At 35.3% G+C, this 70,415-nt stretch overlaps 9 protein-coding genes, 1 long non-coding RNA gene and 3 other non-coding genes across 13 annotated transcripts; 5 read left to right on the top strand and 8 right to left on the bottom strand.

Annotated features, from left to right (window-relative positions):
- Positions 1-945: 945 nt before the first annotated feature.
- Positions 946-4,217, bottom strand: LOC133819555 (uncharacterized). Its single transcript, XM_062252828.1, has 4 exons — positions 3,081-4,217; positions 2,239-2,997; positions 1,671-2,137; positions 946-1,590 (listed from the first exon to the last, which is right to left on the bottom strand). Exons 1-4 carry the CDS (start codon positions 3,805-3,807, stop codon positions 1,069-1,071), a joined length of 2,475 nt encoding a protein of 824 aa, XP_062108812.1. The 5' UTR covers positions 3,808-4,217; the 3' UTR covers positions 946-1,068.
- A 4,239-nt stretch (positions 4,218-8,456) lies between these two features.
- LOC133819554 (calcium-binding protein CP1) lies at positions 8,457-9,303 on the bottom strand. Its single transcript, XM_062252827.1, has one exon. It carries the CDS (start codon positions 9,226-9,228, stop codon positions 8,752-8,754), a length of 477 nt encoding a protein of 158 aa, XP_062108811.1. The 5' UTR covers positions 9,229-9,303; the 3' UTR covers positions 8,457-8,751.
- A 1,910-nt stretch (positions 9,304-11,213) lies between these two features.
- Positions 11,214-13,594, bottom strand: LOC133815582 (zinc finger BED domain-containing protein RICESLEEPER 2-like). Its single transcript, XM_062248402.1, has 5 exons — positions 13,578-13,594; positions 13,081-13,488; positions 11,718-12,988; positions 11,334-11,395; positions 11,214-11,243 (listed from the first exon to the last, which is right to left on the bottom strand). Exons 1-5 carry the CDS (start codon positions 13,592-13,594, stop codon positions 11,214-11,216), a joined length of 1,788 nt encoding a protein of 595 aa, XP_062104386.1.
- A 14,835-nt stretch (positions 13,595-28,429) lies between these two features.
- Positions 28,430-28,849, top strand: LOC133815581 (pre-mRNA-processing protein 40A-like). The gene has a single exon (XM_062248401.1). It carries the CDS (start codon positions 28,430-28,432, stop codon positions 28,847-28,849), a length of 420 nt encoding a protein of 139 aa, XP_062104385.1.
- Positions 28,850-30,342: 1,493 nt separating this feature from the next.
- On the top strand, positions 30,343-31,217 carry LOC133819553 (uncharacterized). Its single transcript, XR_009886381.1, has 3 exons — positions 30,343-30,641; positions 30,727-30,812; positions 30,922-31,217. It is a non-coding gene; the product is annotated as an uncharacterized LOC133819553 (long non-coding RNA).
- A 7,761-nt stretch (positions 31,218-38,978) lies between these two features.
- LOC133820335 (small nucleolar RNA R66) lies at positions 38,979-39,052 on the top strand. Its single transcript, XR_009886751.1, has one exon. It is a non-coding gene; the product is annotated as a small nucleolar RNA R66 (small nucleolar RNA).
- Positions 39,053-39,104: 52 nt separating this feature from the next.
- Positions 39,105-39,192, top strand: LOC133820391 (small nucleolar RNA snoR118). Its single transcript, XR_009886803.1, has one exon. It is a non-coding gene; the product is annotated as a small nucleolar RNA snoR118 (small nucleolar RNA).
- Positions 39,193-40,527: 1,335 nt separating this feature from the next.
- Positions 40,528-45,980, bottom strand: LOC133819552 (uncharacterized). The gene is made up of 16 exons (XM_062252826.1): positions 45,643-45,980; positions 45,245-45,439; positions 44,991-45,065; positions 44,716-44,886; positions 44,401-44,561; positions 44,001-44,225; positions 43,693-43,819; positions 43,399-43,587; positions 42,904-42,990; positions 42,553-42,707; positions 42,131-42,250; positions 41,660-41,885; positions 41,459-41,518; positions 41,218-41,391; positions 41,007-41,116; positions 40,528-40,894 (listed from the first exon to the last, which is right to left on the bottom strand). The coding sequence occupies exons 1-16, from the start codon at positions 45,853-45,855 to the stop codon at positions 40,729-40,731; spliced, it is 2,454 nt and encodes an 817-aa protein (XP_062108810.1). The 5' UTR covers positions 45,856-45,980; the 3' UTR covers positions 40,528-40,728.
- A 177-nt stretch (positions 45,981-46,157) lies between these two features.
- On the top strand, positions 46,158-49,924 carry LOC133819551 (uncharacterized). Its single transcript, XM_062252825.1, has 3 exons — positions 46,158-46,355; positions 46,576-46,685; positions 49,658-49,924. The coding sequence occupies exons 1-3, from the start codon at positions 46,228-46,230 to the stop codon at positions 49,675-49,677; spliced, it is 258 nt and encodes an 85-aa protein (XP_062108809.1). The 5' UTR covers positions 46,158-46,227; the 3' UTR covers positions 49,678-49,924.
- A 1,824-nt stretch (positions 49,925-51,748) lies between these two features.
- Positions 51,749-52,569, bottom strand: LOC133815580 (protein CHROMATIN REMODELING 24-like). The gene is made up of 2 exons (XM_062248399.1): positions 52,375-52,569; positions 51,749-52,260 (listed from the first exon to the last, which is right to left on the bottom strand). The coding sequence occupies exons 1-2, from the start codon at positions 52,478-52,480 to the stop codon at positions 51,749-51,751; spliced, it is 618 nt and encodes a 205-aa protein (XP_062104383.1). The 5' UTR covers positions 52,481-52,569.
- A 2,522-nt stretch (positions 52,570-55,091) lies between these two features.
- On the bottom strand, positions 55,092-56,745 carry LOC133819549 (putative ubiquitin-conjugating enzyme E2 38). The gene has a single exon (XM_062252824.1). The coding sequence runs from the start codon at positions 56,402-56,404 to the stop codon at positions 55,316-55,318; it is 1,089 nt and encodes a 362-aa protein (XP_062108808.1). The 5' UTR covers positions 56,405-56,745; the 3' UTR covers positions 55,092-55,315.
- A 1,158-nt stretch (positions 56,746-57,903) lies between these two features.
- On the bottom strand, positions 57,904-58,099 carry LOC133820399 (U2 spliceosomal RNA). Its single transcript, XR_009886810.1, has one exon. It is a non-coding gene; the product is annotated as a U2 spliceosomal RNA (small nuclear RNA).
- Positions 58,100-58,680: 581 nt separating this feature from the next.
- On the bottom strand, positions 58,681-60,644 carry LOC133819548 (probable enoyl-CoA hydratase 1, peroxisomal). Its single transcript, XM_062252823.1, has 3 exons — positions 60,112-60,644; positions 59,187-59,469; positions 58,681-58,987 (listed from the first exon to the last, which is right to left on the bottom strand). Exons 1-3 carry the CDS (start codon positions 60,519-60,521, stop codon positions 58,883-58,885), a joined length of 798 nt encoding a protein of 265 aa, XP_062108807.1. The 5' UTR covers positions 60,522-60,644; the 3' UTR covers positions 58,681-58,882.
- Between the last annotated feature and the right edge of the window lie 9,771 nt (positions 60,645-70,415).

The raw sequence follows: 70,415 nt of genomic DNA, 5'->3' as shown, positions 1-70,415 counted from the left end.
AACTAACATTTATTGTTATAGGGTCATGCCCTTCGGGTTGAAGAACGCCGGAGCTACATACCAGAGGTTGGTAAATAGGATGTTTGCCAACCAGATCGGGAAGAACAACTAATCTTTTACATTATTGTATATGTTTGTGGGTGTAAACTCAAGCAACCATGAAAGGCTCTTTCCTGCTTACTTGGGGGGCATATATCCTGGATACCAACCAGGTCCTAAAACTTAGAAATTAGTTCAAATTGATTAATCGATGTTTTTCTTAAAAAGCACGAGATATCGATAAAGAATTGACGCGAACTAAGTTTTCAAATTAATATCCCGGATACCAACCAGGTCCTAAAACTTAGAAGTTAGTTCAAATTGATTGATCGATGTTTTTCTTAAAAAGCATGAGATATCGATAAAGAATTGACGCAAACTAAGTTTTCAAATTAATATCCTGGATACCAACCAGGTCCTAAAACTTAGAAGTTAGTTCAAATTGATTGATCGATGTTTTTCTTAAAAAGCACGAGATATCAATAAAGAATTGACACAAACTAAGTTTTCAAATTAATATCCTGGATACAACCAGGTCCTAAAACTTAGAAGTTAGTTCAAATTGATTAATCGATGTTTTTCTTAAAAAGCGCGAGATATCAATAAAGAATTGACGCGAACTAAGTTTTCAAATTAATATCCTGGATACCAACCAGGTCCTAAAACTTAGAAGTTAGTTCAAATTGATTGATCGATGTTTTTCTTAAAAAGCACGAGATACCGATAAAGAATTGACGCGAACTAAGTTTTCAAATTAATATTCTGGATACAACCAGGTCCTAAAACTTAGAAGTTGGTTCAAATTGATTTAACAGATGTTTTTTCCTAAAAAGCATAAGATATCAATCATAACACCAACAGAAACTAAGTTATCACCAAATGCATTGAAAAGAAGTAACCATAAGGTCGGGGCAAAAATATGTAAATAAATTGAAATAAAGTTGGGGATACCAAATTGTTTCGAGGATAAAAACCTCGTGATGAAAAATTACAAAAAAAAGTAGATGATAAAAGGAAAGGAGAAAAATCCTAAGCCCCGCCAGGCCGCTCTGATGAAGTCACCCCCTCGCCATCCTGCTCGGTGGCAGTGGAAGTCTCCCCAGTCTCGGAGGGCGCCACTTGTTGAAGGCGAGCTTTAAACTTCTCCAAAAAGGATCCCCACACGTCCGGCCCCAAGAAGGAAAAGTCACCATCTTGGTTGAAGGTCCAGTAGTGGTACAGCATGGCCTCCATGGAGGAGCTGGAAGCTGCCCTCTCCGCCACGAGAGCAGCCTTGGCCTCCTCGACCTCGATCTTCGCGGCGTCTAGGGTGACCCTGGTGGCCTCGGCCTCCTGCAGCTTGGTCCGAGATGCCTCCAGCTCGGTCTTCGCAGCAATCGAAGCGGCCTGCGCGACCCTCTCATTTTCTCGGGCAGTTTCCAGAGCCGCCTTGGCATCTCGCTCCTGTTGTTGAGCGGACGCAAGGGCGACCTGGGCAGCCTGGTGCTCGCCCCTAATCTCCTCGATCCTGGCCCTGGACCGAGATATGCTCCGTTGGAGGGCCAAAGCCGCCTGCAAGACCAAAAGATAATAAGGCAAGTGCCTTAGGAAAAACAAACAAACAGGAAGAACCAGTGGCAAAGCCAACTTACCATGAGGGTCATCCCCAATGAAGACTCCATCACGTTCTCGGGGCTCCTTGTCTCGATCTCCCGCAAATCCCTCGGGGTGGCGTTGTAGCAGTGGTCCACCATGTAGGTCACGGTTTCGTAGACAGTCCCCCTAAAGGCCTCGGGGACTTTCTCCAAGGCCTGGGGGTTGACCGGGACACGCACACCGGGGGTCGGAGCTGACAAGGTCCCAGTGGGCACCTCCTGTTCCCGAGTAGGGACAGGAGGTCGCGGGGGAGGTGGAGCCATCTTCTCTACTGCAGGAGGGGGTGGAGGCACTTTCTCTATGGCGACGGGGCCTTGGTTTTTCCCCTTGGCAGGAGACTGGGAAGAAGTCCCAGTGGTCTTCTTGGCCAGCTGGAGCATCTTCACCAAAGGCCCGGAGGAGGGGTTTCCTCCATGGAACATAGACCGCAGAACGTTGTCCCCAGGCTGCGACATCTCCTCGTCTGAAACGAAGACAGCAAAGCATTAATATGCATGTAAAAATATTTATGTGCAAAACAAAAAAAGAAAGCAGAGCTTAAGTATGTATTGAAAAGGATCCTACCCTCCGAGCTAGAGGAGGATTCTATTGTCACGACCTCCGACCCCGGATCTTCTATGGGGGAGTCTAAGATAATGACTTCGCGGGTGAGAGGAGGCTCTGGCTCCGGATCCACCTCAGAATTGGACTCCTCTACATACTGCCTAAGACCCGGAGCTACTACGCCCTCCAGGAGGGAGGGCCACGATCTAAGGTTGGTCCCGTACTCCTCAAAGAAGGTCGACCTAAAGGCCAGGGTATTATCTACTACTATGGTACCCCTAGGGCGGCTCATGTCATGACACAGCACGAGCTGGTCAACACATTGGAGTAAGGTGATGTCACGATCTGGGTCATTTTGGTGGCGGTGAACGGGTTGGCTGGGGTTAAACCTAGCAAGCCGTAGGTCTGCAGTGGCCTTGTCTAAGTCCCTAAATAAGTAAGGGTTACCTTGGCCGGAGGGGCTGGCTGCTGCGCCGGAATGGGTCCTCTCTGCATTGACTTCCTGGGCGACCTCCAAAGCTCGCTTCCGGCGCACGAGGGGCACCTCGTCCTTGTCCTTACCCGCGGCCTCCTCCTCGGGGATGGACGCCATCTCGTGAGCAGCGGGTATGGTCCGCGGCCTCCTCAAGGCCAGAGTCTGGCCTGGGGAAATTAACTTACACACCAGCATCGTCTCGTCAGACACGAGCTGGCGGTAATCTTTTTCACTTTGGGGGAGCCCTACCAAGGTTTCGTACTGACCCCCAAGGGTCACTGACTTAGTCGTCCTCGCAAAAATAGCTGCATGATAGTTTTAAGTCAGCAACGAATGGAAAGAGACTAATCAGTGGCAAGCTAGCGAGCTAAAGTTAGAAGGGACTTACGAGAACGGTTGAAATAGTGGTATTCGCAGTTGCGAAACCCCTTTGACATGAAGAATTGATCCTTGAAGTCATTGGGGTGGCTGGGCAGCTCGATGATCGCAGCCGAATTGGGAAAACGAGTCAGGTAGTAGAACCCGTCATCTCGCCCCCGTTGTTCCGGGCTGGCTTTGAGGCAGAAGAAGTAAAGGATGTTTGCAGGTGTGGGGACCTCCCATTCCTGCTTCAGGAACAAATACTTCAACCCCGCTAACAGACGGTAGGAGTTAGGGGGGAGTTGGAAGGGGGCCAGTTTTATGTAATTTAAGAAATCCGCGAAATACTGGTCCAGGGGAAGAAAGGCCTCAGCATTGAGATGTTCATCGCTCCAGGCCGCGTACTCCTCGTCGAGCGGCGCGCAGCTCTGCTCCCCCTCAAGGGGAGGCCGGGCGTCCAGGGCGCCCTTCCCAATCTCTATATTGTGGGAAAGCATTATCTTGTTAACTTTCCCCTGGGTGGTGACCTTCGAGGCAATCCTCTCGGCCTCGAAAAAGGCGTCAGGCCCCACCTCGACCTCCTTCTCCACGGTGGGACCAAAGTTGTGGATCGGGGAGTCTGTTGCCACCTCTTTCCCTTTGCTAGCTTGCTGGGATGACGAGCTGCCAACACTCTTCTTGGATGCGCTCTTCTTGGGTGCCATCTGGTCGCCTAACGAACAAAGAAGAAAGTTTAGAAAAGGGGACCTAAGCATAAGAAGAATCTAGCGCGAAGGGTTTCCTTTACACGGGCTGAGGTAATCTCAGCCCGCGGCGAGTGAGACCACGCGGTTCTATGAACACACGCCTGTGCGCCCAATAAGTCCCTGATTGCTCGGGATCCATGTGTCAGGAGGGTCAGGATAAAGTTTTCCTTAGAAGGAAAGTTTCGAAAGGCAAAACCGCCTGTGAAGCGTGTCCCCTAAGCTACCCGGTTTTTGCACCCTAGAAACTTGTTGTTCCAAATAGGCATAAAAAATTTTACCCAGAAAATCACCCCAGAGTTGTATCCTATGAGTCATGCTCCTAAGCACCTTTTCCTACGGTTGATACCCCTAGGATAAAAACCTACGCATAAAATACCAGCAAAGAAGAACAAAAGACAAACACTGCATGCGCTAAGGAGAAAGTTTACCTAAGCAAGAGAATGGGAAAACATTTAAAGCATGCAACAAACAGAAAACTTACAGAAATTTTTGCTGTAGAAAGACTGAAGGGAGCGTCTGAGTTAAAGTCCTGTTGGAATCGTGATGGACCCAAAACGGGTATGTTTTAAATATTTATACTCGCAAGCGCACAAATCGTATTTATAGAATAGTGTTCGTGTAAGCACGAGGTCGAACCCAAATGAGTTGTCTAAAATCGAAAAGAAAACTATTTTAAACCAAAATTAATAAATTCTAACCTAGCTCCAAAGATTGATGCAAATTTGTAACAATAAAAATAAAATAAAAGACAATAGTATAGAAATTAAAGACAATATATATAAATAAATAAAAGACAATATATATAAATATAAATTAATAATAGAAATGAAGATAGTAAAATAAAGATTATTAAGATAATAGAATCCACAAAATATAAGTTCAATAATATTTATAAATACATTGATTCCCAAGTTTTAGTGATAGTTAAAATAAATTAAACTATCATTTTCAAAATAGATTTATAATTTTAAGCACAAATTAATTCTAAAAAGATAGGATATTTCTTCACTTTTCTAAATTATAATTTCAAAGCATTTAGTGTAAATCAATCTAATGAAATAACAAATAAATCAATGAACATTATTTATAAGGCAAAACATAATATTTTTGTTCTAAGCATGGATGTGTACAATTTAATGACACATCTTATACAAAGAATATTATGTTTTTGCACTAATGAAGAACAAAGTGTAAATATGTGCTAACAATAAAAAATACATGATATTTAAGATGAAAGAAGATATTTGAAGAAGAAAATTCCATAAACTTTATTGCACAAAATGGGAAATCAACATACAAAATAAATACTATCTAGTTACATAATGTTTCATCATCACCTTAATAATCTTAAAAAGATTAGAAACACATAACTAGAATAACAAATACAAACTAAAAATTACAAACATAAATAGGAAAATTTGGAGGATGAACCCCCAAATTGTTCCTCTAAAAATACATGGAAAAAAAATAAAAAGAAGAAGAAGATGAAGAGAATAGAGAGGTTTTGAAATGTGTAGAGTTTTTGGTATGGTAACCTCCCTCTTCAAATGGACACCCTAAATCCCTTATTTATAGCCAAAAATGAGGTATTAAAATAATCAATTTAAATTAATTAAATTGATTAAATTAATTTAATTAATTATAATATGGCAAATAAAGGCAAATTATAGGGTGTAATAATTATGTTTTGGGGTAAAATGTGTAGAAAGTGTAGTAAAAAGTGGTATTTTTGTCATAGGGGACAAATGGTACACTTGAGTAATTTATGGGCTCAAGAATAATATAGCATGCAAATGGGTGGCTTTGGCAAATGCTAGGCGGCTGGTGCTTTGATTGCTGAAGGAGGAAATGCAGCTGGAGAGAGGCGTGGACTGCTGGTTGAGCAAGGGAAAGATGTACATGGGAGCTGATACTTGGTGTGATGTACATGGGAGCTGTTGGGCGTGAGGGGCAGCTGGAGGTGTGATTGATGAAGGAATGGGCATGGGCTTGCTACTTGGGCCTGGGCAGGTGGGCCTGAATTGCTTGGAAAAATGCCAATTCCCTTTCCTATTCTTCACAAAAATGCCATATTTTTTCATCATTTTCATTGCTTTTCAAGAGCTAAAATAATACCACATAATTCCTACAAAATAAGTATAAATTAAGTCATGATAAAATATTTTCAATTATAAAATATACAACAAAAGTTCCATGAAAATATTAATTAAAACTTAATTTACTTAATCATTTAAGCTCAAAATATAACATTTTTTTACCACAAATTAAACTACAATAATTCAAATAATTAAACCACAATATATTACAACAAAATAATTATAAAAACACACAAAAATATATAAAATTAAAATAAGACTAATAAATTCAAAATTACTTAAAAACTTAATAAATCAATTAAAAATTCAAGAATTAAGCAACAATTAGCACATAAAAAGTGGTAAAATAACTCTATTTTGTAAAGTTATCAAATCGCTGGTACCGGGGTCACGAAAGAGCCCTCATGTCTGAACCTCAGGAACGTTGGGAATAGTAACTAAGAGAAAGAAAGGGTTTTGAGACTGAGAAGGAAGAAGAAAGAAGATGAGAAAAATTTCAAATAAAAGGGTAGCTCATGCGAAGGGTGGCCAGCCTTGTATATACATAAAAGGCCAAAGGATGAGGGCCGTTCGATTGTCTTGATGTGGGATACGAGGATCACTACTCGAAAGACGAAACGACGGCCGAAGATAGGCTAGGCCATTTAATGCGGTTCTCGGAAGACGGACCGTCGCCAACCACGATGCTCCATGTATCCGATACCAGCGTAATGGGCGGGATATGAAGAGTCCCCAAAGAAGCCTAAAAGCCCCTACTGTGGCCCCAGGTGACGTCATGTGCCACAAGCAGGGGCTTAGGGGAAAATATACGCCCTAAATATCCACGGGTTATTAGCGAGCTGGGAAATGGCATAATTCTATCAGCCACGTGGAGGCCACCTACCCGGAGCTGCTGTTACAAGTCTCTACCTCTTTAGCTCGAGATAGCCAAAGGTTTAGTGAGATTACTAAGGCATCGAATCAGCAGCGTGGACACCACGAGCTGATACTACATCAAGCTCGGGGTACGAGCTTGGGTTGACACCTTCGACCCTTTATAAAGTCAACCACGCAATGTAAACGTGCATATATCAGACATCACGTGTCTACTCCATTCCTGAATTCTCGGACACGCAGCATAAACGTGCATGTTTAGGCACCCCACGACTGGTTTGGGTCATGCAGCCCATTATCCCCCTTACCTATTGATTAGACCACACTTCATTGTCAGGTTTTAGGAATTAATCATGAATGTCGCAGAAGTGACATGATGGGTAAGAAGGTCACGGGATAACCTCATTTGCCAACACCCAGGTGTCATCTCCCTATAAATATAGAGACCCTGGGAGTTGCAAGGGGTTGGCTCCGAATTTGTAAAGAAATACCCTGTAAAGAATATCAGAGATATATCAATAATATTGGCTCGTGGACTAGAAGGATTTTAACATTCGAACCACCTAAAAAAAAGTATTCGAGTTATAATCTTCCTGAAAGATCATTCATCTATTACGATTCATCATTTAGCACTAATCTCTCTTCTTATTCATATAATTATTTGTTGCCGAAGAACCGCATCAACATAAACATATAGTATAATCTACTGTGAATTAGTAACAAATTATTTTAAAAAAAAAACTAGCAAGAAACTTAAATTTAAAATCTACGTATAATATTTAATATTATATTAAACATATAATATATAATCTCTTATTGTCACTCCTAAATTTAAAAACTAGAACAAATATAAACTTAAACAAAAATAAATAAATTATTTAATTAAAATAAGATATTTATTTAAAATTTATATGACATTAATATAAATTTAATAAAAATAATTAATAAATTCTATAAATTAATAAAACTAAACTATTGTGCTAGATATAAGATAAAAGTCGATGTATATAAAAATTATCTTTTAAAAAAAATTGATGTGTGCAACAGCTATAAATCTACGTAAACAACCAAAATTATATTATATTTTATTAAAATTAGACCAAATTACACATAATAATAATAACAACAGATGATTAATTATATTTTCTCAACGAAAAAATAACAACAAACACCATAATTATATGTTTAATCAGATCATCAACACAGAAACAAAATTAAGAATTAAGAGTGTATTTGAAAATAATTGTATAATTATTAAGCCTAATAATTTTATATTTGAGTAATTATAATATTTTTTTAAAATATAAAATTTGTTTAGATATCAAACAGTAATTAACTATGAATTAATATTATTATGTTTTCTAAAATAATTAGTAATTATACATACAAATAATATTATAATAAATATTATTTAAAATTTATAATAAATAATAATTGCACAATATAATTACATAAATATTCAATTACCTCTAATTGAATATCCTCTAATTACATAATATAAAGTAATTACTATCGAATACATTTAATTCTAATTACCCCTAATTTAGTGATTGTCAAAAGAAAATCAAACTGACTCACTACACAAGCACACAAAAAACGAAAATTTGTCGCACTAAAATTATTTTTAATTGCCACAACCTCGCATAAAAGTACATAAAAGCTCCCAGAAAAGTAAAATTAACAAAGATCTCAGATCAATTCAGATCTCATATTGCTTATAGTCACGTGCAAATAATTGTCCAATAAAAAAGAGCCTTATGTGGTGGCAAATGGCACTTTTCCAAATTGGTATGTGGACAGGAATGCATGACGGTGCAAATTCCTAAAATAATACCAAACAAAGTTTTTTTACAGCTCCTTCTAGAAACTACCATGGAAACTTTCAGCTGAGCTGGAACCTCGAGTACTATTCTACTCCCACCGCTTCAATTTTTTTAATTTTACATTTTTTATTAAACAAAAAAAAGTTATGATCAAGTCAAACTTAATCAACGGCCAAGATCTTAAGCCAACCTTGGTACGAAACGCCTTGCTTTTCATTACCTCCGCCCAGAGAAATCATAGCCTTGATTTCTTCATCTCCCGTCGGAAACCCCGCCATCTCCATGTAGCTCTTCAAGTCCTGGTGGCTTAGCCACCCGTCGCCGTCCTTGTCCATAACCTTGAACGCTTCCTCCATCAATCCTCCACCGCGCAGTCGGTTCGTGCACCCGAGGACGCGCTCGAACTCGTCGAACTCGACGAATCCGTCTTGGTTCGAGTCCGCCGCCTTCATCATCGAAATGATTTTGCTCTCGTCAGCGCCGGAGCTCGAGAATCCGGCGTAAAATGCGCGGAGGTCTTCGCGGCTAATCTTTCCGTCGCGGTCGGTGTCGAGTACCTCGAACGCTGAGCGGAAACCTGATACGGTTGTGGTGTTCGCCGTCGCCGCCGTGGCTAGGGTTCTTCCGGAAGGGCACATTGTTACAACCTTTGTCTGTTTGAAAATGAAAAGGTGGGAAGAAGAAACGTGTAAATTGGAATCAAATAGTCTGGCGCTGGAGAATGGTATTTATAGAGTTGTAAATGGGCCTCCAGAGAATTGGGGGCCCACGAGTTTAGCTTGGTCTACAAGGTCCAATACGCACGTAGTGATGCAATTAAATAACAACCGGTCCTTTGTTTGACGATATTTCATTATTGCGGAGACTTTTATTTATTTTATTTTTAATATTATTTTTCGACCGACCTCAAATTAGGGATATTTTGTAAAATGTCTTTTCTGAAAGGCTCTTTGTTTTTTTATTTGTTTTAAAGTTAGTGAATACATGGCCATTAATAATTTATGAATAATATTATTATTATTATTTTAGTGGGCATGAATTTTGCAGTTTATTTCCATTTAAAGAAATAAAAGAGAACATATTCAAGCATAAAAAGTGGCATCTGTCTACAACTAATGATGTGGCTTTCAACTATATGAGCATTTCTAACCATGTAAAAAGTTTGTGCCATTTTATATTTAACACATTTAAAAAAAAAGTATAATTATAATAGTGTTAAAAAATATGTTAAATTCGGCACATATTAAAAATTATGCTAAATTTGACACAAAATATAACATGAGCCAAATTTAATATATCAATAAATGTTATTTTTTTTATTTATCATATTACTACTAATTATTATAATTTAGTAGTAGATAATTAATGATCAACTATATATTTTTATTTATTTTAATGAAAAAAAATGAAATACATAATTTAGATAATAAAAATTAATTTTTGTATATTTTCAATAAATATTAAATAAATTATTAATTTTTTTGTATTAATTTACATATTGTGTATTAAAACATAATTATAAATATTAAATTAAATATAACACTAACTTGTTTTTTTGTGCAGAATTTGTCCTTAAATTTATATTTTAAGTTAGAAATGGTGTAAGTTGACATCTGACACTTACTAGTGGGACCATTTAGCTAAGGGTCTCGTTCAGTGTTCAAATTTAATTTTATGTTTTTAGAATTATAATACAGTGGAACCACATAAAAATCTTGATTGGTTAATTATTTTGAAAAACTCTCATTTCTTAAAGACACTCAAATTTATCAAAGGGCTTGGAATCCACTTGTGCTACATATAACCAATCAATTTTTTTAAAATACTATTTTTAATACATAAATTCAGATTATATATTCCAATACAGCTTTTCGAAAACATAATTTTCTAATCATACACCAACCAGCCCCAAAATTTAATTAATAGTTAATTTGTACCTTTTCGAATCATTGAATGGATTATGCATTTTTTTACTAATGAGAAATATCAACGCCCTTTCCTCTCCAAATATTTATGTATATAATAAATATATCAAAAATCCTTCGTACACCAAATTTTGTTATTAGAGGTACAATAATTAAATAAATAAATCAATAAATTGGGTTACCATCACATTTTGGTCCCGATGGAGTTTGAAATGGAAGAAAAAATATGGATCAAGTATAGGGATGCACATGGGGACGGGGCGGTGCGGGGAATGCATTCCCCGTCCCCAACCCCTATTATTTTCCCCCGTCCCCGCCCCGTCCCCGCACATTCCCCGGCGGGGAATGGGGCGGGGAATCCCCGTCGGTAATGAACACTATAACGGGGACCCGTTTATTAAAAAAGTTAGATAACACAAATAATTTTTTATATTTTCAAAATTAAAAAATATTTGTAAACACCAAATTAAAACAACATAAAATTAAATTCTTCATTCCATAATTGATAGTCATATAGATAAGTTCCAAAATTAAAAACTTTGCAATGATAAACTTAAAATCAATAAACATAAACTTAAAGACCATAAACATAAACTTGAAGTCCAAACAAACACACAAACTAAATAAATTGTAATAACATCTTCATCTTCAACTTTGAAAACTAATAGTCATCACCACCATTCAAGAGCCTTCTTTCTTCAAGAATCAAAATCCACAAAACTTGGACCCTAAAAGAAAATTTTCAATTATAAGTAAAAATATATTTTAAAGAAAAAAAATAATAATATAAACAAAAAAAATAATAATGCTAAACTTACCGCTTCATCATCTTCAACATCATCAAAGAATGTACTATGTGAAATCTCATTTTGTGATGCATCTAAAAAATTCAACAAGAAATCTGATTATAGAAATCTGGATGATTCAAAAAGAATTATATATGTATATTACTAATACTATCCATGTTTCAAAGAGATTATCTCCAATATACAGCTTTCACCAATTCTGTTTTTCTTTTTTGACCAAAGTGGAATTTTACCACGTTTCAATAAAAGGAATGTACATATATATATTTATGGATAAAAAAATTGCATTACTGGTTGTTGTCATCAAAGAAAAAAATAAAATATGTCATTTTATAAGCTCTTTGCTTTGGGTATAAAAGAAAAATAAATAATAAGAGTAATTTATAATAAACATACCTAATTTCTCATCCCATAGCCAATCTTGAGTACATACTAATGCCTCCAACATACTCGGGTGAAGCCTATTACGACAAGGAGTCACATGTCTTCCACTAGTACTGAAAGCAGACTCAGAAGCTACTGTAGACACTGGGATAGCCAAAACATCTCTAGCAACTTGTTGTAATGTTGGATACTTAAGACCATTTGTCTTCCACCAAGCTAAAATATCAAACTCTTCACTCCTAGGCAAAACTACTTCCTCCAAGTAGAACTCTAACTCAGACTTGAAAGTATCCACCTTAGAAGTACTACTAACGAACAAGTCATAACCAGCTAAAGGATCCACACATCCATCACTATCCCCTCCAACTCCAGAAGCATTGGATAAAGGATCAGGAAGATTTTCTTTTCCATCATTTGGTTTGTATTCTTTCACCAAATCATAGCACAACATTCTAATTCGTTCAACTTCATTTTGATATTCACCAACATAAATTTTAGGAAAATAATACTCAATCAATTTCATCTTAAACCTTGGATCCATAACAGTTGCTATGGCTAATATGCCATGAATGGAAGTCCAATACTGCTCAAATTTATCCATCATATTTGATGCCATTATCCTAATCTCATCGTATGAAGACTTAAGACACTCCTCAAGCAACAACCAAATATCACAAATCTTAGAGAAGAATAGATTAGTAGTAGGATATTTGGTCCCAGAAAACATCTCAGTGACATGGTAAAACAACTTCAGTTTCTCACACATAACTTTTGCCAAAAGCCAATCTCGCTCACTAGGTTCTTTTTTGTAATTTTTCTCAGTGTGTATTAAGCGACTGAACACATCTTTATAAACAATGGCACTAGTAAGCATCAAATAAGTAGAATTCCACCTAGTCTTACAATCAAGCACTAGCTTTTTATTGCTTGCACATGATAATCCTTTCTTAGCCTCTTCAAACTTTTCAACTCTTTTTGGAGTACCAGTCCAAAAAACTACACTCTCACGTATAGTTTCTATGGCACCTTGAATTGCTCCTAATCCTTGTTGGACAATCAAGTTCAAGATATGAGCAGAACATTTCATATGAACTAATTCACCTTTCATTAGTAAAGAAGCATTTCTCAATTTTTCTTTCATTTGATCCATCATGGCAATATTCACAGTACAGTTATCTAAAGTAAGAGTAGACAACTTACGTTCAAGAGACCATTCAACCAAACACTCCATCAACACTTTTGCTAATAACTTAGCAGTATGAGGGGCAGGCACATATATAAACCTGAATGCATATAATAAAAAGTAATTAATTAGCACACACTCATATTAAATATACACATAAAATACAAAATATTATACAAATTATCTTATTACCTGATAATTCGATTGTGCAAATTCCATGAATCATCAATATAATGTGCAGTCACCACCATATACCCTCTCTTTTGATTATTTGATGTCCACATGTGAGTTGTGATTGCAACTCTACTACAATTGTCACTAATTGAGTTCTTTGTCTTGGTCTTCTCATTCTCATATATCTTCAATATATCCCTCCTAATAGTACTTCGAGATACATTCTTGAAAAATGGCTGAAGAGAGTTGACAAAATCTCTAAATCCATGATGTTCAACCATATTGAGTGGATACTCATGCAAAACAATCATTTTAGCAAGTTTGTGTCTTGAACACTCTTGATCAAAGTTGTGAGCAGCTAGTGAAGTACTTCCATCCTTCTTCTTACTTGGATTTAAGATTGATTGTTTTATATCTCGATGCTTCCTAAGAGGACATATGTTAAAATGATCACGCAAATGTGTTGTTCCATTTTTGCTTGATCCTCCTAATATTTTTTGACAATAGTTGCAAACAGCTTTGTCAACTCCATTAATTTTTTGCTTCTTGAAATGATTCCAAACAAAGGAAGTCAGTTTTCTCTTTGTCTCAGTTTTCTCGCTATCAACATTTGATTAGGTTGCTGTCATTGATTCATCATTTTTTGGAGATGAAGGAATTGATGAATCAAGGTCAATAGGTCCTGTGGGTATTATTCCTTCATTTTGTCCATATGTTGATGGAGTGTCTTCTTTTGGACTTCCAATCTCAGTCATTTTTTCCTATAAAAATTCAAAGTATACACTTTTAAACATATAAAATTAATTACGAAAACTTAAAAAGATGTACATTTATATTCACATACACTATATTATTTGCATATACAGATAAACTAGAATACTCCAATAAAAAGTGTGTCAAGTGTGTCATATACGTCTATGTAATAATATATATTAGGTTTTGTATAAAAATATAATATACATATATATATCAGGTTTTGCATATCAATTCATTATCTAGTTTATAATATATTTATTAAATAAATTATTTAATAGCAATATGCAATTTTCTAGGCTCATATAGTCATATGACAATCTTTCTAGACTTACCCTCATCCACAAAAGTACAAAACCTATATGAGTATATATAAAAATTCATTCTTTTTGTTGATTATGTATAAAATTACGTGGTCAAAACTTCATGCATACATACATATAAGATGAATAGTAGTTACTTGCCAATAAATAAATAAACAAACAAATCCTTTTTCAAGTATATAATTTATCAATGTCTATATTGAGCATTGTATATTGACCGTAAAAGATAAAAAGCTCTGTTTTTATCATTAAATAATATACATAAACAGAGTACCTTATACAATAATAATACTAATAGTTTAATACTTACCATTCTAGTCAATGAATAATCTCCTTTGTCTACTCCTCCTTATTGATGCAGCCACGAGTTGTTAAGAAATATAGTGCTTCCTACTCTGTTTAAGACTCACGATCACGAGGACTCACAACTCACAAGTTATGAACAGGTTGTTGTTTTACAGAAAAAATATAATGTAGTTGGACTAAAGATTGGAGAGTGGACTAGATAGAAAGGCTAATATCAAATATATATGAAATAATTATTTAGGGTTAGTCTCTGAAGTGCACTCTTCAAAAAGACTTTTCATATTCATATAAAACAGTTAGCAATAGCATAATCGGTGGAGTGGCTGGAGTCCTTCCATATTCTATAACAGCTGGAGTATTTAATATATAGGAAATAGTGTAATTTGAATTAATGCATTAATTGTTATAAAACCAGAAATTTAATGCATTAAACGATATATCAAAGAGGAAATTAGCTTAATTATAATTAATATTATATATATAGAAATAGAGTTATACCGTTATACATACTACATATAATTCCTAATACTATATATATATACATAATCGGGGACGAAATGGGGCGGGGAGTACTATCCCCGACTCCGCCCCGTCCCCGAATCGGGTAAAGAATATTAGTCCCGTCCCCGCCCCGATCCCCGCCAAGCCGGGGAATCCCCGCCCCATTAGGGGCGGATCCCCGCGGGTCCTCGTCCCCGTGGAGCTTTTGTGCATCCCTTTAAGTAGGGGTGGAAATTGGCGGGAAATTGATGAGGAATGCTCCTCATGTTTTCATCCCAACTTCCTATTTAAGTCATCATCCTTGTACCCATCCTAGACTGTCTAATCTTTGACGGGAATGGGAGCGAGCGTTCTTTGTATCTCTGGCTTGAAATCCTTGTAGGTGCTGAAAATAAAAAATATATTATATAGATTCACAATAAATATATATTTGCATATATATGTTTTATATATAAAAAATATGTATCTAACGAATTCTTCATTTAACGATTTTTCTATGTCAAATTTATCGAAATCTTAAAAATATTTAACCAAATATACTTTTAAAATCAATTAAGAAATATGATACACTAGATATTTAATAATTATATGGGAATATAACAATTTGGTACCTTGTGTTTTATCGAAATACAGACTTGGTACATTATGTTTTCAATAATGTTCATCTAGTACCCTATAATTTGAAATTGTACATATTTGGTACCCTAGACTCAAATTTAAACAATAATTTTTACCAATATGACCAAAATGTCATCAATTATATGTAATTAACTAATTAAATTTGAATTTGAAACTCATATAATTGAGAATAATTTGGTTATATTGATAAAATTTAAGTTTAGGGTACCAAATATGTATGATTTCAAATTACAGGGTATCAGATGAGTATTATTGAAAATATAGGGTACCAAGTATGTATTTCAATAAAATACATGATACCAATTGGGTATTTACCCTGTTATCCCCATTTCCTGCCTGGGCCCGAGACGGTGGTCCAGGCCCACAATCTGGGCATTTGTATTTGGGCCCAGCCCAGGCCCGCTTAGCAGGAAATGACCGGGAGCGACGGTCCAAGTGTGGGTCCAGACCCAGACGCTATCCGGGAAAGATGATCCAGGACAATCGTCCGGGAGATGTATAGCCAGTCGGGGTTACAGTCAAGGTGTACGCAACGGTCCTGGAGCCTGGTAAATGGTCCAGGCCTGCGGTAAACGAAGAGGGACAGAGGTAAACGAACCCGGGTCAAGTCCTCCAGGTTGGCAGGAAAAGGCATCCGTGACCCTGAAGCCGCCCCATGACGCGTGGGGGTTGTCCCCACTTTTCACCTGCGGAAAAGGCCACCTCGGGATTGCACACCGCTGGTTCAGACCTGCGGCGCCAGTACACTGGCTGACTTTGTCCCCTGAATCAGCCTCGTAACTCAGAATGCCCAGACCAAAAGCCCCATTTTGTCGGGCGAAATATAGTTCTTGGGCTGCCCCATTGGGCCTTGATAATTCTTAGTCTTTTTATATTTTTATCCTTTATATTGGGCTTCCGACAGAGAAGCCAAGGGTATTTATATCCTTGTTGGGCCCGGGTCAGCCCGGCCCAAGCCCAGCACTCCTGAGAGCCTATAAATACAGGTGACAGAGCATTGAAGAAGAGAGAGCTCTGAGACTTGTATACAGTTACTCTGCTGAAATATAGAGAGAAACTCCATTGTAAAAAGCTTTCCAAGCTCTAATACAACCGACTCGTGGACTAAGGCTCATTAACGCTCCAACCACGTAAAAATCCTGTTTTTATCTCCTAAATTCCATATCATTAATCTCGCCTACTTTTCATTAATATAGTTTCCGAAAATCTCGATAAACATACCCTAATTATATTAATATAAATTCAAATATTATAAAATATCATTATTATATTAATATTTAATACAAAATTCTAATTTTTTATCATATAATCTAATTTATATAAATATATATATGTTCGTATTAAATAATAACAAACAATACATTATATATAGGTGTCGTGTGTGTACAAAGAGTGACTGGGCAACTACATAATACAGTAGAATAATATACATCTTCTATCAAGAATAAAAAAGTTTTTTCTCCAATCACTGAAGTGTTTTTTTGAAGAATATCATGGTCTAATGTTTTGTACTTTGAATAAAGGTAAGTTAGGCAATTTATGGCTTTAAAAGTTATCATATTATAAATTTTTCAAAAATTATAAATAATGTTTTGGTTTTTTATTTTAGGGTAAATACCATTTTGGACCATGTGTTTTGTAAAAGTTGCCGATAAGACTCTTTGTTTTGTTAAATAGCAATTCAGACCCTGTGTTTTATAAAATAGAACAAAATAGTACCTTATACCCAATTTTGGTAAAAAAAAATTCAAATATAATATTTCATTCTCAGCTCATCGATCACTTTCCTTGCTTCTCTGAACCCATCGCATCACTAACGACCCAAGAATTGATCTTATAATTGAATTTTTTTTGACAAATATTAGATATAAGGTACTCTTTTGTTCCATTTTGCAAAACGCAGGATTCGAATTGTCATTTAACAAAACACAATGGTTGATCGGTAACTTTTGCAAAACACAGGGTCCAAATGATATTTACTCTTTCTTTTAATATGTTTATGTCATTCTTTTATAATATATGACAATTAAAAAAAATAAGTTAATACATTTTATAAATATCACTAAGCAAACGTGCATTGCACGTTGCTTTCACCTAGTATATATACATATTTTAATAAATAAAAAAATACGATGTGTATATATATTTCATATCTCTTCAATATAAAAAGTGTATAGATAACCGAAATTATTAGTTTTAACAGTTTCTTTTGTTAACTTTAACAGAATCTTCCAAATATTTAACGGAATATACTTTTAAAATTAAATAAAAATAAAATTTTATTAATTATATTAATATAAATTTAAATATTATAAAATATCATTATTAAATTCAAATATTATAAAATATCATTAATTATAAATTTAAATGTTATAAAATATCATTATTATAATAATATTTAATACAAGACTAGATATATATTAATTATATCTATATACATTGAAATATTATAATAATAATATACAACATATAATATATAATCCTTGTTGACGCTGTTTTTCGTCAACTTAAATTGTAGAGTAATTAAACAATTGAACGAATGAATGATGAAGAGAAACAAGAGAATTTTTACATGGTTCAGCAGTTAATTCTGCCTAGTCCACGAGTCTATGTTATTAAGACTTAGAGTTTTTTGGAAATTCTTCAGAGATGAATTACCCAGAGCTTTCTCTCCAGAAATCAGAAATCCATCATTTACAAGTGGTCATTCCTCTTCTATTTATAGGGAAGGTTACAGAGTTCATTCTCACATATTTCGTGAAGATATTTTGTACATCAATTCAAATAATGACATTAAATGCAATATCTCCTATATACATGGAAACATCCCATAAAAATTGGGAACAGATAACAGATTAAATGGTATCCCTTAAATATTGGGATTAGACAACAATAAATATGTTCACACGTAATAGGCTACCCCAGGTGACTCATCAGGTCTTCAATATCAGCAATCGACATTGTGATTGTCAAGACTTACGGAATCGTTACGAAATTGTCACCCGACTTCAAGACATGCTCGGAGTAGATAGATACTGTCGAAGCTATTACATCCGAGCTTGCACTTCCCAAGCTCGGACTGTCTTATCTGAAGACAATCGGTAACTGATATATCCCAGTGTCGTTCCATTTCGAACTTAGAAAGTATCCTGAAGTTACACATCTTCGAGGTCATTGTTTTACTTCAGAGATTTTACGGCCGGACCATACGATGTTTTCATACATTTCAAGCTCACACTTGACAAGCCCAATTTTCGGGGTCATAACCTCTTATCTCGAAATCTGGGTGTAACAATCCTAATATAAATTCAAATATTATATTTAAAATATGGCACAAAATGACCATTCTACTGCCCATATGAACTACTGTGGGATTTGATCCCATATATAAGGGCTCGTAGGCAACTTGAGAGGGGATTGAACTCTCTACACATGATTTCACCTTAAACTCAAGCTCAATCCCAAACTTCTCACCAACTCTTTGTCGAGACTATGCATTTTCTAACTCTACAACCACCGCGAAAATGTCATTCAAGGCTGTTGGCAGTCCAGTCCCATTTTTACCCTCGCAATATATAATATTTAATGAAAAAATTATAATTAAGAATCGTGTCAGGACAAGGAGTGATGTCCCCTCCCCGCCTCCACCCTGGCCTTAAATCGGGATGGTGAAAACCCTCATCCTCTACCCATTCCTCGTTTAGGCAAGGACTTCTCATCCCTAATAGGGTAGAGCCTTGCATGAAAAATTTACATTCCTAAGTTCAAGACTAAAATTAATTCAACATTTCAAAGTTAACAAAGACAAACAACCCTAATTTGAAGCCAAAATGGATAGGTTTAAAAGTTTGAAGGCTAAATCATTGTTTTGGTGCTAGCAATAATTAAATAGATATACAAAAGAAGATTTTCAAAGTTATTGAAATGGCTACAAATTAAAAACAACAAATTGAACAAAACTAATTTTGTTAATACTAAATGATGTGCCTGTTTTTGGGGCATCTGGATAATTTATGGTTAAATTGAAAATAGAAGCCTACATCATTTCGTTCAAGTGAAGACAGAGTTTCGCGAGCACAGAAATAAATGTTGACCAACTTGTTGGTTGTAAGATTTGCTTGATGAAATTGAGCTCCCGCTGTGCTCTTGATACCATGCTGCACAAATGCCTTACAAGTTTGATTAATGCAACTAACTAATTAACTTTTTAGGGGAAGATTTAGTCAACCATGGTTTTAGAAAATATTTAGTTTAAATTGAAATAATATTCTTATTTTCAATTTGAAAGTATTCAAGAGCTATTAAGTTGCAATAAAGAAAAATATCCCACGAAAAGTGAAAGGTCAACTATGACCTATTTTTCCTATAATTAAATGTTGAATTAGGCTTGTAAATAAGAAAGCAATTTATTAAACTCAAGTTCTAGTGATCTTTATATGCTTTTCAAAAATAATATATAGCCATGGATGTAATTCATTTTTTGAGCCGAACAATGTAAAACTTTGGTGTCATTTATTCAATTTACCATTGTTTATGAGAAACCTTGTCATTGACATTTATTAATGTTAACACTAAATTTTCACTATGATCCTATTTAGAGCGTCGAATTATGATTGGAATTGAGATTAGTTATTCCGGTCTCAAATTTGGAGATAAAATTAGACAAAATAAATGGTCTGCATATTTCAAAATAGTTCATCTTTTATAGGATAAATAATTGTGAAAACTATACTAAGTATGATTTTGTATGATAATTTTAACTTTGTCAATATTTTATCATAAATGCCTTTTGAGTTTTTCATTGTTTAGCAATTTAGTCTCTGATAATTTTTTTTGGCAATCAAGTCCTTAAGTTTAAAAAACAATAGTAATAAGTCTTTTTAGTTAATTTCTTAACAAAATTATGTCAAAATTTTTATATTTTTCTAAATATAATACAACTCCAAATATTTTTACACATCATATTGTATAGAAAGATTGAAAAAAATAAAGAATTTTATGAAAGAAAAAAAATAAACAATAAAGACTAAATTGTCATTATATATAGAACTCAAGGATTTGATTGCCAAAAAAAATTGCTTAAGGACTGAATTGCAAAATACTATAATACCTAGTGTTGACCCTCGTTTTGGTCAACTGACACGGAGTCAAATGCTTGATGTGATAGAAGGTATTAAAGTAGATCTAATGGAAAGAACAGTAAATGACACAACAAATTATAGTGGTTCGGCCCCAAGAATTGGTAATGACCTACGTCCACTTAAGCTATTATTGATATTGATTCTCGAAGGAGTGATCAAAGAATTATGGTTCTTCGAGTTTCACTAGCCTTAGAGGGATGTATAATACAATCGGAAGGTAATAGCTATAATTCTCTTGTAAAGCATAAACTCAAATTAGCCAAAAAGATCCTCTTCCTTGAGCTATTTTTCTTTATTTATAGGCTCAAGGAAGATTACGTAAATTTGTTACAGATATTCTTTCCTAATTAATCGGATACTCAGGAATCATGGGAGATAATCTCGGATATGATTATAATTGCACAAGATCTTCTCAAAATATACGGAGTATACGACCAAGCTGGTTGTATATAAAGTCCAAATGTTACACTAAGGGAATCTCCCTGGTCGATGGTCGAACAGAACCTCTGCCAGGCGTCAACCACGTGTTAAAAATGTTTGCCACGTCATCCACGCCTGCTCTTTGGATAACATTTGCCCCCCAAGTTTATTTATTGCGACCAGCAATAAGTAAACTTAGGAAAATAACCTTTCATATGCCCCACGAAATCTATCAGAGTCCCTCATGCATTCTCGAAAACTGTGAACCAACCACGTCCAATCGTACCTTTTCAGCTTCCAAGAAACTATTCTGATGGCTGTTACACTCCCCCATACCTCGAAAAAGGTAAGTCATGATTGCTCCTTTTTGGCACACCTCGGTTTCTATAAGTAATCCCCACCTTCTTCTTTCAACCTTTTACTCGCCATATTTTTGCTAAGAACTTTCAAGAACCATATTCCAGAGCCCAGAACTTCGAAGTTTTCAGACGCCCTACCGAGGATCTTTCGCCTGCAAACCCAAAGCTTCTATCTTTCAGAATCTCCAACCTTCGTTCAGGTAAATCTTCTTTGACGTTTGACCTTTTGAGATGCCATGTATCATGCCTCTGTGCTCTGAAACTCTTTGCGTTCTTGAGTATAAATTTGTGAGGATTTTGTATATACCGTTTAATGCTTGATAGGGTAGTGTACTTTTGCTATACATAAGTTAGGAATCAGTTCGATAGTCAAGATCATAGGTTTAGGGCGTAAAATCGACGTAAAAATTCGATTTTTAGGCTAGTTGAAAAACTGGGTTTTTCCCGCCCCTTTGGAGTTGAAAAAGCTTATTTTCAGAAAACCTTTTACTTTCCTTTTTGATCCATTTTTCAAACTGCTAGCATAAAACTTAATGTTCGGTTAGAATGCTGCTGGTCGATAGACGCGAGCAACATTATTCCAACTTTCAACATAAGTTCCCAGGCTGTGCGTCTTATCTCCTCCTTTGTCTGTTTGCAGTTCATATGCAAGACCGTGGGGAGGAGAAAGACCCATTGACGACGACCTCCTAGTTCAACTGCTTGAAGACGAAGAACATCCTTCGACATTGATACCAGATATTCATTTTTCTCGAATTAACCTAAACACTTCCCAGTTTCGACTCAAAATATGGTTCTCATCAGCCTACTGCTGATGCTCCCTCAACCAGTGGTCGAGACGAAAATATTCCTGACCCAAACATTCAAGGTCATGCCCGCCCTCGACAGGCTATTCAGCCGGACGTCGAGTGGCATGTAGTCTCCGCAAGTAGGGTGACGGTCAGAATGATCGCCAACTACTTGAAAAAATACAATCTGACAGGGGTGATCCTAGTCAAACCTAACCCAGACCAAAGGGCTAATCTACCTGGAGGTGCTTACAGCGCCCGGTCGCGGTTTCATGTTGAGGCAGGAGCCCCTTTGCCTCTTCATGCATTCTTTTATGGGGTAGCCAACTACTTCGGAGTTTTCCCCTTCCAAATTACCCCTAACGGATATAGAATGCTGGTTGCACTCTATATCCTGTATAGCCAGAAAAAATGGCCCGCGCTGTCGCCACATGAGGTCAACTACCTGTTTGACCTCAAGTCTAACCCCAACCAAGAAGGCACGGGGTTCTTCCATCTTTGTCATCAGGAAATCAGGCGCACTTTCCTGACTGACACAACCCATATCTCTAACGTGGGGAGGTACTACCAGGAGTACTTCCTTACGCCTGAACTAGCGCAGACAACTTGGCTTTCACACGAGGAGGTAAAACTTTCACATCGCTGGCTTCTTCACTTAGTGTTTTTCCACCACAATGTCTTGAACTTTCAATGTGTTTCAGGCCTGTGGCTGCGACCAATCCCAACTCCGGGGATGGAGTCAAGAGTGGCACTCTTAGCCAGCATGTCAGATGCTGAGAAGAGTGTCAAAAATCTAGTTACAGAGGCTAACCTTAGGTTGGCTGGCCTCTGGGACCCTCAACCAACTATGAGTGGGCCTTCGGCAGGGAATGCTCGCGCCGAAGCGAAACCCGAGCAGCAACCCCAAGCGTCTCCTCCGCGGAGGAGACCAACTGGGGTTACGATTAGGGAACCTGCCAATACTGACCGAGCGGAGAGGCCCTTGGCTCCCAAAGGAAAAGGAAAGCAAAAGGCCGCCGAGCCAACCGAACTCTCTGACGACTCGTCGGATGATAACAATATAGTAATTTCACTTTTAAATAATTTGTCAATTCCCTGTCATCTGTTCGCCGGGGATGGCAACTTTAAGAATAATCCCATCTTAAATTCAGATTTCTTCCAGGCAGTAAGTAGTTCAGTAAATAATGTAGCGACCAATAGTTGTAGCGCGGGTACTTTACTTGTAATCTTTTCACTTTCATTTTTTGGCCCTGTGTGACCATCTTATCTCACTACCTGTATTGTTTCCTTTTGTGCAGATATGGACTCCAAGGATGTGTTCGAGCATTACAGGGCTGATATCGCCTCTTCTGGCCAAAAGAAGGCCAGCAAGAGGGCTCGAGGGGAGAGCAGTAAGACTACCTCAAAGAAGGCCCGAACTGACAATCCTCTGGCTACCACCCCTTCGAAGGAGAACTCACCACCTCCATCACCACTCGAGCAGTCGGCCTCAACTCCCGCCGACCAGCAGCCTTCTACTAAGGTTCCTAGCAGCCAAACATTGCACACTCAGCCCGAAGGCTCCCTGCCCAGTCTCGTGGTCAGCTCTGCCAAGGAGAGAATATACAAGCTCTCCAAGCATAAACGCAGCCAGGCAGCTATTACTGAAACTGCCTCTATGGAGGCTGATCAAGTTCTCAATAGAGGGCTGAATGAGATAGTTAGCGTAAGTCAACTCCTGTTGATGTAACATTTATTTTTGATTCCCTGCCTTTACTTTATCTTTTTCTATCTGACTTCAGGGACTGCTGACCATAACCGCTGGCTGGCGCCGTGCTGGGGCGTTGGTGTCTCGGGGCAGGAATTTGGATACCAAGCTTGCCAAAGCTAAGCAAGCACTCGAAGCTAAAAACAACAAGCTTGCTAAACAGAATGGCGAGTTGCTCGGGGATAAAACGAAGCTGTTCAAGCAAAAAGATGAACTGCTCGAGGAAAAAGCTACTCTGACCCAGGAGCTGCTGGAAACCCGGAACACCCTGAAGAAATCCAACAATGCCAGGGAAAAATTCAAGGAAAGCGCCAAGCTCAACCATCAACAAGCTGTACAGCTCGAGCTTGATTTGATCGCCAGTAGGCAGGAGGCGGAGGAACTCGGAAAATGAGTGCAGGAGCTTGAGGAGGTTGAAGCTAAGAACTTGGAGAAATACAAGGAAGCCACTCATCTTTGCTTCTACGAGTTCTGTAAGCACAACCGGGAGGCTAACTTCAGCTATCTGCCAGAACGCTTGAGGAAGATTTTAATGTCGCAGTTTGCCATTCGCCTGGAAGAAGAAGAGAAGGTTGAAGTGCCTGCTTCCCCAGAGATTTCCCTGGCAGCAGGGATAGATGGTGCAGATACTGAAGCTGGCACAGCCGTCGACCAAGGTGTTCCTCAAGACCCTCCAGCTCCTTAATTCTTTTTTTTTCTTCTTTTACATTCCAACTACACGACCCACAGGTCGTGTTGTAAAGACAATTTATTTTTTATTGCTGCAAGGGCAACCATTTTACTTTTATTTGAACAGTTACATCCGAGCAGTACTGCTCGTGGTGTAAAAGGATTCCTTTGACATTATAATATTTTTGCTTTATTATAATATATGTTCGCATGACCGAACCTAGCATAGTACTTTGGCTTGATTTTTCAAAATATAAAATTTGAAAAGTACTCTAAGTACCATAGTATGCTTTCACTTATTTTGTTCATGTGTTTACATACCTCTTGGTATGCTTTGCTATCGATGTACCTTATATGCCCCCCAAGTGACTGGGGAGCTTTAGGTCCTTGGTCACTTGCCTTGACCAAAACCTGTACGAACATTACTGCTTGTTATAAAATGTAGAACTTATAATACAGCAAAACAACACACGTAATGAACAAATACTTGTAAAAAATTACAAAGTTTGGCAAGAATGACTGGTTGCGCACAGTCCCTTATAATTCTCATATTTAAATGGACTAAACATGTCTTTACGAGTGATCTTTGAAAGATCTTACACTTATAAGCGATTAGCCATATAACATGACTAACCCTTATTCAGAACTTGTAAAAAGTAAAAATTAATACAAGCCAGTCCTTTAAGAAGGACTGTTTATTGATAATACTTGCGCAGGTGTTCTCCATTCCAATAACGCGGAACGAGATCTCCATTTAAGTGTGCAAGTTTATAGGTGCCTGGATGAAGGACTTCTTGTTGCCCCTGAGTAGATTAAAGAAAGGGACGCACTTATCTGTCGACTTTGAAATAAATCTACTGAGCGCGGCAATTCTTCCAGTCAAACTTTGCACATCTTTGATCTTTACTGGCGATTTCATATCGATCAGGGCCTTTATCTTTTCGGGATTAGCCTCGATTCCTCTCGAATTAACGATGAACCCCAAGAACTTCCCTGATCCTACTCTGAAGGAACACTTGAGAGGATTTAGTTTCATTTGATATTTATTCAAAACATTGAAACACTCTTGCAAATCCTTTACATGTCCTTCTGCCTTTTTTGACTTTATTAGCATGTCATCAACGTACACCTCCATGTTTACCCAGATTAACTCCTTAAACATGTGGTTAACTGGTCGCTGGTAAGTCGCACCAGCGTTTTTCAATCCGAAGGGCATTACTTTGTAACAATATAGCCCTGTATCGGTCCGAAAGCTAGTGTGATCCTCATCAGGGGGATGCATACTAATTTGATTGTATCCTGAGTATGCATCCATGAAAGATGGGATCTCATGGCCTGCAGTTGCATCGACCAGCTGGTCGATCCTTGGGAGTGGGAAGCAATCTTTAGGGCAGGCTTTATTAAGGTCTGTGAAATCCACACAGGTGCGCCATTTGACATTCGGCTTGAGAACCAGTACTGGATTAGAGACCCACGATGGATAAAACGCCACCCTGATGAACCCATTCTCCTTTAATTTTTCAACTTCCTCTTTTAAGGCTTTTGATATGTCTTTATCGAGCAGCCTTCTTTTCTGTTGCACGGGTGGAAAGATTTTGTCGACGTTCAGGACATGGCTGATGACTGTAGGGTCTATCCCAGCCATGTCTTTATGTGACCAGGCGAAAACTTTGTGGTTCTTCTTAAAAAATTCCACCAGTGCATGTTTTGTTGTTGCTTCTAAATTTTTGCCGACCTTTACAACTCTGGTCGGAAACTCTTCGTCGAGTTGGACCTCCTCAAGGTCCTCGACAGGTCCTACATCTTCTTCAAAATCCCCAAAGCGAGGATCTAAGTCTCTATCCTCACTTTGGGCAACACCCTATTTGGTGACTTCATCACCTGATTGGGCTTGTACATCGATGGCCATCTGCAACTTTTCTGGGGGAGCACTCCTCGACATACCCTTCTTGGCCTTAGTGACTGAGGCATTGTAGCACTCCCTTGCTTCCCTCTGGTTTCCCAATACGCATCCTACCCCTGCGTCTGTTGGGAATTTCATGGCCAGGTGCCATATAGAGGTGACAGCCCAAAGGTCAACTAGTATGGGCCTTCCAATTACAGCATTGTAGGCCAAAGGACAATCAACTACTATGAAAGTAGTGAGTAATGTCCTGGTTTCTAGGGCTGAGCATAAAATCCGAAAAACTGAATAAACCGGATAAACCGACCATCCGAACACCGAAAAAATCGAAACCGATTAAACTGAACATCGAAAAAACCGCCAACGGCGCAAACCGCCACTGTTCGGTCGGTTTGGAAATATTGTCCGGACCGACCGAACGGAACCGAAACCGACCGAGCACTATTATATATAATAATATAATATTATATAATTATTAATTAAAAAATAAATAAAATCTGATATGTTTTTTTACTAGGGCATCTCTTCTCTCGGTCTCTCTATCTCTATTTATCGCATATACTCCTCTCAATAGCTCAGCCCCTACGGTGTCGCCTCCTTCCTTCCTCTCTGTCTCCTCCCTCCGGCAACTGCCCAAACGAACGGAACGGAACGGAACAGCCCAACCTCTTCCTCTCTATCTCTCTCATCATCTCCTCATCTCCTCCTCTTCCTCTCTGTTTCGCTTATCCCTCTGCCAAAATGAAACAAACGGAACGGACCGACACCGAGCAAACGCAACTCGGCGGTAGCACTGCCCAGCCCACTCCGGCGACTGCTTCACTCACGGACACAGTGACTCAAGGTATGTAGCTTCGTTAAAACAGATTGAGACATATATATATATATCATTATGGATATATATTGGAAAACACTATTAATTATCAATTTTATATGCTCTTAAATATATTGACATCTCAATTCAATTGTGTTAAAGGACCAGATTTAAATAATCATAATAAATGATTACGATGTGTACAGTGTAATATGTCTAATTTCTTCAGTATACAAATAGGTTGTCTGTATATATAATAATTAGGTGTAGTTAAATTTTTTTATTCCATATGGATTTATCTTTGTCAATGATACACAATTGTAGTAAAATAAATAGTTGTGAATCTGCTATTCACTTTCATGACTGAACTATTCTGTTTGAAATTTAAAAATGATGATTTTATTATGGAAAACTGAAAAAAGAGAACGTCTTGGAACACAAGTATGAACTTTGTTGAGCATTTTTAGATTGATTCTTATCTTGTTGCATTTGCATGGAGGAGTTGATTTAGTTTGATAATGCAAGTCATTTAAAAAAAAAAAAGACACACATCACATAGTATGAATACATATGTATATGTACGGCCCTAGTTATTTTTTGAATCAGGGGACTTGATGTCTTAGATATCTTTGAATCAGGGGACTTGATGACAAGTATTGTTAATTTCGGTTTGGCTCTAGTTATTTTTTTACTCAATTTTTCCCTAAATTATGGAATACTAAACCCACCATTATTCATACTATGCAAAAGGTGTTTCCAATATGATAATTTTTCTTTAGAGTGATTAAATTAATAATATGATAAGTGTTGTTAGAAGTATTTATATTTATATTGACTAGATAATGATCATAATCATCATGTCTTGTTATTATGTTTTATATTTATTATGTTTTACAAGTTAAACTAGCAAGAAGAAACACAACTTTCATTTATGGGCACATTCATATTATGTTTTATATTTGTTGCTAAAATTGTGTTTATAAATATGTAAATAGATCGTTAATATGGATAACGAGGAAAATTTAGAAGGGATGATGGGGGAGTGGTTGGAGTATGCTGAAACTAACTTGTCAAGTTCTGATGGAGAAGAACAAGCGAAGGAAAGGAAAAAAGAGAACGTACGAAAGAAGAGGAATGATCGACAAAATCAAGATAAGGAAAAAGACAAAGAGACCGAGAAAGAGGATAATGAAAAAGAAAAGGAGAAAGAGGTTGAACGACCAGAAAAGAAGCAAAGGGTTGGAAAGAAAACATCGAGCGTGTGGGATCATTACACTATGTTGCATGATTGTGATCCTAAGAAGCCAAGAGCTGCTTGCAATTATTGTGGCACCGATTATGCGGCTGATACAAAGTTGAATGGGACTAGCACACTATGGGCACATGTGGAGAGAAAATGTAAGAAGTGTCCTTTCAGTGACTGAGTTGAGCAAAGTAAGAAGCAACAATCAACTATGGATAGATTTACTAAAAAGACAACAACTTGCAATGAAGAAGAAGTTGCTTCAAGTGGGCTGCCGCTAAGGTTTAATCAAAATGATGTTAGGAAAGTGATCGCCGAATATATCATTATGGATGAGTTATCCTTTAGGCACGTGGACGGAAAAGGATTTCAAAAGCTCATTAAACATTTCTTTCCCACATTTCAGTTCCCATCAAGATTTACTGTTGCGAGAGATATTTACAATGCGTTTCTAGATCAGAAGAAAGAGTTGAAGTCGATTTTGGTGAAGCACAGAGTGTCGTTGACCACCGATTGTTGGACATCAATCCAGAATATTAGTTATTTGTGTTTGACTGCACATTGGGCTGATGATAATTGGAAAATGCAAAAGAGAATTATCAACTTTATCCAAGTTCCTAGCCATAAAGGGGACTTGGTGAGGAAAGAGTTGATAAATTGTCTTAATGAGTGGGGTATCTCCTCAGTTTTTGCAGTGACGGTTGACAATGCCTCCTCAAATGACATTGCTCTTAGAAAATTGAAGGGGCACTTGTTGGACAAAGACAATACCATTCCATTGAATGGCGAAATGTTTCATATGAGGTGTTCAGCTCATATTTTGAATTTGATAGTAACTGATGGGTTGAAAGAGTTGAATGATGCAATTTCAAGCATTCGAAATGCGGTGAGATATGTTCGGTCATCTCCAGCTAGAATGAAAATATTTAAAGAAAGTTGCAAGGATGCAAACATTGAATCAAAAGCCTTGTTATGCTTGGATGTGGTTACTAGGTGGAACTCCACCTACTTGATGTTAGAATCTGCTATAAAATTCAAGAAGGCTTTTGAGAATTTGGAAGCAGATGCGAACTACATAAAGTACTTTGATGAAGAAAGAATGGATGGCCCACTAACCAACCTAGACTGGGAAAAAGCAGTTGTATTTGTCGACTTTTTGAGGAGATTCTATGATCTTACTAATCGATTTAGTGGGTCATTATATGTCACATCTAATCTATTCCTTCCAGATATTTTGAAGGTTCAAGCTGATTTAACTACTATGGCTTCTAATCCTGATACTTTGTTAGGGGCTATGGCAGTTAGTATGAAACGAAAGTATGACAAGTACTGGGGAAGGATTGAGAAGCTGAATATGTTGACATTTATTGCCAATATCCTTAATCCAAGGTATAAATTAGAGGTTGTGAATCGTGGTTTCAAATTTGTGTACACTTCAAGTGAGGCTGAAAAAATGATAAAGTTGGTGACAAATACTTTGGCACAGCTATATGCTTTTTATAAACAACAACAACCATCTCAGTCATCTCAAGCTCAACCATCTCAATCTCAGTCTCAGCCATCTCAGCCTGTTATCAATTCCACTACAGAATCATTTCTTCAAGGGCAACTACAACTTAGTGATGACATTGAAGAAGATGATCTTGAATACTACTTGAGTGATCGTCATGAGAAACTTGATCCTACCTTTGATATTCTACGATGGTGGAAACAGAATGGATTCAAGTATCCAATAGTTGCGCGCATGGCAAAAGATGTATTGGCTGTTCAGATGTCTACAGTAGCATCTGAATTAGCTTTTTCTACTGGGGGAAGAATCTTAGATTCATTTAGGAGTTCCTTATCCCCGAGGATGGTGGAGGCTTTGATTTGTTCTAAAAATTGGTATACTTGTGAGTCTGAAGAGCCTGTTGTGCTTCGACAATACATGGATGAGATTGATGGTTTAGAGGCATGTGAACAAGTTTTTCCAGGTATTTATTTACTTAATAGCTTATTCTAATTGAAATATTATATATATATATTATAGCTTATTTGTATTAATTGAATATTTGTCAGGTGATGGCTCGTGTATTACCTATGTACCTGAGAATCTTGGCAGTGGGTCTGGGAGTGGGACCGATAAGAACAGTTGAAATCTCAAGGTAACTAGTTGAATTCTAAGATTGTAGTTTAGTAGCTTTATTTCTCTCAAAAGTACCATGTAGCATGTGTTATATATACATTATAATTTTATTCTTTCTTTTGTCTTAGGAGCAGGTGGTCATGGTTGCTTGATGCAGGCCATGAAATGAATGAATGCTGGATTTTGGATTGGACTTTGTTTTCTATCTATTCTTTTGAAATTTGAACTTGATTTGTGTTATTGTAGTCGATTAGACTTAGATTTAATTTGTGTTGTAATGGACTATGGACTATGGACTTTGGACTTTAAGTTTAAACTTTAATCATGTGTTGAGATTTGTGGTTGTAGTCTTTTGGTTTTAAATTTTAATTGGGTTGTGTCTTGGATTGAACTAATAGATATTGGAGTATTAGACTTTTGATGATGTGTTGTGATTTGAGATTATGTTATGCTCTTATGGACTTTTAATTATGTTTCAAACTTTAAAATTTGTAAATGTAATTATGTTCTATATATTTATGTTTTAAAAACGCACAAAAATGGATTCCAACAATCCAAAAATTTTAATTTTTTAACTAAAACTTTCAAAAAAAAAAACAATAATCAATTCGGTTTGGTCGGTTTAACCGACCAAACCGCGGTCCAAAACGGTCGGTTTTTCTTTTAAACTAGTTTGGTTCGGTCGGTTTTCGGATTGCACCAATCCGGACCAAAAACTGAATTCTGGATTTTTTGTTGTGAAAAAACCGCCCAAACCGACCGATGCTCACCCCTACTGGTTGCGGGCGCAGTACATGCTGTTACTGGAAGCCTGATTGACCCTGTTGGAGCGAGTCCCTCACCAGAGAAACCATAAATTGTTTGGTTGCAGGGCTCCAAGTCCTTGACGGACAACTTCATTCGTTCCAGCGAAGATTTATACAGGATATTAACTGAACTTCCTGTATCGACTAGTACTATTTTCACCATCATGTTGGCAATCTGAACATCCACGACCAGCGGATCGGAATATGGGAACCGGACATGCTGGGCATCGCAGTTAGAGAAGGTTATTGCACCGTCCTCTGTCCGAGCCTTCTTTGATGACCGATCCTCCACAGTCATCATCTCGATGTCCTGGTCGTGGCGTAGGGTCCGAGCGTATCGTTCCCTTGCCTTTCCACTATTTCCCGCAAGATGCGGGCCTCCGCAAATGGTGAGTAAGGTGCCAGCCACGGGGTCAGGCTGTAAAGGTGGCGAGCGTTGGCGTGTAGGCGCCTGCTCGTTGCCACCCGGAGCCTCTCGTTGGGAAGCTCCCGAGACCCGCATGTATCTCCTCAAGTGTCCTTGTCTAATAAGGAACTCGATTTCATCCTTCAGCTGGTTACACTCGTTTGTATCGTGTCCGTAGTCATTGTGAAAACGACAGAACTTGGTCATATCTCTTTTTGAAATATCTTTTTGGATGGCAGCGGGTCTTTTGTAAGGCACACTGGATCTTGTGGCCTGATACACCTATGCTCGAGATTCGACAAGGGCAGTGTAGTTGGTGAACCTTGGCTCATAACGATTGCCCTTAGCGCGCTTACTTTCGGAGGTCAAGGGTTCGCCACTCGCCCGCTTTCCACCATTTTTACTGTTGCCATTCCCGTTGCCTTTGCCGTTGCCATTGGGCTTAGACCCATTGGCGGCTTTGGCAGGATCTTCCTTGGGCCCCTTGTCCTTTGCTTGCGACTTGCCTTCATTGGCAATCGCGTCCTCGAGCTTGATGTACCGATCAGCTCGATCTAAAAACTCTTGGGTAGTATTAACCCTGTGCTTTCTGAGGCTACTCCAGAGAGGAGAATGGCGCCTAACCCCAGCGGTTAGGGCCATCATCTTGCCTTCATTGCCCATAGTCTTAGCTCCTGCTGCGGCTCGCATGAAGCACTTAACATACTCCTTCAAAGGCTCCCCCTCTTTCTGGCGTATCTCGATCAGTTGGTTTGCCTCCGTGGGGTGCACACGACCCGCATAGAACTATCCGTAAAAATCCTTCACGAACATTTCCCAAGATACAAATACTTGCAGGAGGGAACTTAAAGAACCACTCCTGTGCAACATCAGAAAGTGTTGCAGGAAAGATCCTGCACCGAGCGTCTTCGGACACCTTCTGGATGTCCATTTGTATCTCAAATTTGTTGTCATGAGATACCGGGTCACCATACCCGTCAAAGTTCAGAAGAGTGGGCATTTTAAACTTACTTGGAGTCTCTGTCACAACAATCCTCTGAACGAAAGGAGTGCCCCTTCTCCTGTCGTACTCAATGTGAGACGTTCTTCCCCCGACCAGCTGTTGCACTGCTTGGTTTAGGGCATCTATCTGGGCCTGAACGACTTCAGGAATTGCCGGGGCCTCTGGTGCTGGGGGAATGTACTCGTCGTGCCGTTCTCGGCGGTCGTTGAGTACATCCCTTAAGTCGTCATCTCTTAGTCGTTGCTCGCTGGCTGCCCCCCAGCATTACGTATTGCTTGTTGGTCTTCTCTAGGTGGTGGGCTTCTGCCTCCACCTCTCTCCTTGTTCCTACGACCAACATTCCCTCTGCCTGAGTCGGCCTCATTGTAGCCATGGCCATCTCTGAACCGTGATTGGCTATGGTGGGACCGACTGTCTCCTCAGTTGCCTCCTTGGGCTGAAACTTCCCGAGTGTTAGGGGGAGGCCTGCGCTGGTCGGTAGGTCCCCGTGCATTATCATGCCGTGGGGGGCCCCTGACTGCAGAGCCTGTTTTTGAGTTCCTTCTGTTGCTAGAAGGACGCTACCCCCTGCTCGGTGGGTGCGACTCCTCTCCCCTTGGGCGTCTATGGCTGCGGGGCTGCTGCCCAGCCCTATTCTTCCTTGGAAGTGGGGGATTGCCTCGACCAGCCTGGGATGGAGGTTGTGTCTCAGGGTCCCTAGGTGGGACATCATCCTAAGGCATTGGTGGCTGCTCCGGCCTTTGAGGGCTCGTTGGCTGAAGTGGAGGGCTAGGATTGGGACCTCTTTGAGGTGGCCCATTCGGGGGTTGGTCAGGCTGCGAGGCAGGCGCAGCCTGACTCCTAGCCAATTAGAGGGCGGCTTCGAGGGCTGCCATGGCTTCCCTTTGACGACGGTCCATCTCTGCCTGTCTTTCACTCAGCTCTTGGCGCTGACGCTCTATTTCTTGCTGCTGCCGCACCATGGTCTCCGCGGCACTTTCTTGACTGGCCCTTAGATTGGCCAATTCATCTTGCAATACTCCCAGAGTATTTCTCAGCGTTTTGGAGTCCAGTTCCTCTTCATCAAACTCCAAGTGTGGCTCATTCTCAGCCATGTTCAGAGGAGGAGGTTGAGATGGTGCAGCGTCAGCAGCCTGCCCAGTTTTCCTTGTTGTTTTTGCCATTAGTGCTTCAACAACCTCGTCTCAAGCTCTCAATGAAAGCACCAGAATGTTGACCCTCGTTTTGGTCAACTGACACGGAGTCAAATGCTTGATGTGATAGAAGGTATTGAAGTAGATATAATGGAAAGAACAGTAAACGACACAACAAATTATAGTGGTTCGGCCCCAAGAATTAGTAATGACCTACGTCCACTTAAGCTATTATTGATATTGATTCTCAAAGGAGTGATCAAAGAACTAGGGTTCTTCGAGTTTCACCAGCCTTAGAGAGATGTATAATACAACCGGAAGGTAATAGCTATAATTCTCTTGTAAAGCATAAACTCAAATTAGCCAAAAAGATCCTCTTCCTTGAGCTATTTTTCTTTTTTTATAGGCTCAAGGAAGATTACATAAATTTGTTACAAATATTCTTTCCTAATTAATCGGATACTCAGGAATCATGGGAGATAATCTCGGATATGATTATAATTGCACAGGATCTTCTCAAAATATACGGAGTATACGACCAAGCTGGTCGTATATAAAGTCCAAATGTTACGCTAGGGGAATCTCCCTAGTCGATGGTCGAACAGAACCTCTGCTAGGTGTCAACCACGTGTTAAAAATGTTTGCCACGTCATCCCCGCCTACTCTTTGGATAACACCTAGCAGGCATTTATGTTGAAACCCCTTAAAAATATGAGATTTATTTTCTCATATATTTGTATGTTTGTGAAGAAAAAAATGATATTGTTGACCAGCGATTTGGTCAACGATACTGTGTCAAGAAAACAATATGAATTATGAGAATTGAATTAAAGTAATAAATGACACTAAAAATCTATAGTGGTTCGACCATAGGTTGGTAATGACCTACGTCCATTTAGATACTTTTATTACGGTAGAAAATCTAAATCCTACAATCAGATGAGCTAGAATCAACTGATTTGTAAGCTTGGGGGGGATACAATGCTCTGTGTATAAAAGTATGCAAATGACAACTTCCAGCTTTTTGTCTAGAGCTTAGAGAATTGCAGCTTAGAAAATAATGATTCGCTAAGCCCTCTATTTATAGGCTTATGAATTTACATAATTGGGTTGTGGCCTTACATGACTTGCACAACAAGCTATAATAAAATAATACGTAAGTAATACATTTTACATTTGAAATGAGAAATATCTAATAAATATCTCTACATTAACTAACTCTAAGCATTCTTTTCGCAACATCCGACCAGCTCTAGTGGAGTATACATCGACCAGCTTGGTAGCGTTTTTCCTGCAACATTAGACCAACCTAGGTCGAGTAAAGATCAACCATCATGGTAGTGTTTTTCCTGTGGCATAAGACCAGTTCTAATCGAGTAAAGATCGACCAGCTCTGGTCAAGTAAAGATCGACTAGCCTGGTAGTGTTTTTCCTGCTGCATTAGACTAGCCCTAGTCAAGTAAAAGATCGACCAGCCTGGTAGCGTTTTTCCCCCAGCATTAGTCCAGCCCTGGTCGAGTAAAGATTGACTAGCTTGGTTAGCAGTGTGTAGTAAACTGTTGAGTGGAGCTTTGACTAAGTCTTGACCAGTTGCATGATAAATCTTCCTGCAATTCTCAGCTACCACGTATAGAATTCATGCCATGTCATGACGCCAATTTTTTGGTAAAACAACTATTTTTTTATATATATTTTACAAATTTAAGTATTAGTTAATTTGTATCATTTTTAAGGTAGTATTGTAAATTTATATGTTTTATTATTTTTTATATTAATATATATATTTTCCCTCTTGTTGTGTACTACTTTTTTTTTGCTAAAAAAAAAGGGATCACGTGATGCAGATCCCACCCCTACCCTTTCGCGTTTCTAGCAATTTTGGAGACCACATACCAACTTTAAGGGATTCATACCTTAATTGTAGTAAGATCGGGCGGTCGATCCACAAGGAGGTAACCTAAAATCAAAAGGTTAGTAGAAAATAACACAAAAAGTTAGTAACAAGAAGTAAATAAAATTGTAAATGGAAAGAGGTTTGAGATTTTGGTATTGTATTTTTGATAAAGTGATGAAATGAGATAAGTGAAATAAAGGTAAGATGTAATCAAGAGTTTGAGAAAATGAAAGGTTTCAAGAATCATCCATATGCTTGTTTAGTTACTTGGTTACTTGATTTACAAAAATACATAAGTAAATAGTTCACATCCCAACATTTACTTGGAAAATCTAACATTAAAGTCCATAGTTTTTCTAACAAAAGTTCATTTGAGTTATAAAATTCTTTACTTTAAAAGCACAATGTTAATCTTATGAAAAATCTAAAAATGACAAAATACCCAAGGGCAATAATGCAATAGAAGATTAGACAGAAGATTAGACATAAAATTATGTATCAATATTACTTTTACTAATTAGAAGCACATAGAAAGAGCATGACTAATCCTATATACTATTAGCATAAGTGAATAAAGATAACAAAATAAAGATAGAGATGAAAGAACATAAATAACTCAAATATATTACATTAAGAACATAGTAAATCAAAGTAGCAAAATAATATCACTTGCATATGGAATCATCCCTAACTTTCCTAGGAAGATTAGGCCATTATGCTCATGATTCTCACAAAATCTTAGAAGAAAATATGAGAAGAAAGTGAGTGAAAATTTTGCTATATTTTCTCTACTCTAAAAATTACATATAATGTGAAGAAAGTGTCCCTATTTATAGATGGAGAAAAAGACTAAAAAGAAATTAAACAACAAAATGGGGTTTACAAAATAAATCTGAAATATTAATAATAAAATATGATTTTGAAAAATCAAATCTTATTATTAATATTACCCTAGCTATTTTTGTGTATAGTCAAAATGCTCATTTTCTAAAATACCACAAAAACATGAGCTTTAAAGCTCAAAATGGCAATTTTACAAGCTCAATACCCACAAAATATGGCTGGTGACACAAGAGGGTTTTGACCAATTTTTAGCCAATGAGGGAGTGCCACGTAGGCAGGCTGCTAGGAAGGTTTCGGAATGGGCTGGACTGCTTTGGGCTGGCTGGAATGAAGGCTGAAGGAGCTAGGTGCCTTGGGCCGAACTGGGCTTTGCTGGGCAATTGGGCCAGCTGGGACACTTGATGGCACTTGCTTTGGAGAAGAGGAGCGGACACGTGGCGCACTGGGAGGCAACAGGCGGCTGGACGCGTGGCGCAATGGAGGTGCGCCACCTGGCACTGGGAGGGGGAAGATTGGGCCTTCAGGACTGGGCCAATTTCCTCAAAAATACCATTTCTTCATTTTCCTTTTCAGACTTAGCTATATTTTTTTCTCTTTTTATTAATGTCCAAGTGTAAATTTTTTCCTGAAAATTAAACATAAATTACATTAAAATTAATATTTTCAATTAAAAAAATATTACAATAAATTCATGAAAATATTAATTAAAATTTAATTTATTTTACACTTTAAAACTAATAAATTTGCATTTTTGAGCACTAATCATGAATCTTCCTGCAATTCTCAGCTACCACGTATAGAATTCATGCCATGTCATGACGCCAATTTTTTGGTAAAACAACTATTTTTTTTATATATATTTTACAAATTTAAGTATTAGTTAATTTGTATCATTTTTAAGGTAGTATTGTAAATTTATATGTTTTATTATTTTTTATATTAATATATATATTTTCCCTCTTGTTGTGTACTACTTTTTTTTTGCTAAAAAAAAAGGGATCACGTGATGCAGATCCCACCCCTACCGTTTTGTGTTTCTAGCAATTTTGGGGACCACATACCAACTTTAAGGGATTCATACCTTAATTAGGTTATCGACAAACATACTTCAAGAGTTCCCATCCCATTAACGATGATACTGCCATAGTGTGGCCTAACTTCAAGGAGCTAGATACATATCTCTCACAATATGATTGAGATTGGATTCGAACTATTGATCCTAAGCAAGGAAGGATTTGCGATTGTCATGTACTACTTCTTTATCTAAATTTATTGCAAAGAAATCTACCACAATAGAGAGATCACAAGGATCTATCATCACAAAGAGTATCAACTTTGTTTTTATTCCTCGACAAGTATGTTCTTCTTCTTATTTAACTTTTCTAAAGGTAATTATAAAATATTTGTATCAATTACCATATAAATTAATTATAAGCATAACCCACTAGTAGTTTATTAATTTATTTAGAATTAGGAAAATTCAAATCTCCCGCTCCTTCTACTAAGTCAAAACATAAAAAAAATTAAGAAATGGCATGACCGTGATGTGAGCTCTGACTTCTTCCAAGGATTGGGCCAACCCATCACATCTAGTGAAACCCGTGGATCAGATTCAATAGGCCCAACATAGAAAACGGGCCGAACCGATGCTAGTTTCGTAATACCATAGATCTTTTAAGGCTATATTCGTACTTGCAAGCACAGAAAAACCCTAATTCTAAAATCACCAGTATATAAATGGCTCCCCCCGCTTCATTTTCTTCAATGGAATTCTTCTCTCTTCCTCGCTATTCTCAAAGCTCTCTTATAGTTGTGTTTATTTAGGGTTGCAGAGGTATTTGATTAGAAATTTGTAAGGGTGCCTCTTGTTAGGACACCTTAGATCTTATTATGGTTGATTTAAGGATTAATTTGGTCCTATATTATCAAAAACACAAGAGGCCCAAAGTTTCGCAGGAAAGTTGAGTCACTTCGCCTTCGAACTTTACCAGGCGCAGTGAATATTTATTCTGCTATATATATATATTTAGCCCTCTAGCCCATTTTTCAATTTATCGAGTTTGATTAGTACTGTGTGTATTTGATTGATTTTGGTAGGGTTCCTATGATGGCATGAAATCTTTGAGACCTGAATCTCTTAATTGATGAAATCTGTAAGCATAATCGCTGAGGATCCTTTCTATATCTAATTTTTCTTAATTTTTTTAAATCTGTGGCTATTGCAATAGAGATGATGAACATGCACTGGGCTCTGAGCAGTTGAATATACTGTTTATATGAAGCACAATGCAGTCTAGAAAACTATATCTGATCTTTGCATTCCACTATTTTGTTCTTATTTTTTTTTAATATAGGGTCCGGTTTGAAAATGTTGGATTGAAGAAAAAGATTTTTTTTTTTTTTTCATTGGATAGTTTTTTTTCCGGGTGTAATAAAAGATAACAGATAAAATTATATATTTTTCAAAAACTATGTTTTTAATTTTTTCTTTTGATTTCAATGTTTTTGGGTTTGTAAAATTATTTTCAGATCCTTTTAGTTGGTCTTAAAACAAATTAAGCTTAGATGTGGTCTATAATGGAGTAGGAGAACACGTATAATAAGAACGACAGTAGGAATAATATTTACAATGACATCATTATAAAGGATGAGAGAATGTAAAGAAAAAACATTAGTAATTAGTAATGAAGGAGTGTTTTTCTACAACAAGGCAAATGGTTACAAATCACAACCTTAATGGACATGATTAAAATCAAGTCAATAGAGGTAGGGCTGAACATAAAATTTGAAAAAATCGAATACTAATTAAACTGCACCCAAAAAATTGTTAATGACGTAAATTGCTACCGTTTGGTCGGTTTAAAAAATTCGTATGGACCAGCCAGTTTGAAGTGAAACCGACCGACCAAAATTATAAATATATGTAGGTTATGTTAGCTTATTGACTTTTAATCATATTTTCAAAATTTTAAATTTGTGAATGTAATTATGTTTTATGTATTTGTGTTTTAAAAAATGCACAAAAATGGATTCTAATAATTTAAATTTTTTAGTTTTTTTTACTAAAACTTTTTCAAAAATTATAGAATTTACAAAAAAAAAAAATGAATTTCGGTTTGGTCGGTTCCAAACCGCGGTTTAAAATGGTCGGTTTTTTTTTTTAATTGGTTTGATCGGATCGATCGGTTTTTGAATTGCAATAATTCGGACCGAAAATCAAATTCTGACTTTAATAATATGAAAAAACTAATGTTCAGCCCTAATTTAGAGGAACAGGACATTTCTATAAATTTTGTGTAACATTGCTCTTCCTTACCATACACGTTGCTCTCATGAAAAAGCATGTTCCAAATTTAAGGGGTGACAAATTTGACATGTTAAAAGTGGTTAAATATAGAATGATACTTATCAATAAATATTAAATTAATTGTTTACTTTTTTTTAGCAAACAATTCTAAATATTGAGCAAAATATTACATGGCAGCTCCTCTAGCATTTCAGTTCGGGAAATATGTTTTAAATTTGAGAAGGGATATGTGTATAATGGCAATTAATTTTCATCTGAAATTTTGGTTAAATTAAGCATGTATCTGTTTTTACATTAAATGGTAAAGTTTCTAAGATACAATAAGGGGCCAAAACAACGAAGAAGAAGAAAAAGTACACAATTTATAGAATCTAAACATGTCGACATTGTTGCTCTCTCTCTCTCTCTCTCTCAATGAGTTGAGAGCATGTTGTGAAAAAAAATTGTGTTGCACATTTCTTCCACCTATGATTCGAGACTAAAAGAGGCATTTCTATCTAGCACCTCCAAAGTTGGTATTATCAGATTAGTATTCTGTTAACGTCAGCGCACAGGAGACGAAAAGAAAATGACAACAAAATATACCACAAATCCTGCTATAAGAATCCCTCCGTAAATGTAAGCCTGAGAAGACTGCGCTGGGTATTTGTACTCTATCTCACAACATTTCATGTTTTCTCTCTCGTTCGCCAATACATGATCTACATACCTGTCATATTCCAGTTCCACCACATAAAAATTACAATCACACACACACATATATATATATATATATTTGTTTTCTACACGAGAGAATGTAACTAAAAGGTTGGACCACTTACTGCTGTGTAAATAAGGTACTCTGGAAAATTTCTGAACTGTTTGCTCGTGCGTCTTGTAAGCGGTGATCATACAACAGTGAAGACAAATCTACTAGCTGCTCCTCAAGATTCTGTTATTAAACCATGAAATAAGATGTATGATGTACAATTCAAGAGTATTGATAAGAATAGGCAAAATACATTACTAGACAGACGTTTGGGAATAACTTACATCTAAGTATTTCTCTAACCGATCAACTAATTCATGGGGAAAAGGCTCAGGCAAGTTAGTCGTCTTTTTGTAGAACTTCTCCAACCAGAGTTCGGTAGTTGTTTTGTTCTTCTTTCCTTTAACTGGTTCCCCAAGTGGGGTTTTCAGACGCTCTGCTGCGAAAGTTTGTAAAACCTACAACAGCATGAATGTTAGAAGATGGAATATAAAAGTAGGAAATTGTTAAAAGGAGGATAATCACCTCTGATGTCTCACGAATTTTGCGTAATGCAGAATCTACTTGTGCATATATTGTGTTCCTCTGCAGATCCAAATATAATCAATGTTAATTACCATGATGAAACAAATAAGTATTAGAGTATTATACTAGTAGTAATTTTGCAACACAGCAAATTATCAATTTGACAGTTCTGCAAAGCTTTCTCAGAGAGATCGGCCTTACCAATGCAACATCTTGCAGCATTTGACTGATTTGAGATGTATTAGAGAATGGTCCAAATGGATGGCAACCAGTTGCCCAGAGCCAATTTACAACCGGTCTTTCATGCACATGAGAAGCCTTCTCATATGGTGCACTTAAACTCCCCAAAGTGGAAGCTAATCCTGCCAATATATGGCGTTGTGCCTGTGATGGATTGGCATACCTTCTCTGTGTTTCTGAAACATAACTGTCAAAAAAGACAAATGAATAGCATAGTAAAGAAGACTGAAAACTGTGATGTCACGGATTTCGCAACACATCCTGAAATGTGGCACACAATATAGAACTCTGAACAAGAGAAAAGGCTAAATAGATGTGTCTCAATTAGCAAAAAGAACTAATGATGTGAGTAACCAATCTAACAAGGCTTTACCAATAAAACAGACTTGACACTGGAAGCTTAAGTATGTGAAACAAGGCAGTATTCCTCACCTTAAAGGTATTTTTTCGTTTTGATGCTCAAGTACAATGACAACATCCTTGCTAGTCCAAACAAAACTCTCATCTTCCATCATAAGATTTGCATCCACGCCAGCCAATGACAGCACAAAGCTGCAAAGAGACATAAATATATATATTTTCATCACTTTAGACTGTCTAATGAAATCATTTTTACATCACATTTTGTAATTAACTCTTTCTCATAGTCTTGAAGAATTGTGATTCACTTTATACTACGTGATAAAATATAGAAAGCATTTTTATATCAATATTATGTGATTTATACTCTTTGACACCTGATGCAAGCAAACAAAACACATTACAAACAACCAAAGTTCAATGACGCACTACAAGCAAACAAGATAGTTGATTTATATCATATTCTGCAAGGCAGGATAAGGTGAAATGCTCACACAGGAATTACTCTGGTTCCATAAGTTCGATATAATCCTCCCTCTTTATTGACTGGTTTTGTTTTCTTCTTTCCACGCTTAGAGTCATATGTAGCCCAAAGAGGCTTATGCTTCAGTATGGAGTCACTAATTCCATCAACATCATCCATCCAATTCTGGAGGAGATAAAATACATAATAGTGCAGTAAAGTCAGGTTGGGGAAGTCACACAAGGCTTATTGAATAACATCAATAAATTTGTAGAGTTCAAAGCAGAAAGAAAAAAAAATCCATTATTCCTTCTGAACACTCTGTAGGGAGGTGTAATGATGTAATGGTCTAATGATAGTATGAGCTGAGCTCCAAACTGACCTGACGAAGAAAGTATTCATTTGAAAGGGATGGGTCCGACATCTCTAGCAAACCCGCAGCAAGAACATCAGCAGAGCGTTCCATTTCCTATAGTTCACATTTTTTAAGAAATAAATAAATAAAATAGCCAATGTATAAGTATCATCGTGATGTCAATAGTATAAAATCCAATTAATATCATAGTGTAATAGTTTGTCTACTATCATCCATAGGGTGAAATACACCTATACAAATTCAATGTTGGGTAGTAACTTAGCATAATAGAGATGATGATATTTTTTTTTGACATTGGGGGAGGGGTATACGAAATTGGGACCGAGGAGAGGTTTAGTATCACTAGGCTATGCCTATGAACACGAGATGATGATATATTTCCCTAATGAACAGAAATGAATTACAAACAAGCAGTGTTTCGCTTCACCAATTACCCAACAAAATTTTAAATAATTAGTCAATTAATAAGTTAAAAAACTAGATCTCCAAAAGAAAGTCCACCTCTTTAAGAAGAGCACCATCCAGGTAGGTTTTGGTATGGACATGGAAACGACCATCATTCTTAGTTTCTTGGAGGGAATGACCTCGCATAGCTTTTGAAACAGCAATAGCCAGCTTCTCATGGCGATGTAATGCATGTGAACCCCCAATAAGTACAACTTGTTGTGAATCATGAACCATCTTCTTCAACTGAACAAGAGATTAATAGTGTATGAAGATTTTCCTCATTTTATATACTATTGCCTTGATGGACAGCATAAAAAATTTAGCTTTATGTCAAGAAAAACAACTCACCTCTGCCTCAATCTCTTCTAGATTTATACTGTAGTTGTGGCCTTTATCCATAATATTGTATCTATTATGATTTTGTAGGACAATTATTGGTACAAGTAATCTTGTCGCAAGATCAACAGTTTCAAATCTGAGTTCCAGAAAAACAAGCATGGTCAGATTCTATCAGAAAAACTAGCAAGGAGTTTTTATCTAGGCATGCTTGACATAAAACTTTGGCCTGATTCTAACAACATTATTGTTTGTAAGTTAGATCAAGGGAAATATTTCAGGGGAAAAGATGACATAGTGGAGGAAAATAGACTTCATACCTAACATCTGGAGCAATAACATGCTCCACTGTGGTAGATATCAAAGAGGCAAGCTGGCCAATGAAGATATCATGAGTAACATGATCAGTAAGCAAAGGCATAGTCAAACCCAGTGGAACCATCAGATTCTGTAAACGAGGCAGTGTCCGAGGACTGACACTACCCTCTTCAGTTTCAATCTTTCCATATGTACAAGGGCCTGCTGAGAGGTCGATCACAACAAATCTAAACAATGTGGGAAGCAAGTTAGGTCCAATAGGTCCCAAAGGAGTGAAACAGAGATTTCTATGTTGTACCCTAACATACTCTTGAACATTTTACATAAACTATGATCACAAGATTTTATCCAATAGATTCGAAAATTTTAAGTATGCTTCAATTATACTTCCATAAAGTATACCTGCCAGAGCCTAGCCATAGTTGAGTTGCTCCACCTCCATTATATCGGTAACGATACATGTAGCCTCCCTCTTGTCCTTTCATTTCTTCCTCAGTTAGCTGGGGAATTTTCCCGCTCATTAAGCTGTCATAATCAGTGTTGTTCCTAGGATCCATCCTTACCTGAAGAAGCAGAACAGCCAAGGAGAGGGCAAAGAACAAGAAAAGTCAGCAAGGATATTATTCTTTTTACAGAACAAATTAGGTAGGAGAAAAAAGTTTGTTAGAGACAGGGAAAAAAAAGGAACTGAATGAAAATAAACACTGGATACCATACCTTATCGAAATTGACAATAAAAATTGCATTAGGCATAGGTTTATCCATCTCTTCTGGTGAAGAAGAGGCCACATCATCCAAATCGAATGTGTACGAATATAAACTCTGAAATACTGACTCCACCGTTGTTGCCTCCACCTCAAACAAAGGAACCTCCTTCCCGAAACCAGCCTAAAAATTGCATATATGCAGAAATTTTTTTATAGCAATAAAATTCAAGGCGCAAAATACAGAAGGAACTATAATGAAGGTTGAAACAACTAAATGAAAGTCACCTCTCTTGCAGTTCCTACTGAAACCATGTTCTCTTTCATTGCCTTCTCAAGAGCTAGCAACTCTAGCTGCCCAGCCTGGAATTTTAACCATAAAAACGAAAAGCTCAAAAACAACAATTGTCATAAATAAGTTAACAAGAAAAGATTACACAGGCATATACATGTAACTATACATGCATATATTCAATTCAATAAGCAAGTAACATAATCTGAAACCATGAAAAAAAAAACAACCCAGGATCAAACAAGCTTACAGGGAATGCATTGAAGACGATATGGTGCTCAACATCAAGAGGTTCGCCGGTTTCGAAACAAGAGGGCCTGTGTGATGGGAAGCTAACCCTTAAAAACTCTTCCAATTTATGTGAATCTAAAGGGTATCTGTAACCCCCATCTCCATTGAAACCTACAAGCACTACATTAACTTCGAGAGGAACCTGGAAAGGAACCTACACAGATATTCCAATTCAATCACTACCACTCCAACATTAACCGGTATTAGTGAACACAAATTAAAATTTCTCAAATTGTATCGATTCAATTCGTAAAATCTCATGTTAGAAACTTAAAATTCGATCAGTTTGGGTAATTCTCCCGCTTAGTTTCACAGTAACTAAACGGATTCATTCAAAATTGAAAAGAAAATTAATACCTCAGCTCGAGAATGCAACATACGACGAACATCGGATCGGACGCTGTCTCGAACGTCATGAAAGGCGCTGTGGTGCCACTGCGAGTGTCCCTGATCTCTCTTGAAAGGTTTAGGCTTCGATTCGGATACTAAGACGAGCAAGGTCAGTACCAGAAAGCTCGTGTAGAAAGCCAATGAGGATGACGGAGACGTTGATGTTGACTTTGAAGCCATAGCTGAGGAAGCTTAAGCTCGAGTTTTCGGATGAGAAAGTAATAACTTTCAAGTCAAAGAGTCTGAAATTTTCATGGCTGAACTGAATTGAGAGGTCTCTGATCGCAAAGCAAATGTTGCCTGAACTCCGACTGTGGTGGTATTTTGGTAAATCTTCGCCAAGATCCTCTCTTGTCGTTTGGGCCTTAACAGGCCCATTAAACGGCCCAGTCCATTAGTACCGGCACAACAGAACTAAAGATAGAATCAGAATCAATACGTTGTCGTTTTGAATGGCAAGTTGGTCGTCGTTTTCAACTAAAACCCTTTCAGAATTGAATCTCCCAATCCCAAAGACCTAAAGAAGAAGAAGTTCAAACCCAACCAATCTCAATGGCGTCCGCGAGAGCTTTGTCTAGGCTCTCATGTCGATTAAAGTCTCTAACTATCAACACCAACAAGAGATCACTGCTCTCCGAGCTCTCTTCCCCCAAATTGACACGCATTCCTCGAATTTCAAGGTTTGAATCATAAACCCAAGCAAAATTTCTCAGCTTTTGAGGATGATTTTAGACTCAATGCATGAAATCTTTTAGTATTAGAATTGGAAAATGAATTCATATTTTTAGTTGCAATAATATAGTGTTGGGTTGTGTATGAGATGGATACATGTGTTTTCGTTTGTTTACTGCAAATTATATTCTTCTAATTTTGGTGATTTTGATTGTGTGGTGTGGTTAGAGTACCATTGGAATTGAGTTCAATGATGCCGTTGCACAGTGCAGTGGCTTCAGCACGATTAATATCAAGCTTATCCATAGATTCTCAGCAATGGGGTTTGGTTCCTCAAGGTTTGTCTATTACTACTTCTCCCTTTGGTTCTTTTTTTTTTTCAAAAGTGAAACGGGTGAATTTCTTCAAGATGATGTTTGATATTCTTTATCCTTCATTGCACTTTTAAAAGCAATAAACAAAGAGAGACTGAAATCTGATTTGCCAGACTTTTTTTAATTTGGTTTCTTCTTAGCTAAGTGAGGATAAATTCTTGGTAGGATGTTTTAGTTAGTGTTGTCAATTTAGTAATGCTTTAGGTAGTTGAAATTAATGGGTAGTTGATCTCCATTCTAATACCAATACTAGCTCAGCTAGTAAAGTTGAGTATTTGAAATGAGTGGGGAGTGGAAAAGACAGAGTATAACTCAAGTATTCACATTGTGGAGTTTATTGTTTTTAGGGCGTCATTTTAATATTTTTAGGTGGTGGAACTTTACTAGCAACACAATAAGCCAATTTCTACCAAATCACAAAACATTGAATCAATTACTTGCTGCTTAATGGTCAAATGTGAAAAGGAGAACACTTTTGTTTTCTCTCTAATCTCCAAGTCAGGTTCATCTTGTACTTCATTTCATCACAACAATTACGAAAGGGTTATTGCTAGTTTTGGTTCCATTTTTCATCACTTACTACAATTACGTTATGAAAAACATTTGTTTAGGCATTTGAATTCGTGTAACATAGGTACCTATAACCTATTTATGTCAAAATTCATATTTTCTGCACGTAATCAAAAGATATTTCAATCGTAAAAAAGTTGGAGGTGTCGATTAAAACCATTTGCTCTTCTTTGACACTTGTATTTGCACCAATGGTTTAGTTCGAGTGTAACATTTCTTTTTTGACTGTTTAGCACTTTAAACAAATTGTGGGAATATAGTTGTCCATAAAAATTCATTTACGGCACGTTTGGTATGTCAGATAAGCTATGTTTGAATTAAATTTTGTATTGTAAATTTTGGTATGTCAGATAATTATTACAATCATAAATTTTAATACAATATGAAGCGTATTATTTAATACATAACAAATAGTACGTGGTAACTTGTAAATTTTTAAATTAGGTTGTATTGTGGTAAGGTCGTGATCGGGACCAGGATCGAGGTTGGGGCTGAGGTCGGGGTTCGGGGTCAGGGGTTGGAGTCAGGGTAGCATCATATATGATATCATTTGAAAATATTTATTTTATTTAGTTTCAATTAATACAATACAATACAATTGCATACCAAAGATACTTTAATACAACATTTTAATACAAATCAATACATCGTTCCCTTAGTCATGTGTTTAAACATTGTACAAACGCTTTTCTGGATCTAACTGTAGTAAGTGTTGTGAAAATCAATATTTGATTTAAATATGCAAGTGCACGTAATCGCACAAATAATAGAGTGATAAGTAGATCGTCTCCACTGGGATTGCAAAATAGAAAAATAGGCAAAACAATTACTAATCAACTTAAAAGCACTAAAAATCAAATGGGTTGTTTTTAGGCTAAACAAAATATTAAAAGATATGTAAATATTGAAATTAAAACTGAACTAAACAAGAAAATTGAAAGAAATATATGGATTGTAAAATGGACTTGAATTATTGATTCCCCCTATGTTAGATATCCTGTACAGATTGCGGCAGCAATATTTTAGCAAATCTTTCAGGTTAACAAGAATTCAATAAACACTCGTAAAATTTTCCCAAATTTTATAATATTAATTTTTTTAACTATTTAAACATATTCCTATGCCAAATTATATTTAAGAATGCAATTCAAGGTTCAATTCTTAAAAGTTACACAAAGCAAATAACTCATCCCTGTGTTACTTACTAACATAATCTAACCTAGACTTGTGTCATTCAAGTTTTTTCCATTACATTTATTTAATCTTTCCAGCATTAAACATAGTTAAATATCTTGTCATTGCTGGCCAAACAACAACAAGAGATTCATAATGAGCACACTTGAATGATCAAGAGAGATTTCACTAAAATAAGATGCAAGAAATTACTACACTATAACATAGGGTTCATCAACAATTCAAATTACACAAAAATTAGTTCATGACTGAGTTAAGAAACATTAATCCACAATCAATACAGTCCATAAATATTCATATTAGAAAATCAACTCAGAAAATATATCATGAAGTTTAGAATTAGGAGAAAGAACAAATCCAAATGATGCTTGAACTCTTTTTTCGTCCTCCTTTCTTGGCTGATTGCTGAGTTTTTCTTCCTTCTTTCTTGTTGTTTTCTTTTCCAAAAATGGCTGTCGTTCCTCCAAATGCGGTTGGCCCTCTCTAAGTATAATCTAGGTTTCTCAATTTGGCCATGTAAGTACAATATTGCCCCTCCTTTTGGTATGTATGTGGGTCTCCTCTTTTCTTTTGACATTTACTCCCAATTTTTTGAGTCATGTTTTCTGTGCTTGCCACCTCAGCCATCATTCTAGCTCACTCATTATCTTTCCAAACACGCCTAGGTGTCCAAAAGTTGCATGAATAAAATGCTTCAGCAAAATCTGCTTTGTTGCTACAAATATGCTAATTCAGCCATCAAAATTCAACTTAGATAGTTTCACATATTAGTTCATTCGTTGTACAAATATCTATTCAAGAAACTATGATCTTCAACCCATCAGCTATTAAAAACTATAAAAATAACTAAACTTAACTAAGATCATAAAAACACCAAAAATAGTTACAAAAGCTAAAAATAAACTAATATCGCGCAGGATTTTTCCACAATTATAAGTTTAAAAGCATATAAAATAACTCTTTATTCATGAGTTATCAGTAAGTTATAAATATATTACCACAACTGAAAATAATCTATCACGAATGAACATGCTATGATGGGTGTGAAGCGATATAGAATTCTTCTATTCTATTTAAAAATTGGTATTTTTTTATTTGACCAGTTCAAATTACGAGTCAAATGTTTCATGTTATGATAAATTTCTAATGGTTCCATTTTCACTGCTTTTCAGGAATTTCAATGCCTTTATGACAATCTTCCTGCTGTGAGTTATCGTCTGATTTGCAGGGCTCAATATTGACAATTTGTTTCAAAATACTCGATACTTAATAGGTTTATCTGGGATCAGTATCTGTTGCTCATCATTTTCATTTCTGAATTTTTGTATTGGCCTCATAATGTGTTTTTTTTTTCTTTCTCTCAATCAATTTTGAGGACCCTTTACCTTTATCATTGATAAAAAAAAGGCCATAAAAAGTGCTCAAAGATGTAGTGTTTACTACTGGTTGTAGCTTTTTTTTTTCTTTCTTTCATATCTCTAGCTATAGTGACCAATATATTTTGTCTACTAATAATGGTGTACACTAATTAGAAAAAAAATTGGTATTGTTCCACTTTCCACGAAAGGTTTTTCAAAAGAATAAAAAAATAAGGTGGGAATGGTTCTGGAACAAATTACAAGAATTTATTTATTTTTTTATTTTTTGAGAGGAAAACAAATTACAAGATTATCACTTGATCATTATTCTTATTCTTATTCTTATTCTTATTATTTTTCTTTCACTTTAATTTGCCCTATTATAGTGATTTATTTCCAGAAAAGTAGCTACCAATCGTTTAAATAACGTTGTATTGGAACATCGCATCAGGGGTGGCATTGGCATGGGTTGTGATTCGTCATTTTATAAGTTTGTAATTTCGTAACATTAACGTAAGAACAAAAAACTCCAAAATTAGTGGCATTAGAATATATATATATATATTTATATATCTCATCTATATAATAATCTATATAATAAGTATTTACATGGAAATTTTTGGTTTTGATGGTTTTTTATACTTTTAATGTTAATTTTAACAGAATATTTTTATATTTGATGGTATTTTGTAAATACTTAAATAAAATAAATAATTAAAAAAATTAAAATGATATATTTTTTTAGATATTTTACAATAATAATTATTTAAAAATAATAAATAATTATACAAATTAAAATAAGATATTTTTGAGATATTTTAGAATGATAATTATTTTAAAATAATTAATAATTAAACAAATTAAAATTTAATATTTTTTAGATATCCTTTTGTTTTTGCAAAGTATCGTTATGCTACCATTTGTTTTCAATAATACTCATACGGTACCACGTATGTTGAAAACATAGATATTTGGCATCATAATTGATAAAATTTTGTCAATATGACCAAACTGTCAGCAATTATATTTAATTTGTAGCTCGTATGATTGAGAGTAATTTGATTAAATTGGTAAATATTACTAATTAAATTTTAGTTTATGATACCAAACATGTATAATTTTAAAGTACAGGGTACCAAATATATACAATTTTAAAATGTAGGATATCAAATATGTATGATTTCAAAATGCAGGGTACCAAATAAACATTATTTGTAAACACAGGACACCTAGATGATAATTTGCAAAAACACGGGTACCAAATGTTTACTTATCCTTTAAAAATAATAAAATCATACGTTTTATAACTTAAATAAAATTTAATTAAACTTAAACTCACTTATTAGAATAATATCATATTAAACATATAGTATAATTTATTGTGAATTAGCAACAAATTATTTTAAAAAAAAATTAGCAAAAAACTTAAATTTAAAATCCACGTATAATATTTAATATTACATTAAATATATAATATATAATCTCTTGTTGTCACTCTCAAATTAAAAAAATTAGAACAAACATAAACTTAAACAAAAGAAAATCAATTATTTAATTAAAATAGAATATTTATTTGAAATTTATATAAGATTAATATAAATTTAATAAAAATAATTAATAAATTTTATAAATAAATTTCACGTAATTTGCATATAATATATATATATATATCTTACCTATTATATAAATGGCTATCTAACGGTGTTTGATATTTAACGAATTTTAGTATGTTTAATAGAATTTTGTACGACTTTAACTGAATATGCTAAAAAAAAAATTATAATTTAACAGTAATGGTAAATAACCTTTCGCACCATTTCAAAAATACACATCCTTTCAAGAGTACCATTTCAAAAATACACATCCTTTCAAGAGTACTTTTCAGGAGTACACAACCTTTCGCATTCAGTACCACATTACAAATATAAATATGTCAACATCAGATTCATAGTGAAGGTCTCCATCATATTTATCATCCCCTCTCTCCATAATATTATTAGCATTCTTAGTTGCACCAAATGACGAATCAGATGTATCGGACTTCAATGAAAATGAAGACCCTGCGCTAGCATACTCGAGCAGGTCAACTTGCCCATCTTCTTCAATCTTTTCATACTTCGGCAAAGGCAGAGATTCTTCAACTGGATCCGACTTCTTCACATCTTTTCTCTTCTCGATGGACAAAAACTCAAGTCTTGCACTCAAGTTGTTCAGGATATCCCTGATTTCATTATCTCCGCCATTTTTATCATTGTCTTTCGGATTCTGTGGTAGAGGTGGGGACTCAAAACCTGTAATAGCAGCAAATGTAGGCTCATCAACCACATTTTCTTTCTCGGAAATATCCTGATCAACCCGAGTCAAAAATTTGCAGAGCCGGCGTCTACCCTGAATCTTTACCTTCGTCAGCTTTTGTTCTAAAATTCATTCAGACACAAAGGGTTAAAAAGTAAACAAAATAGGCGTTTCACAAACGCATTCTTACACACAAACACCAAAAATTAGTGGGTACAAGAGAGGAGCGTGAGTACCAGGAGAAGAATCAAAATCGGTGATGATGGAAAAGTTAGGAACATCGTCATCATCGGCACTCCTATCTCTAGAAGGAACTTTAAAGAGGCATCTCCGGCCTTCCATCTTCACGTTTAATTGACTCTCTTCATCATTTAAATCCTCATTATTCTCCTCTGAAATGAAAAACCAATAAAAACCAACAGAGTCCCAACTCAGATATATAACCAAAATATTAAAATTAGTACTTTTATGTCAATTTTGGTGAATATTTTTTTTTCAATGTCAAGTTTGCCCTCCCTCCATTAATTTGAAAATTAAGTAATAGTAATAATATTATTAAAAAAAGTAATAATAATAATAAATAAAAACTTAATGATATTAAAATAAGGAATTAATATAAACAAGACAAACGTGGTGTATATCATATATGTTCAGATTGTTTGGCTTCTCTTACAAGCTAAGATGAACGTTACCTTACATCCTGTGTGTTTGGAGGAATTTGAAGTGGGAATGAACTATACACATATGCCACAATGTTTACATTTGTTTCATGTCAACTGTATTGTTAACTGGCTTCGTCGAAATCCTTCTTGCCCAATTTGTCGAGCTCAATTATTTCATTTAAGTTGGTTTTAACCAGTTATAGATTTAATATATTATATCGAGAAGGTCCTGGATATAAAATATAACGTGCATTGCACGTATTTTATACCTAGTATATGTATATATATATATATAAACAATGACACGACAACTCCTTGAAGCTCAAGTAATAGCGTATACATCTTGTGTAAATTATTTTTTTTATGTTTGAATAACTATTATATAAATATTTTTTTTATTTATGAAAAGTTATTTTTAAAATGTTTGGATATCTTGACTTTTTTTTATTAGTAAATTTGGAATAACAAAAATTACTTTCTCAAAAAGGAAAGCATTTGGAACTTCTTAAATAAAGACATTTCAAGCCAAATGAGGCCATAAAATATCACTAATTAAGTCTTTATAAATACTTTTTGAGAAATTGGTTAAAATAACTTCTTTTTTTTTAAGTGATTTTATTTTTTGGCCTACTTTTGATATTTATTTTACAAAATAGTATTTGTCTAAAATTTTCGACCGGTTATTTGAATTTTGAGATTTTTACAATTATATACCTATAACATAAAATATTTACAAAATCACCTATAAAATTTTATTTACAAAAATATCTTGTCACGTCATCAAAAAATATTAGATTCTAAAAGTATTATACCTCAATTTGAAACTTTCCTGAAATCTTGATTTTCCTATTTTTCTGGGTTTAAAAAAGTAATATTTTGGTTACTTAAAATGTTAATTAGTTATCAATTAGTTACTTTTTTCAATATTTTTTATACCGTTTTTTCAATTTTTTTTTCTTTATTTTTTTCATCGTATGGGCCCCTCTCTTTCTCCAATATACTCTTTTTTTTATTATTAATTTTTTACATTCTCTCTTATTTTTAATTTCAAAAATATTATAGTTAGTTGGGCTCAAAAGTGGTACCATCATGATGTACTCTTCAAGGTGATCATTTTGATATGTGAGAAGCATATGTTGTTTGGCCGTCGCCGGAGAAGATGACCAGAATAAAAAGTAATATTTTAGTTTCTTTTTTATTTTGTGTTGACCAAAAAGTAACTAAATTTAATATTGATCAAAATTTAATATACTAAAATTTGCATTCTTATTTTACTTTTAAAAGATATTATATTGTATTATAAACAACTTAAATTTATGTAAAAATATTCAAAGTAACTTTTTTAAAGTAAATTATTTAAGAATAGGATATTGTTTGATAACTTTTAAATAGAACATAAAAAAAATTATTGTATAGTATACTAAATCTAAAAGTAACTTTTAATAATAAGTTATATAGTAATTTGTTATATTTTATTGTACCTCATTAGTTTCTAAAAAATGACTAATCAGCAACGTAAAAGTATCTTAAATAATAAGACATCATAATATAACTTCAAAATGACTAATTAGTTTCCTAAGATAAAAAAGTTTCAAAAAATAAGTATTTGAGGTAACCGAAATATATATAAAATAATATACTATAAAAATAATTTTTTTCATGAAAAAGTAACTAATTTGTAACTTATTAATATTTTTTAAAAAAAATGAGAAAATTGAAATTTTGGGAAAATTTTAAATTCAAGTATATTACTTATAAAATCTGGTATTTTTTGATCACGTAGCAATGTAATTTTGTTAATAAAATTTTGTAAGTGAATTTTGTAATTATATTATTAAAGCTAAACTAAAATGTAAAATAACTTTAAAAATGAGGTCATTGATGGAAAAAAAATGATTTAACATAGCTAAAGTGGCAACGTGTAAAAAGAAAAAAAAAATCTAATGTCTCAATTAATTAATATTCATGTCTCCCTCTTCTTTCTCCCTTTAAAAAGCAAATAGTGAAGAAAAAAAAAAGAAAAACTTGAGTATAATCATGGCGTCATGAACAAAATGATGAATTTAAGATCTCCATATCATCATTTCATGAAAGTTTCTCTATCAAAGATTAGATAAAATTATATCATAGGTAAGGACTTAATTGCTGAGCTTTTAAACCAACAACTAGATAAAAAAATTACACATTGGTAAGAATTTGATTGCTCCAATGAGATTAGATACTTAATTATTATATTTTATAATTCAATCCCCAATTTGGTAAATCATCTATAAATTCAAGGGCTATCATGCTAAAAAGAAACAAACATTCATTGTAAGCGTTTTTGGTTTAATTAAATTAAAATTCTAGTAACGTACTATATATGCAATTATTAAAAACAGAGAATCAAACTATCCCGAATCAAAGAAGAAATGAAAACCCCAGAAAATTAAAGAGTTTGACTAAGCTATACCCCTAGAGAGAATAAATTTTTTTTTGCAAATGGGTCCCTCACTCTGTTTCATTCACATTCCACTCACACAGAAACAATATTATTATTGCTAATTTTGCCACTTTTCTTCTTCTCCAATCCAAAAACCCTTTTGATTGTCGTAAAAAGCTTCTCAACGAAGCCGTTCTTCCCTTTCTCCTTATCAAACGACGTCGTTTTCTTCACCAACTTCAACTGATGACCACTACTGCCGCCGACGCCGGAAGCTCCAATCTTTACGAAACCCGTCACGAGCTGCGGATACATCGTCTTCATCGACCCAACGAACTTCTTCGACACGTAGATCTCCTCCTCCTCCGCCGCCGCAGACGACGACGACGACGCGTCGTCGTTTTCGCCATCTCTGTAGTACCCGACTCTGACGCGCCCATTCGCGTACTCCCTACACGCGGCGAGTATGGCTTTGGCTCTGTGCCGATAGTGCGCAGCGACGAAGTCCTCGAAATTCTTCGGCGGATTTCGGATAGAATACAGTGTCGTCTTCAGGCACAAGAGATAGACATCTCTGTTATAAGACCGTGAGTTCTTCTCCCACCTAGCGTGACCGAACAACCCAGTTCCGGGCTCGTTAAAATACGGCCTCTCGTTCAGTACAAGAGCTTGAATCGAAACCAGAACCTGCAACACCGTCGACTCGGCCGGGTTCCACCGCTCGGTCTGCTTCCCTGCCCACGTGTTCAGCAAACTCAGGCAGACCGTACCGTTAGCGTACAGGTTCGGGTTGAGCCTCAGACCATGAGAACGATACAGTACCATGGGAGGCCGAGCAGGGTAATCCGACGGAAAAGCGAGATCGAAGAAGAAGAGTCCATCGTGGTACGGTGTACCCGCGGCGCCGATGATCACAGCCCGGAGTAGATCGATTCGGTTCTCGTAAGCCCGAACATAGATCAAATCAGGAAGATTCTTCTCCAAGATCCTCCACTCCTTCATAATCTTCTTATGTAGCTTACTCCCGGCGGCGCTGTCGATCAAGCTATCATCTTCTCCGGCGTCAGCCGTGGCAACCTCGTTCTTCTTTCCCTTTTTTCGTTTGGCGAAGTAATGGTCCGAATCGTCCGAAACGACGTCGAATCGCTTAAAGGACGGCATCTCAGTGCCGTTTTGAGCCATCACTACAAGAGGCTACAGGAGTATAGTACCGATCAAAGGCTTATTTTTTTAGCAGAAAACACAGCTGCGTTGCTTATAAGAATAATGTTTTTTGGAGTTTCATAATTTGAGGTCCCAATAATACCAATGTCAAAAGATATAATCAGTATTCAGTAGTCTACGTGGATGTGAATCAACGGTGATAAAGGGGGTTATATTATTTCAAAGTATTGTTATCCTAAGCGATGAGTACGTACTAATTTGTTACCTTTTCGTTCAATAATAATAATAAAAGAAAAAAAAAGATAGTAAATTTGTTGAGATATTTGGGTTGTTTAGAGGAAAAGGTAAAGAGTCATTTCTTCATGTATGTTAATTAGTGAGAGAAAATAATTTTGGAGATTTTGTAGTAATGAAATGATCATATTTTTGTACATATTGAAACAGCTCTATTTTAATTCAAGTTTTTTTTTTTTGACCTTTGCGTGAGTTCTACGTAGACTTCCAAATTCTAATTATATTACAATATAATTGTCATTATCTATGGTGTCTATTTTATTCTGAAAATGAAAATATAATACATGCATTTCCTATAAATAAATGAAATTTTTATTCCAAATTTCGGTTGATGCAAGTAAAAAAAATGTTTTTTAAAAAAAATAAAAAAATTATATTGCGTAACGCCAATAGAGTATGTTTGGCTCCATTTAATTCCTTAATTTTGTCTCAATATGAAAAGAGACAGGCTCAGCATATGTATATATATAGAAGAAAACCGAGCTCAAAATCAAAATATGAAGAGAAAAAAGCTTGGATTCAAAGGAGATATAAACCAATTTTGTTAGTGTCTATTTTTATGGAATTACATAGTTCTTTTGAGGGGAATGGGATTACACAGTTCGGATGACTATTCTAATATCATTAGAATTTAAATAGTTAAAAAAATAACCTAAAAATTATTTAAAAATTTTAAACAACTTTTTTAAATAACATTTAACAATATCGAAGTTTGTAGCAAGGGTGACAAATAAAATAAAAAATTATTGGGAAATAGAAAAAAGTTGAGCAATAGTAACACTTGGTGGGGTCTAGGCATGTCTAGTCTACCATACCATTTTATACTTTGTTTTGGCAAAAGGCAAATACCTCCTCTCCCACTTTGGGCTTTCAAATAACGATGTCAAAAACAAGGTGTTATTTCAAAATATTCAAATTAAAATTTTCTTACATATAAACAGCTAGAGTTAAAAGCAAGCGTGCCTATTGGAGCTTTTATGAGAAAGCATCTTCTTTAGCCTTTTACTTTATACTAATTTTACTAGTTCAATTAGCAAAAGATACGAAAGTCGAATCAAACATCATAATTACTAATACTACTGTTAGCATTTTTACGTGATTTGGTGCACAAAATTGAAAAGAATAGTACCACAAATTTAGCTGAGAGTCTCGTTAAATTTAACTAAATAAAGCATTGATATAAAAGATGTAAAATTAAAAATACAAATTTCATACTGGGCTTGGAGGGTTGCGCCAGGCCCATGCTATAGTGCAACGCATGGGCGACGCGCGTGAGACCCAGTAGCAAGCTACTGAGGTGGCCTCTCACCCTTAAAAAATTAATTTAATATCGTGTGGACCATTGGCCCACATATCAGATATTAAACTGATAAGAACAGATACTACACTTGATCTTAGCCAAAAGGCCGAGAAAGGTATGCTTTAGATATTGTATGAGTTTGGCTTTTATAGCTGTTAGGTTCTCCTATTCTAACTACTTAATCGATGTGGGATAGTAGGACTGAAAACATAACGAAACAACCATTGACCAAACCTAAAAAACATTATATTCGCTGATTTTTGTTACTTGGTATATTAAATTTAGATGTGCCAGCTTTTCTATATAATAATAACATAAACTTTAACTCAGCAAACAAATCTTTGGCATGATTTACCCAACTTTCCTTTGCTTCATCTCATATTACTCATCCAAAAAATGTCCATAGCTAGCTTTGGCTTTATGTGCTCCTTCACTTTAAACTTGAATTAGCAGGATTAAAACAATTGCATGAAATTAATTTTTTTAACACATCAATCAAAAACAAAGAATTCTATGGCAAGAGGTTTGATTTCTCTATATACCCTTATAAAATAATGAAAAAAATAATAATAACACTAAGATTGTTGTAATGATTTAATAACAAATCATAAATTTTTAATATTTATGTATTAGAACAAATATTATTTCCACAACACTATTTTTATAATTAAAATCTTAAAATATATTTATATATGAACAATTTGATAAATTTTAACCATTTCCTCCAGTTCCATTCCATTTTCATACATCAAATATACATTTTATTTCCCCTCCATTTATTTCTGATCGACTTGATGAACTGTAAGTACAAACTTTAAGAAAGTTCAAAGAAAGGACTGTATGTATGAGATCCAAGTAAACATATGGATTAGTGCTGCCTAGAAGAAAAGAACAGAGAGAGTCTACAACTTAGAAGAAGGCTTTTTTGAGCTGCGACCTGCTATAAATTCCTGCATCTTCTTGAACTGCTCTTTGGTCATTCCATTGTAATAGTCATGAGCTCTTTCCTGTAACAAAAACATCAGTCATTAAATTGATCAAACAAAAACATAATCATATATAGACAACTGCTCTTGCTTCTACATCTATAGCCAATAAGTATGGATATATAAGATATTAGGTACCAATCAATAAAAATAAACAGTGTTCGAACTTTGAAACATTAAAAATATCTAAATGCTGAACATAGAAGCAAAAGATAAGAACCTTTTCTAATGAAAGAGCATGACCCAGGTCCAGCTTGATGCCATCATTTATCACTGCCTTATACCTCAACACCAAGTCTTGATTATTTTTTACAATAGCCAAAGCAATTTCTCGGGCTTTATTCAATAATTCATTCTCTTCAACAACATGGTTCACAAAGCCTAATCTCTCAGCTACCTCTGCAGTTAGGGGTGTGGCTGCAAGTGATACTTCTCGAGCTTTGTTGGGTCCTATAATGCGAGAAAGCTTTTGAGAAAGTCCCCACGAAGGAAATATCCCGAATCTGCAAGAACAGTAATTTCAAATCACTAAGTTTACCAAAAATGGATTGAAGAATTTCACACTAATGACATATTTTTCTCCAAAGCCTAAATACGTTTTCATTCTAATGAAAACAAATGATGAAGCTATTAAAAGAACACTTACTCATATTGCTCAACAGATGCGTAAAGCTGCCATTATAGCTCTATATAGGTTGATCAAGTACTCAAAACATGGTTCTTAACATCAAATTTCCAACTTGTGCCTACACTTCTCAAGAAAGTATGCAATTTTTTTTAATCACTTATAGTTATAGAGGGATTTTATTTTTTCCTCAATAATCAAAGTGTGGCCCAAAATACCGAATATCTATCTCCAAGAGCACAAATACATACCCAAATTCAAAATTTTGGAGATTCTAAGTAGATTTGACTTAGCCCAACAGCCCACAAATTCAAATCTCAAACTTAAGCTAATCAATTATTCAAAATGACTTTCTTGCATAAAAATTCCTGACCCTTCTCCTAAATCGTCCAGAAAAATTGACTTATTTGTTTGGCAAATTCAAATACTACCAACAACACAAATTTATATCCAAATTCGGATCAAACTTCAAAAGCTAAGTGCATAACAATCACTCGAGCAAGAAAAAAAAAACACAAACCTAGCATGAGTATCCATGAACTTAGCTCCTTTAGTAGCCACCAATAGATCGCAAGCTAGCGCGATCTCGAAACCAGCCGTGACCGCGAATCCATTTATGGCTCCAATAATCGGCTTCTTGCACCGCTCCATCTGCGCCACCGGGTCAGACTCTACGTCCTTGACGTCCCCTTTGAAAACGTCCTCCGCCGCAGTCAAGTCGACTCCGGAGCAAAATGCTCGACCCGACCCGGAAAGAACGATGACCCGGACCGAATCGTCTCGAGCCAAGGCCTTGATGGATTGGGCTAGGTCCGTCATCATGGCCTTCGTCAGTGAGTTTAGAGACTTGGGCCGGTTGATCGTGACGAACCCAATTCCGTTCGACTCGATAGTGACGACTATAAGCTTTTCCGGCGAAGACTGCCCCATGAGAAAATTCGGGTTTTTTCAGAACCGGGATCGGATTGGAATTGGATTTTGGTGGGTTGTGATCGTTTACGGTGGAGTGTTTTATATGGGACTGTTGCGTCTTGAACTGCGTGCAACGTGACAGGCTTATCCAATTAACTTCTAGTTAGCGATGTAATAAATAAGAACTAAATTTGGTTAAACTACAAAACCAAAATCAAGATTTTTAAGCCAACATTAATTTTTTTTTTTACATGTAGCCAATCCATTATTTTTTACCTTACCGGTTTTTATTTTATTTTAATTCATCCTGAGATTCTCTAATCTAATTTTTTTATATGATAATATATATTTTAATTATTTTTTAAAAATTTAAAATAATTTATAATGTCAAAATTAGAATTATTAAATTATTCAAAAATTTTAAAATTTGTAAAATGTTTACTTATAAAACTAACATGTACACTGCTAAATAGAAAAAAAGTTAGATTACAATTACTCGATGTATAAAAAATAGAAACACTATACTGATAGGAGTAAAATTAATGCCCCTGTCATAGAAGTTCCCAAAAAACATATCTCAAACAAATAAAGGAAAAATAACCTTATTCACTTTATTTCTAAGGGAGGAAGGGATGACTAGGACTTACTCTATGTTTGGTTTAGAGAAGAGAAGATAGGAATGGTGAAAAAAAATAGAGGAAATAGAAAGAGTGAAGGAGTGAAGATAAATGAATTTTATCTCTTATTTGTTTGGTAAAAGGAGATAAAAAAAATTATTATTTTTTCGGTTTGTTATTTGAGTTAAAATTGAGAGAAATAAGTTATTTTTATATTTATATTACTATTTATGTATAGCCCATTATTTAAAAATTATATTTCTCTTAATTATATTTTTATCAAAATTAACATAAATAAAATAAATATGTCACATTTATTATGAAAATATAATAAGTATTTGGTAGTGTATATAAAAGAATTTATGAATAGGTGACAGAGTGCAATTGTGCAAAATTTATATGAATTGAAGGACTTATGTGTTGAGATATTTAATATTTGGGGTAAAAAATATAGTTTTAAAAAGTTTATTTTAATAATAATATATAAAGTATTTTATTTTTATTTTAGGATTTATAATTTTTTGGATCTAGTGTTTTGTCATTGTTTGGACCTTGTGTTTTGACAAATTATTTTTTGAATCATGTGTTTTGTAAAATAGTTCAAATAGATCCCTAAACCTAATTTTGATGAAGAAAAAATTGAATATGACAACATAGTTATTAGGCAAAATGATTGTGTATTTTGTTCTGAATTGTTAATTTTGTGAATTATTTGTGATTTTAGTTCAATTTTTTTTTTACTTATAACGATTTTAAGTATCTATTTGAATCATTTTACAAAACACAAGGTCTAAAAAATAATTTGTTAAAACACATGATCCAAACAGGTAATGAGTCAAAACATAGGGTCCAAAAAGGTATAAAATCTTACTTTATTATATCTCTTCTACATAAAAAGTGTGTACTTATCGGTCTTTCTTGGTTTTAAGAATATTTTTTTGTTAACTTTAATAGAATATTACAAATATTTAACGGAATATACATTTAAAACCAATTAAAAAATATGGTAGAATAAATATTTAGTAATTATACTAATATAAATTCAAATATTATTATTATAATAATATTTAATACAAGACTACATATTTAATAATTATATTAATATATTATTAAAAAATAAAATATATTATTTGAATAATATATAATACATAATCTTAATTTTATTAAAAAAATTATCATTTATTTTTAAAAAGAAAATGTTAATCTAACTTATATAAATATATATTCATATTATATAATAACAAACATCATACATAAATTATATATATGTATCGTGTGTGTATAAATATAATGACTGTGTAACTATATAAGAAAATTAGAATAACATTTATCTTCTATCAAGAATAAACAAGTTTCTTCTCCAGTCATTGAGATGCGCTTTGAATAATATCATGAAGGTTTTGTACCTTGAATATGATAGTTTTGTTGGGAAAACTTATACAAGATCTTAATTATTTTCATGTAAATCTTATATTAAACAAATTAATATAAGATAACCTAGAACATGTTTCTATAATTGAATTTAAATAGAGATAATGATAAGAACACTTACATTATACGCAGCAGAATGTATTAGTCCTTCCTTCAGTTTCTCTAACTCTTGAATCCTTTCTGTCGCACGCTATCACCAAGAAACTGAACCGATCTTCAATTTTCTTCACAACCTTCCAAAGTATCCTTAAAATAACCTAGACTAGAGTGGACAATTCTCAACACACGAGATAAATACAGAGAGAAGAATAAGAGAGGAGAATATGGAGGCTTAGAAAAGAACTTTTGCTAGAGAGAGTTCAAAACCCTAAAGTGTCAAGAATAGATCTTCTGATCATCTATCAGATAGTCTTTCAAAAATATGATTTCAACTCTCACTTAGCATTCCTTTTATAAACTCAATTAGGTCATTTATTTTAATTAAAAAATCAATAAAATAATATATAATATCAGCCATTAGGTCGAAATTCTCATGGGCTTTAGGCCCGTGAAAATTTTCACTTAATTATAAGTCCATTGGACTTAAAATCAAGGCCCGTATTATTTTATATTGATTAATTAATTATATATTTATTTAAATCCTTTATCAAATTAATTATTTATAATTTGAACATTGATTTAAACTTATTTATTAATTCAGACATCAATTTATCTTAATTAATAAATTTGTCCTAAAATCTATTTTCTTCTCTAAATTGTATAACTTTGTGAAACTATCCAAAATTGACCTGGTCAACTTTGATAATTCTAATTGATAATCAATTAATTGAGATTATCTAGATGATTTTATCTAAAGTACACTGGGGACCATGGGCCTATGAAATCAAGCTCCAATAAGTTATCATAAATTTAACAAATAAATTTACTAATTTTTTAATTCTTCATGACTCCACTAAAGACTCAGAATTGCACTCTTGAATTCACAAAATGCTCTATAAGCAATATAGATACGTTATTAGTTATCCATTGTTACAACTATAATTATCACTCAATCATCTATAGACAGTCTACAATGAGATTGGACTAAAATACCGTTTTACCCCTCATTGTATTTTATCCTTAAAACACTTAGTTCCTTGTAAATGATATTTCAGTAAACTAATATTAATTATTGAAATGAGATCTCTATCATTTAGCACCTTGAACCAAACTAAAAGGAAACCATCATTTTACTTCTTCATTAAAAGCTATAGATGTTCATATCTATTATTAACACTCTCACTCAATTATACTACCGAGTTCCCAAGATGTAAGTATGGGCTAGTCCGTAGGGTAAGCTGGTAACGAACAAGTCAAAGAACTCAAATATAATACAATCAGTTAGAATATTAACCACTCAGAATTGAGATTGAATTGACCTATAACTATATGATATGACTAGAATAGATAATAACGGTATGTTTACTTATCTTATCTACTATTAATATCGGTCCAGTCTGATGTAACAAATACATCCGATCTTATCTACTTTCACTACAAGAAAAAGAGCCTATAGCGTCGTCGCTGTAGATCAAGAAATCGTTACTATAGGTATACAGCGATGACATATCGTCGCTAAAACGGCGTCGTTGTAGGTCTGTATGCGTAGCAATCTGATCAGAGGTGAAAATTGTACCTTTATTGATCTTAAATGTCAAAATAAATTAAGTTTTGATTATTATTTTTATTTAATTAATATGATATATTTTATTAATGAAAATATTTGATTATAATTTAATTTATTGTTATTTTGTAAGAATTAAAGTTGCATTTTGGCATAAATAAAAAGAAAGAAAAAAAATGATTTTAAGCTGAAAAAGATTTGGAAAAGATGGTATTTTTTTTTGAAGAAAATGGGCTCACAATTCGGCCAAATAGCCCAAGCCGTGGAGCCCCAGCCTAGGCCCGTCTCCTCCATAGCCCACGCCTGACGCCGAGCCGAGCCGAGCCACGCCCGCCGCCGAGCCGAGCCATGCCTGACGCACCTAGCCTCCTGCCACCTGTCAGCCTCCATAGCCCAACATAATCCTCCTTCAGCCAACATCCTTCCCAGCAGCATCAACTCCCCAACAGCAAACCCAACACTCCCAAGGCCCAAAGAGACCCAGCGACCCATTCGAAGCTTCCTCCAGCAGTTGACCCGTGAGCCCAGTTTCCTCAGCATCCCCAAAGAGACCCAGTGGCCCAATGAAACCCAGCAACCATCCGACCCTTTTCCTCTCCCAGCCAGCACCACGTGGCGCCTCCCCATTGGCTAGGAATGGGTCAAAACCCTCCTCTGCCACCAGCCACTTTCAACCCATGTGTTTGTGGGTATTGGGCCTTGCAAAATTGCTATTTTGAGCTTTAAAGTTCACACTTTATGGTATTTTAGAAAAATGGCATATTGACCATACACCAAAATAACTAGGTTAATATTTATAATAAGATTTGATTTTTAAAATCATATTTTATTATTAATATTTCATATTTATTTTGTAAACCTCATTTTGTTGTTTAATTTATTTTTAGTCATTTTCTCCCTCTATAAATAGGGACTCTCATTTCACATTTTGTATGTAACTTTTAGGTAGCAAAACTCTACCAAATTTTAGTCTCATTTTTCATATTTTCTCTCTAGAATTTCATGAGAATGTCTAGCATAATAGGCTAACCTTCTTAGAAAGGTTAGGATGAACCTATATGCACTATGATTTTGTTTGATATTTTTGATTCACCTTGTGCTTAAAGTTTATATATTTGAGTGATTTATTTTCTTTCATCTCTATTCCTTCATCTTGTTATTTATATTTATATTTACTAATAGTATGTAGATTTTGTCAAGCACTTTCTATGTATTATCAAATTAGTAAAAATAATAAAGATAATAGCTTTATCATTTTCTCCATCTCATTCATATATATTTACTTTTGCTAAATCTATATAGAATTATTCATGCTCTTTCTATGTATTTTATAAATAGTAAAAGTAATATTTATGGTAGGTTTTATGTCCAATCTGTTATTGCATTATGGCCAATGGTATAATGTCATTTTTAGATTTCCCATAAGATTTATCTTATCTTTCCATGGTAAAGAATAGTAATCACTTGAATACATTTTTGTGAAATATATTTGTGCTTTAATGTTAAATCTTCCAAATGAATAGTTGGGATGTGAACTATCCATTTGTGTAATTTATGTGAATCAAAGATTCAAATAAATAAGTATGCATATTGGTGACTCTTGATCCTTCCTACTTGTTACCTATTGTTACATCACACTTTAGTCTATCTCTATTTCTAATATTTAAATCTAAAAAACAACAAAAATATCACTTGTTCTATTTTCCTCACATTATTTATCTCTTAACTTTATTTATTGATTAACTTTATTTCTTTGCCTCCTTGTGGAATCGACCGCCCGATCTATACTACAACCACCGCTTAGTGGATGCACGTTTTGGGCGTTAAACACAATCTACAGCGACGACAAAACGTAATCGTCGCAGTAGTGTTTTACTACAGCGACAACATATTGGTCGCAGTAGGAAATCCTTTTTTTCGGTTAGACTGGGATATTGCGACGACATGTCATCGCTGTTGGTGATTGCAAAATTTGAATTTCAAAAACTTCTATAGCGACGACATGTGGTCGCTGTAGATCCGTCGACCGCTCTATCAACAGCGACGACATGTCGTCGCGGAAGAGCGTGTTGGTTTATATGCCTTCAGCGACGACATGGCGTCACTGTAGTGTCACGGAAACTCATATTTTTGTATCCAGCGTTCACCCTACGGGGACGACGAGGTCGTCGCTGTAGGTATACAATTTAAAAAAATATATATTTAATTAATTATATTGATTAAAATTTATTTAATAAAATATTAAATAAATAAATAAATAAAACAAACTTATTTAATTAAATAATAAAACCAATTTAACAATATCCATAGTCTCCAAAATGTAAGATAACAAAACATAAGTAGTATTAGAGCTGTAAATGTGGGCCGCCCGGCCCGGCCCACATTTTTCGTGCCTCCGGTAAATTCGGGCCGGGCCGGGCTCGGCCCATATTCAATTCGTGCCGTGCTCGTGCCGGTCCATTTTTGAAAGAGTAGGCCCAGCACGGCCCATGGGCCCGGCCCATGTCGTGCCGTGCTCGTGCTCGTGCCGGGCCCAAGTCGGGCCGGCCCACTTTCTATATTCGGGCCCACTTTTAGGCCCACTTTCTATATTCGGGCCCAAATTTGGGCCCACTTTTTTTTTGCCAAAAAATGTGAGGATGGAGAATTGAACCCTCCACCTCCTCTTTCACCATCAATGGACTTACCACCAAACCAAATACATTTCTTTGTTTAAATTATAATTTTAGATATTTTTATATACTTTTTAACAATATTTTACACAAAATTATATCAAAGATAATTATTAGAATTTTAATACCTCGTAATAAATGCTAAAAATTTATCTAACAAATCTTAAAATAAATTAATATAATTATAAAAATATAAACATTGAAAAAAATAAGACATATATTATCATTTTAATTTATTAATTATTGACAAATAAAAATTTATTATGATTATTAATGTCAAAATATCGGGTTTTTTATCGTGTCGTGCTTTCGGGCTAGTTTGTTCGTGCTTTCGTGTCGTGCCTTCGGGCTTGTCGTGCCGTGCCGTGCTAAGCCCGTGTCGTGCCGTGCCTGGCCCGAGCCCATATTTTTTCGTGCCGTGCCTGGCCCAAGCCCATATTTTTTCGTGCCGTGTTGTGCTCGTGCCTCCCGGGCTCGTGCCGGTTTCGTGCCGTGCTCAAAAGCCCGGCCCGTATTTACAGCTCTAAGTAGTATTGTCTCCAAAATAAAAAAAACCCAAAATATTAATAATTTAAAAATAGTAATATAACAAAACTAAATGTCATCAAAATCAATTCCAAAGTCATTATCTTTAGGCTGTTGTGGTGGCTATGGTGGTTGTGGCTGCTGTGGTTGTTGTAGTTAAAAGCTTACCATCATGGACTGTATCATGTTCATGTCAAAGTTGACAGGCTGAAATTGTGGAGGTTGGATGCTCGGATTTGTTGTTTGCAAATATTGTTGCATTTGCTGGAAGTTGTTGTTCTAGGTCATAAAGGCTTGACTGAAGTGTTGAATCATGGACTGGAAAGCCTCAGATGGTATCGTTGGAGGGCCAACTGTGGTGGACGAAAACGGTGATGCCTCTAATTATGAAGAGGATCCAGTGGCGCTTGAGGCAAAGGTACTAGTGCCCTTCAACTTTCGTCCAATACCTCAATTGGGGCCACGACGTTGACCAAGTACCTTTGAGACGACTTGTGTCTCATTGACAATGGCACTTCCTGCTTCAGATTCAGATTGAGATTGAGATTGGGATTGTGTCTGGACTTCTTGCTGCAAGACATTCTGCAGTTTAGAAACAAGACAATTAATACATAATATAATTGAATAATATACATAGATACAAAACTTAGAAAGTTACTTACATATGCATCTTTAGCATTCGTGTCCACCCATCCTCGTGTCGGATGATTGTGCATGTCATGGAACATATCGATAATGATGGGTAGTTCCTTGGTCTGAAGATTCATTTTTAGAAAACAAAATTTAACAAAATCTCAGTTAAATATTGAAATTATTATTAAGATAACTTAAAATATTTCAAATTATCTATATATTTTTATTTACCTTCTTAAATCGAGCAGAAGCATAAGAAGTCGATCCATGGAGACTTGGATACTTCTGTTTTGCTCTATTGGTAGCATTTGCCTTTGAGCATGCCATGAACTGTGGAGTGGTGAAAAGGTCAACCAACTTCTGCCAATTCTCATTGTCAATGTCCTCCAGTGGATTCTTTCTGGCTGTCTCGATATCATCATACCCTCCATGTTCATCGAAGTGTCTTTTCTTGCAACATTTTCTATCCTTGTAGCGATCCTGAAACTCTTGCTCAATCCCAGTCTATATCAGTCGCCGCTCAAGGAGAGCTCGGGGAAGAATGAAAAATTTCTTAAAAAAATGGTAAGATTTTTTAAATTATAAAAAAAACATTACATGTGAATAAGTAGATAAATTTACCTCAAGTTTTTGCATCAATCCAATCTTGTGCTCATCCTGATCACTCTGCCACAAGTCATAATATAACGGGACATGGTGACCAATAAGGTTGCCAATAAGTCTCGTGAACAACGTCCCAAAATCACCAACTGTTTTGTAGGTTCCCTCCTTTAGATCAAATTGTAGAGTCAACAGACCTTTATTGTCGTTGACGAGCTACATCAAAATTTTGGATCGAGACCTACCTCTTCTTTTTGCGGCAGCCACTGCATATGTTAATTAACAATAGAATTAAATTGAATAAAATAATAACAATTTGTCATTTATTGATAAAAGATAGACTAATTTTATTATATTACCTATCTCACAGGAAGTAGGAACTTGCGTGGGATTTGGAGGAGGAGGAGGATCCGCTCCATCACCGCCATGAGAACGAGCAATAGTAGCAGACATATCTTTGCAGTTTAAATAATTATTAACTTAAACTCAGTTATAGTTGGAGGTTAATTACATAACTTAAATAATTTCGGTAATGCAGTTGAAACTATTGAAAAACAAACATTGCATGTCAAAAGTCATATATTGATTAAAAAGTCTTCAAATTAAAACATACACATTAAATATATAAATATGAATATGCATAAGAAAATATTATTCCTCATCAATATCGATTCCTACATCATCATCTGTACTTTCTAAATCATCTTCACTAATTTCATCATCATCATCATCATCGTCATTGATGAAATCATCATTGTTTAACGCCCAAAATGTGACTACACTTTAGTAAGATCGGGCGGTCGATCCACAAGGAGGTAACCTAAAATTAAAAGGTTAGTAGAAAATAACACAAAAAGTTAGTAACAAGAAGTAAATAAAATTGTAAATGGAAAGAGGTTTGAGATTTTGGTATTATGTTTTTGATAAAGTGATGAAATGAGAGAAATGAAATAAATGTAAGATGTAATCAAGAGTTTGAGAAAATGAAAGGTTTCAAGAATCATCCATATGCTTGTTTAGTTACTTGGTTACTTGATTTACAAAAATACACAAGTAAATAGTTCACATCCCAACATTTACTTGGAAAATCTAACATTAAAGTCCATAGCTTTTCTAACAAAAGTTCATTTGAGTTATAAAGTTCTTTACTTTAAAAGCACAATGTTAATCTTATGAAAAATCTAAAAATGACAAAATACCCAAGGGCAATAATGCAATAGAAGATTAGACATAAAATTATGTATCAATATTACTTTTACTAATTAGAAGCACATAGAAAGATCATGACTAATCCTATATACTATTAGCATAAGTAAATAAAGATAACAAAATAAAGATAGAGATGAAAGAACATAAATAACTCAAATATATTACATTAAGAATACAGTAAATCAAAGTAGCAAAATAATATCACTTGCATATGGAATCATCCCTAACCTTCTTAGGAAGATTAGGCCATTATGCTCATGATTCTCACAAAATTCTAAGAAGAAAATATGAGAAGAAAGTGAGTGGAAATTTTGCTATAGTTTCTCTACTCTAAAAATTACATACCAAATGTGAAGAAAGTGTCCCTAGTTATAGATGGAGAAAAGGACTAAAAAGAAATTAAACAACAAAATGGGGTTTACAAAATAAATCTGAAATATTAATAATAAAATATGATTTTGAAAAATCAAATCTTATTATTAATATTACCCTAGCTATTTTTGTGTATAGTCAAAATGATCCTTTTCTAAAATACCACAAAAACATGATCTTTAAAGTTCAA

The sequence above is a fragment of the Humulus lupulus genome, chromosome 2 (genome assembly GCF_963169125.1).
Source record: "Humulus lupulus chromosome 2, drHumLupu1.1, whole genome shotgun sequence".
Lineage (NCBI taxonomy): Eukaryota > Viridiplantae > Streptophyta > Magnoliopsida > Rosales > Cannabaceae > Humulus > Humulus lupulus.
Note: the sequence above shows the minus strand (reverse complement) of the source record. Positions and strands in the feature narration are given on the sequence as shown.

Coding starts and splice junctions, on each gene's coding strand:
- LOC133819555 (XM_062252828.1), bottom strand. CDS start 3,807: ATGCTTAGGTCCCCTTTTCTAAACTTTCTTCTTTGTTCGTTAGGCGAC. Junction 2,138..2,238: donor ATCCTCCTCTAGCTCGGAGG/GTAGGATCCTTT, acceptor TCTTCGTTTCAG/ACGAGGAGATGTCGCAGCCT. Junction 1,591..1,670: donor CATTGGGGATGACCCTCATG/GTAAGTTGGCTT, acceptor TTGGTCTTGCAG/GCGGCTTTGGCCCTCCAACG.
- LOC133819552 (XM_062252826.1), bottom strand. CDS start 45,855: ATGGCTTCAAAGTCAACATCAACGTCTCCGTCATCCTCATTGGCTTTC. Junction 43,820..44,000: donor GTTATTGCTCCAGATGTTAG/GTATGAAGTCTA, acceptor TCTGGAACTCAG/ATTTGAAACTGTTGATCTTG. Junction 43,588..43,692: donor TAGAAGAGATTGAGGCAGAG/GTGAGTTGTTTT, acceptor TCTCTTGTTCAG/TTGAAGAAGATGGTTCATGA.
- LOC133819549 (XM_062252824.1), bottom strand. CDS start 56,404: ATGGCTCAAAACGGCACTGAGATGCCGTCCTTTAAGCGATTCGACGTC.
- LOC133815582 (XM_062248402.1), bottom strand. Junction 11,396..11,717: donor GCTATGGGATGAGAAATTAG/GTATGTTTATTA, acceptor TGAATTTTTTAG/ATGCATCACAAAATGAGATT. Junction 11,244..11,333: donor ATGTTGAAGATGATGAAGCG/GTAAGTTTAGCA, acceptor ATTTTCTTTTAG/GGTCCAAGTTTTGTGGATTT.
- LOC133815580 (XM_062248399.1), bottom strand. CDS start 52,480: ATGGAAGGCCGGAGATGCCTCTTTAAAGTTCCTTCTAGAGATAGGAGT. Junction 52,261..52,374: donor CGATTTTGATTCTTCTCCTG/GTACTCACGCTC, acceptor AATGAATTTTAG/AACAAAAGCTGACGAAGGTA.
- LOC133815581 (XM_062248401.1), top strand. CDS start 28,430: ATGGATAACGAGGAAAATTTAGAAGGGATGATGGGGGAGTGGTTGGAG.
- LOC133819551 (XM_062252825.1), top strand. CDS start 46,228: ATGGCGTCCGCGAGAGCTTTGTCTAGGCTCTCATGTCGATTAAAGTCT. Junction 46,356..46,575: donor CGCATTCCTCGAATTTCAAG/GTTTGAATCATA, acceptor TGGTGTGGTTAG/AGTACCATTGGAATTGAGTT. Junction 46,686..49,657: donor ATGGGGTTTGGTTCCTCAAG/GTTTGTCTATTA, acceptor ACTGCTTTTCAG/GAATTTCAATGCCTTTATGA.
- LOC133819548 (XM_062252823.1), bottom strand. CDS start 60,521: ATGGGGCAGTCTTCGCCGGAAAAGCTTATAGTCGTCACTATCGAGTCG. Junction 59,470..60,111: donor TTCATGGATACTCATGCTAG/GTTTGTGTTTTT, acceptor CTGTTCTTGCAG/ATTCGGGATATTTCCTTCGT. Junction 58,988..59,186: donor ATGCTCTTTCATTAGAAAAG/GTTCTTATCTTT, acceptor TTTTTGTTACAG/GAAAGAGCTCATGACTATTA.
- LOC133819554 (XM_062252827.1), bottom strand. CDS start 9,228: ATGTGCCCTTCCGGAAGAACCCTAGCCACGGCGGCGACGGCGAACACC.